General features: G+C 38.0%; 5 protein-coding genes across 5 annotated transcripts; 2 read left to right on the forward strand and 3 right to left on the reverse strand.

Moving 5' to 3' along the window:
- Nucleotides 1-27,295: 27,295 nt before the first annotated feature.
- On the forward strand, nt 27,296-29,206 carry LOC141693125 (putative glycerol-3-phosphate acyltransferase 3). The gene is made up of 2 exons (XM_074498130.1): nt 27,296-28,077; nt 28,211-29,206. Exons 1-2 carry the CDS (start codon nt 27,358-27,360, stop codon nt 29,096-29,098), a joined length of 1,608 nt encoding a protein of 535 aa, XP_074354231.1. The 5' UTR covers nt 27,296-27,357; the 3' UTR covers nt 29,099-29,206.
- A 149-nt stretch (nt 29,207-29,355) lies between these two features.
- On the forward strand, nt 29,356-30,824 carry LOC141693126 (IAA-leucine resistant 2). The gene is given in 1 exon segment (XM_074498131.1): nt 29,356-30,824. A coding segment is annotated over 1 exon segment (1,221 nt). The 5' UTR covers nt 29,356-29,390; the 3' UTR covers nt 30,612-30,824.
- Nucleotides 30,825-31,491: 667 nt separating this feature from the next.
- LOC141691638 (3'-5' exonuclease-like) lies at nt 31,492-32,100 on the reverse strand. The gene has a single exon (XM_074496403.1). It carries the CDS (start codon nt 32,098-32,100, stop codon nt 31,492-31,494), a length of 609 nt encoding a protein of 202 aa, XP_074352504.1.
- A 15,912-nt stretch (nt 32,101-48,012) lies between these two features.
- On the reverse strand, nt 48,013-48,612 carry LOC141691639 (secreted RxLR effector protein 161-like). The gene has a single exon (XM_074496405.1). The coding sequence runs from the start codon at nt 48,610-48,612 to the stop codon at nt 48,013-48,015; it is 600 nt and encodes a 199-aa protein (XP_074352506.1).
- Nucleotides 48,613-53,339: 4,727 nt separating this feature from the next.
- Nucleotides 53,340-56,717, reverse strand: LOC141691640 (uncharacterized). The gene is made up of 5 exons (XM_074496406.1): nt 56,210-56,717; nt 55,392-56,128; nt 54,145-54,798; nt 53,843-53,945; nt 53,340-53,746 (listed from the first exon to the last, which is right to left on the reverse strand). Exons 1-5 carry the CDS (start codon nt 56,715-56,717, stop codon nt 53,340-53,342), a joined length of 2,409 nt encoding a protein of 802 aa, XP_074352507.1.
- Between the last annotated feature and the right edge of the window lie 15,372 nt (nt 56,718-72,089).

Below are 72,089 nucleotides of genomic sequence, written 5' to 3' on the forward strand. Positions count from 1 at the left end.
AACAAAAGTGTAGAATTTCCGAAAATGCATCTACACCTCAAACTTCATTTAGCATGCTTAGAGAGTTTTTTTCATATAACTATGAGTTCGATGAGGATTTTTCAGTACTAACATGGTGGAAGAATCACGAGAACCAATTTCCGGTATTAGCTAAAATTGCAAGGGACATTTTAGTAGTTCCCGCATCTATCATTGCTTCCGAGTCTGCTTTTAGTGCCGGTAGAAGAGTATTGGACGAGAAAAGATCAAGTCTTGCCCCGGATGTGGTCGAGATATGTCTTTGCAAAAAGGATTGGGATCAAGCGGCAAAGAGACAACAAGGGATGAAAAAAGATGATTCAGACGGTGAAGAGGATACTTGGATGACGATGGACACTTCATCGGAATCGGGTATATCAGCGAACGATCCACAAGAAGAAGAAGAAATTGAATAGTTGATAATTGTTTGCCTTGTATTTTTAAATTTTGTTATATTTTGTATCTTATTTAAAATGTAAACACGGTTTGTTTCGTTTTTCTAGAGAGGAGTCCTCTCAAATCAATTATAACATTTTTTTAATTAATAAAATTTATAGAGGTACCGTCCTCTTTTCCTTATAAACATGTTAGTTTTATAAATTAAAAAAAAAACACAATTTTGAAAAGAAAAATTGAAGTTACAAAAAAAATAGTTTCTTTCTGCACCTTCAGTACTATATAGTCACTTATTTGCAAAACAAACTTTGTTTTTAAAAATAACAAATTTGTTTTTATTATTTGATTAAATAAAAATGTTGAAATGTTAAAATGTGTTAAAAATTGAAAATGTTAATAATTGAAATATTATTTGCAAGGCGCGGTCTTTCTTCGCTTCTCTGTTATACAAAGAATTATCTAACTGTTATTTTGATTCTAGCTATACAAACTTTAGAATGCACTGCTAAAAATATAAAAATATAATTATTTTTGAGTCACTCACTCACAAAGTCACAATTCACCAACATTCATAATAAAAAAATAAAAAGAAACTCAGTAGACCACTTGCCTTGCCACTTGCCAACTTGCCACACAGAAGAATTACACAACAAACCGTAAATTCGTCTGGATTCACCAAAGTGAATCGCGATTCAATTCGTATTCGCCTATTCGTGGAACTCGCCTAACTCGGGAAAATCGTCTAATTCACGAGCCGAATACGGGTCATTGTTTCATCAAACCGGCCCGACTCGGCACGGCTCGTTCACTACCATGGGCCGTTCACGAGTTATTTGAGCATTGAATCGGACCGCTGGAAATTCGGCACGGCACGCCCGGCCCGATCGTCTGGCCACCTCTACTAGCATTGTAGTAGAATTATTAAGCAGGATATAAGACATGTGAGGCGTTTGTTTTTTAAAATTTAAACAATCATACACTTACTGCCCTAGTATTAACTTGTTTTTGGATGCCAGATTTCAATGCTACAAATTTGGCCATAGTTTTTCTTATAACCGGGTGTTCCGGTCACTTCCCCTCCCTCCACTAATCCTGAATAGAACAAGTATACCATCTCAATTGGGATTTTTTTTTGGAAATTGTCGTCATGCACTACAAGAAATTCTGCTAAAATCGACCGAATTTTTGGGTCGAATTTAGCTAAATTCAAATTTAGCTAAATTCGAACGATTTTGGTCTAAAATAGCTATTCTCGACTAACCAGTTGTTGGTCGTACAAAGGCTAGTCGAAAATAAGGGGTGCGGTCGAATTTAGCTAATTAAGCTAAATTTGACCGTCTAAATTCGACTGAATAAATTTGACCAACTAAATTCGACCGAAATTGGTTGTTAAAACTCATCCCCAAATTTTTGACAAAATTTCAATTTTTTCATAAAAATTCAAAAAACCCGCCCACAAATACTAAATTCGACCAAATCTGGTCGAAAATAATTACGCTAAATTCGACCAAATCTGATCGAAATAAGTATGCTAAATTCGACCAAATTTGGTAGAATTTAATAAGCACTAGATTTTTAAAAAATAGCAGCAGAATGCATTTTGTTACTGATCAAAATTTTTGAAACTTTTTACTAGCTTTTTCATAATGTGATTTCATGAAACAATAAGGGACACAATAATAAATTTTGTTTACTAATATTAAAATTAAATAAAAATATAATATAGATTTTAGAATACAACAATTTATATCCTTTAGTAACATATTTAAAATCAAATATTATAAAAATTAACTCACCCAAATGATAAAGAAACATGAAAAAATAAAAAATAAACTTAAATTGGTTCATATACATGAACTAATTAATACAAGTCTTGTTTTATATCTAAATTTTCGGAAATGAAGTTGTCGGAGGTGATGGCGTAAATTCTCGTCGGAGGTGATGGAGATGAACTCGCCGGAATTGTTGTGAAATGGTGAACTCGCCGGAATTGTTGTGAATCGGATGAAATCACATGAATTGATTTAAATTAATTCGCCATTTAGAGAAATATAATTAGATGAGGTTTTGCATGAGAGATTTGTGTGTGTGTGTATATATATATTATTTCCATTTATTTTGGAAAAAAATTGGTGCATTTTCTTAAGAGGCAAATTTCTTATTTCCATTCATTTTGAAAAAAAGGCGGGATATTTCCCGCCCAAACCATTTACTAAATTCGACCAAAGATGGTCGAATTTATTTTCCAAAATTCATGTTATTAGGGGGAAGTTCCCCCACTTTTTTTGGCAGAGTGCTAAATTCAATCGAATAAAAAATCGGTCGAATTTAGCTGCTAAATTCGACCGAATAAATAATCGATTGAATTTAGTTGTTTAATTCGACCGATTAAAAATGACTGCTCCTTAATTCGACCATAAATCGTCGAATTTACCCGGGCCCCTTAAATTCGACCAAATACGGTAGAATTTAGTCGCAGTCATTTTTAGTTGGTCGAAAATAACCTGACTTTCTTGTAGTGATGATTCTTTACTTAAATCTAAGCGCTCAGTTAAAATCAAACTTAAAATCTTGGTTGATTCGCACCTAAAGTCTCAGTCTCAACCATGGCATAACTAGGTTATATACAAGGGGTCTTGCACACACTCAACTGTTAAGCATCTTCTTATTTGTATTATATAAAATTTGAATTTTAAATATTGGACCCCAAAAATTAATAATTTTGACCCCATTTAAATTTTATTCTTGACCCCGCTTAGTTATATTACTTATAAACGGTACATAAATTTCTTTTATATTTAGCGAAAGAGGTTAAATATGTCGGATGGAAGATAAACTGTTCATGAATATATATATATATATTAGAAAATCTAATATATTAAGAGAAAGCCTAACCGCACTTACAAAACCTGAAAGAAACCACCGAACAATCTGAAACCAACTCAAACTAAACTGCAGTACTGATACTCTGACCCACTAATAGACAATGACCTTAGAATCTGATAACTAGATAACTAGAAAACATTTTAAAAGAAAAGACCAACTCTAACTTTCACTCGTCAAGTTGTACCACATCATCTAGAGCTATAACATGCCTGGATGTGCCTCCCACTTCAAAAGAACTAGTCATATCAGAGTTAACAACTTTTGAGGACTGCCAGACTAGAAAGATATTTTGAACATCAGAGATACCAGAGCACTTCACTTCATATTCTCCACTAAGATCAATATACATTTTACCTTTACCTTTGCCTTCAACTTCTGCAACATCCAGCGAGGGAGGGAGGGAGGGAGGGAGGGGGGAAGCGGAGCATCCCTAATTACTATGCATGCATTTGCTGAACCCCTAGATACAACTGTAGCAGCTTGAGAGTCTGCATGAGGAACCTGCTCTAAAGCTAGGTTTTCTTCCTGGTTCTCAACACCAAACTGGATGTTATCAGTAAAACCATGCATTTTATTATGTATACCAAATATCATTGAAAAGAGAGTATCAAATAGGCTTTCTGAGATCTGCATCATGTTATGTGTAGTCGGAGTAGCTGGGAAAGCTGGGTTGAGAACTTCGCCAAAGCCAAAATTTGGATGCACTTCAAAAGCAGGAAGATGTGGTCCAAGTCCATTTTCGAGATCTAGTATTTCAGCATACCGAACAAATGGATATGGGACATCAACCAAACCCTCACAATGATTAAAACCATACTCTGCAAGAAACATGGGAGCTCTATTACGAGTTGAGAATATGGTTGAGATACGACATGTCCTTGGTTGAGAACCATCCTCAAAAACTCTATTTAGCTCTGAGCGCAGCACACTAATTTGCTGAGCTGCTTCTGTTAGACCTTCTGCCTCCAGAATCTCTTCGTTATTGTTATTCAAGATGTTGAAAGCTTGAATGTTATCTGTTTCTATGATAGTATGAGAATGACCGCGAAAGACTGACTCCTTTATTGCAAGATGGATGGCCCATACTTGAGATTGAAGACCTTTCATACCTCTCAAGGGACCCTTGATATCTTATTCATACCTTCCCAGATAATCACATGCAACTAGACCAATACTATTGAGGTTATCTCTGTGATTCGCAACTTCATCCACAACACCATGCACATTAATTTTAACCACCCCCATTTCTGGAGGAAACCAAGTGTTGTTAAAAGCCATTTTAGAAAAGGGGAGAAGATAGTGCAACTGACAAGTGAGAAAAATGGGAGGATATATATAATGGGGTGATTTAGAGAATACCAAGGAGTTAATGATGATCAGCCGCCTAAACTCTGGGCATGCTTTTTGATAGAAGATAAACCAGAGAAAGTTTGTTAGATGCTTTGTTGAAATAAGTAATAAGATGATACATGTCTTTAACCAAAAACCAGATGTCCAATCATGATTTACCTTTGTCTCCCCATATAGCAGCATTATAACTAGCAACTAATGATTAAAGAATTTTGCGCTCCTTTTTAGCAAGATAATCTGCTGCATCATTATATTTTCTAGGAATATAAAAGAAATTTAATCTCAAATCTGAAACTGAACCAGATTGAATCTTTTGGTTAATGCTATCAATAACTGTTAGAGAGTCTGAACAAAAGCTAGTCTGATGTCCTTTGAAAATCAAATTTTGTAAGAATTCAATAATAAATTCAAGAGCTTTTACCTCAGCTTCTATGGGGTTTGCAGCCATCACTGGCCTAGAGAAACAGAAAACTTTTTTGAGGGTATTATTCAAAATTATTCCCCCAACACCTGCTTTGATCCCCGCCTGTCCAAAATCTTTAAAAGAACCGTCTACTAAGCAAATGAATTCTGATTTCATGCCGAGCTTTTCCAAAAAACACGTTTTGTTTTGAAAACCACTAGCAATGATGCATCATATAGAAGCTAGATTCCATGCATTAGCAAAATTTGGACTAACCAAGCCTTTTACCTCAAGCCACTTGAATGATCGGTGATTAATAATGATCAAAAGGGAACTCTTTTTTATTCTATTTTTTTCAAAAACCCATTGATTTCGAGCCAACCAAATAGACCACAATATAGCAGAAAATGTTATTTTCCAAGATATGGAAACTGCACCCTTTAGTCCAATGTGGAATATATCTAGCATGGAAGTGAAATTTTGCATCTCAGACAAAATGTCAATCTCCCACCAACTTTTGACATGATCCCAACTCCAAATAGCCAACTCACACTGAAAAAATAAGTGTTCCATTGACTCCTAATTGTTGCCACACCAGCCACATAAATTAGAATGGAAATTACCCTTCATTCTATTGAACAATAAGCCATTTAATGGGAGAATTCCATGAAACAATTTCCATAAGAAGACATGAATCTTAGGAGGAGCCAAAGTGTCCCAGACTCTCCTCCATCTCAAACCTTGGCCATATCTTGATCAAAAAGCGTCAAAAAGCAGTCTTTTACAGAAAAATAGTTATGTGTTAAATTTCATTTTAGCAAGTCAGTACCTTCTTTAAGAGAAACTAAGGAAATTATTGAATGCAACTGACTCACACAATCTTCCTCACAGGCCCTTAACTGTCTACTCTATCCTTGAACAGTGTGATCTATGGTAGAATGCCACCAACTTAAGAAGTGCTTCACACTGCTTTGCTGCCTCTCTGAGATTCTGTACAGTCTGGGGAAAACATGCATTAGGGGTTTGTCATCAATCCAATAATCCTCCCAAAAGTATGATATCTGACCATCTTTAACTTCCCATTTAGCACCTGACCAGAATTCTACAATTTTACTTTCTCTGTTACCCACTTCCTGAATAACTTTAACAATAGAAGAAGACGCATTTGTACATGATAAATGCTGGAAGTTAAGTATTTTTTATCCCCCATATTTTTCACATAGGAATCTATTCCAAAAGGCACTACGATCCTGCAAACTTCTCCACCACCATTTAAATAGCAAAACTGAATTTTTATGATATAATGAGGATATGCCAAGTCCACCTAATTGCTTGGCCTTGCAGATATTAGGCCAATTTAATAAGTGCATCTTACGCTTAACTATCCCATCATTGCTAAAATGTCCCCAAAAGAAGTCTTTCCTGATTATATCCATCTTGTTTTCAACTAATTTTGGTAACTTGAACAAACTTAACCAGTAAACAGGAATGCTATCGAGAGCAACTTTTAGTAGAACTAAATGTCCAACAGAATTAGTAGCGTGACTTTTCCAGGTAGCTAATTTCTTTTTCATCTTATCCACTATTGGATCCCAGAATTTTATAGAGGTGGCTGATGCCGAGATATTAGCACCCATGTAAACAATATCACCGCTACCAATTTCACAATTCAGGATTTGAGCCCACAACTCCAACATTTGAGGTTGTCTATGAAAACCATATAATTTACTTTTTCCAAAATTTATTCTAAGACCTGTCAAGACTTGAAATAGCAGCAAGATACACTTAACTCCTTTTACAGAGTTCGTATCATTATTAACAAAAATCATCGTATCATCCGCGTACTGCAGATGAGAGACCGTGAAGCCATTACTAATTTTTACGGCTTGAAAAAGTCCAAGGGACTGACCTTTGTCAAGTAGAGTATGAAGTACATCTGCTACCAAATTGAACAGCAGAGGCGATAAAGGACCACCCTGATGTAAACCGCTTCTGGGGCTGAATTCCTTGGTAGGCACACCATTGACTAGAACAGAAGCTCTAGAGGATCTGAGAATAATTGACAACCAATTTATCCATTTTGCATCGAATTTTAACTCTTCTAAGAGATGCAAGAGAAACTCCCAATCTATTGTATCGAAGGCCTTCTCAAAATCAATTTTCAAAATAACTCCTTTTTGACTACCAACCTTTAAACCTTGCAAAATTTCAGAGGCTACTAAGATGCTATCAGCAGTCTGCCTGCCTTTCATGAAGCCCGATGGAGTGGAATCTATTAACTTTGCTAAAACTCTATTGAGCCTCAATGCAATAATTTTTATGATTAATTTCATGCATGAGTTAATGAGGCTAATAGGTCTAAACTCTGTCACCTCGGTTGGATTATCACACTTCGAAACTAAGGCTATGAAGGACGAATTTATGCCCTTACGGAGAGAGTCTGAGTTGTAAAAAAATTCAACCATTGAGAAGATATCAACTTTGATTACTTCCCATATTTTTTTAAAAAACTTCATACTAAAACCGTCCGGACCCGGAGCTTTATTCGATGGACTTTGCCGCAAAGCTTCTTCAACCTCCAATAGAGTAACCTGTTTAGCCATTTCCTTTGCGTTCAAGTCATTTAACTTGACACGAACTAGATTCCCAAGTGAAAAAATTCTGGGAACATTTCTTTTACTAGAGAAAGATTTAAAGTGGCCCAAAAAATCCATATCAATCTCTTTCTTGTCAAAAATCCACTATTTATTCCAACAAATTTGTAGAATCTGAGTCTTGTTCCATCTTTTTTTATCCAGTTATGGGAAAACCTAGTGTTACGGTCGCACTCCAGTTGCCATTTCAGCCTTGACTTTTGGGTAAGCATACGAGCCTTGTCACTATACATTTGATGCAATTTATCAGCCGTCTCAAGCTTGTCTATATCGCTTGCCTCGTTTTCATCTTGTTGGTACTGTAAATATTATATTTGAGCTATTTTTGCATTTATATCTCCATTAACCTCTTTATTCCAAACCTTAACAAAAGATTTGGTTAACCTCAATTTGCATTACAAATCTATCTTACCAGCTTGATTTTATTTCTCTGTCATTGAGTTTACCAGATCCTCATTCTCTAACCAGTGATCAAAAAATTTGAAAGGCTTGGGGCCCCAATTTCGGTTACTACTCTGTAGGATAATGGCCCTATGATCCGAGTTTTTACTGTCCAATGTAGTTATTTCCAACAGCCTTGGACCATCCAGTTCCCATTAATCAAAGCTTTATCCAGCTTGCTAAGCTTCTGTTTTGGACCGCACCATGTCAATCCTCTTACATTTCAACTTAAAATTGATAAATTATCCATAAGAAGCCTTAACATTATGATTAAAGCAGGGGATCAAATATTTACCTGGATGTATAAGCACTTAACTATATTTACTAGTGCTTCCTTATCAGACCCCTCAATTACTAGTCCCATGAGCTTTCCTGTTTCCAGGATTTGGAGGGCCTCAACATTACCGATAGTACTAGCCACCAACTGATTTGCTTTTACTTTCTTACGACCAGAGGCAGGTTTCCATGGGAATCCTGGAATATGAAATGCCTTAACAGGCATATTTGAGAATTTCTTTCTGGGGCGTCCTATTTTCTTTAAGATTTTAATATTTTCCATGTTCTTTGCAACCATTGATATAGACGATAATGGGGCTTGAACAGGTTGATTTGATTGCAGAAGGATCAATTCACTCAGTAAATTCCGATTTTTTGAGGTAATAGTACTGTGGTCACCATCTCTTCGCTTCCATATAGTTGTTACGACCTCTACTTTCTCTGTGGGAGTAAATTTCAATGAGTGAGAAGGAGAATTATCTTTTCAAAAATCATCCACACATTCCTCATTTGACACCTAAATGTCATTAGTACTCACATTTAACTCTACCCCTTTATAATGCTTCCTTTCATTAATTTCGCTATGTACACTGTCCTCCAAATCTGCCACATTTTCAACATAAGTTATGTCTTTGTCTTCATTCACTAACAAGGACTACCTAATACCACTGCCTTTATTAATTCCCAACTCGCCCTCTGGAATATTACCTTTACAACTCAAACCCCTATCTGCTTCTATCTCATCGAATTCTCAATCCTGATATCCTGTAGATTCCTCCCTACAGCAAATTCCATCATCCTACCTTCAAAATTTATCTGAAATTTACCACTTAAGTCTTCATTAATAAAAGTGGCAATTTTTAAAACTGGTAGTTTAAAAGCAAATTCTTTGTCAACACCATTAGTCACTCCTAGCAATTCTCTGAGTTGCTAAAAGTATCGCTGCTCCACAGATTTAAAGGCAAGCTGAGGCACTTAATATAAGCTATTCTAGGAATAACATTATTTTCCGAATTTGCCTTAACACAATCCAGAAAACCCAATTCCAAATTCTCAATATCCACTGCCACTATATGTGAATAAAAATATCATAGATAACAAACCACTTAATGAAATTTTACTATGAAAAATCTCAAATGATTTTCTTGATAAATATGTAAGAAATCAATATATAAATAAAAATATTTTGAATGATATATCAGTTAATGTGATTTTAAAAATAATCCATAAGTTTTAAGCTACCCAACTAGCACTTCTTCAAGTGACACATTCTAAAAATACACACATTTACATAGGGACTAAAATCTATAACTTAATAAATATCTTTTCAACTAAATTCAATGTACCTAAATCTTAGTATTTCAATAAAATATATTTAAATTACTATTATTTCATTATTTAATATAAACTCAACCAAACCTCATGTGAAACAAATACACTTACATATTGCAATTAAATTTCACAAACATTTCATATTTGGTGTGAGGTAATAAAATTATTTGGTATGCTCAACAGCAGCAGTACTATTACTAATAATAATAATAATAATAATAATAATAATAATAATAATAATTGTTGGTTATAGGCCCAATAAGGCCCATCGAACGAAGGCCCATTAAGCGGTTGTGCTACTGGGCCGAAGGACCTCCAGGCCCGCGTAACGAAGGCCCACGGAAGCTCAGGCCGAGGCCCACTATTCGCGGACCGTTGGACAGAACAAGGGACATAACGCCCCCTTTTCCCTCCCTCCTTAATGACTTGTAGCGGATCAGCATTCACTGCAGGATTGGGTATAAAAACCCTTGTGAAGTAAGACAAGATATACACATTCTCAACACTCTGCTTCTCTTGTATTACTACCCTATTTTTACAGCCAGATTCTGATTCTCACACTGGAGGTGAATCGGGGCTACAAACCCTCGCATTCTCTTCACTTTCAGGTACGGCTGAAGTCATCTTCAATACAGCCGAAGCCTGTTCACGCGACCGAAGGATCTGGGCGTAACATTTGGCGCCGTCTGTGGCAAATACGAGAGTTACAAGTTGGGAAGACTATGACAGAAATTCATGAGCATTCACCGCCACCTGGTTTCACCGAAAAGGGACAACCATCCTCCCTAGTTGACGAGGACGGGGTTATCACGCTAACCCCTGAAGAAGAGGCCTTACTCCTAAAGATTCGGGCAAAAAAAGGCCGCGGAGAAGGGAAAGACCAAAGTTGATCAGATTGACAAAGAAGCGGAAGCGCGAGCCAAGAAAAGAGAAGCTGATGCGCTCCGGCTGAAAGCCCTGCAACTGCAGAGGGAGGAAATTGAACTGCAAGAACAAGCCTTGAGAGAAGCGATGCGGGCCGAAGAACCCGTAGGAGCACATAAAGATAGAAGGGAACGTAGGACGTATGACGAAGAAGATGAGTTTGACTCTGATTCGCATCCCCGAAGGAAGAGGGCTAAGCAACCCTACTCTTCCGATTCAGATGAAGAGCCCGATGGATCCCGCCTTAGGCTCAATCGCTTGGAGAAGGCCCTCTTCGGTGATAGGAGGCCCGATCGAGAACCTGTTGTAACACAAGAGATTGAACTGTACCAACCCCCTCCGGGCGAAGAGAGACAATTCCCCAAGATGAGCGAGTTCAATGGGAAAGGAGACCCCGAGGACCACTGTGAAAAGTATGAACTCCTGATGGTTGGGATGGGCCACAATGATATCATGCTGTGCAAAATGTTCAAGACTTATCTCAAATGGTCTGCCTCGATGTGGTACAAATCCCTGAAGCCTCGATCCATCGGGTCTTACGAGCAGTTAAAGAGGAAATTTTTAAAGTACTCGCACCTGTACCGAAAGGCGAAGGATACCGAAGCCTTGGTCCATTGTCGGCAGAGGGCGAATGAAGAGCTGGGGGATTATCTCGCTAGGTTCAAGGAAGAAGCGGGGATGGTCACCAATCTGGACAAAATCAAAGCAATGGGCTTCCAAACGGCGAGGCTAGACCCCTATAAAGGTAAAAAGCTTCGCTCATCTCTTCACGATTTTCCCCCAAAATTCCTAAATGATATATATGTGAGAGACGAGAATATTCTCCGTAAGATGGAAAGTATTGGGGGATATAAAGATACAAGAAGGGACGACCGATCAAAGCGAGTTGACAGATATGAGGGCTCAAGATCAGGATCTGACCGGAGGGATAGCAGAAAGGAAGGAAGGAATCAGATCGTGGGGCCGAACGATGTCGAGATAGAGATTCGGCCGTGTTCACTCCTTTGAATGCGCCGATCTCCAAGATTCTCCATGAGATAAAGGGCAAGCCAGGATTTGTTCGCCCCGCCAAGATGAAGGTCTCGAATCACAAGAAAACCCCGATAAGTACTGTGACTATCACAGGGACAAGGGGCATACACAGATGAATGATACCACCTCAAGAAGCTCATTGAGCGCATGATCAAAGACGGCGAGCTTAATCAGTTCGTCTGAGATTTAAGAGATAGATTGGGGCCGAAGGAGAACCCAGAGGAGGAAGTAGAGGCCGACGAACCATAACGAAGGGACAGGATAAGGGGCGAAGTAAAAACTATATCTGGGGGAAGCATCCTGGATAAGGATAGCAAGACAGCAAAGAAAAAGTATGCCCGGCAGGTGTACAATCTGTATCAATTCGGACATGCAAAGCCCCACATGCATATGACCTTCAGCATTGAAGACTATGAGGATGTCATTCGCCCGCACGAGGACCCTCTGATCATCAACCCTATCATCGGACAGAATAAAATATGGAAAGTGATGGTGGATACCGACAGCTCAGCCAATATACTATTCCACAAAACCTACTGTAAGATGAACTTGGCGGGAGAGCAACTAGAGCCCTGCCACGAGGCTCCCCTCTATGCCATCGGAGGACATCCTATTCAGTTTGAAGGAACGATTACTCTTCTGGTCCTCCTGGGCAAGTTGCCATATACCGCCGAGAAGCTGGTGAAGTTCTATGTGGTTCGGATAGAAAGCCCATACAATGCGATATTTGGCAGGCCCTTCTTATCAACTTTCGAAGCAGTGGAATCTATACCTCACCTCAAACTCAAGTTCCCAACTGAAAAAGGGGTAGGAGAAATGAGGGGCGATCAGAAAACTGCCCGAATCATAATGCTTGAAGACCTTGAGAAGGATCAAGAATATGAAGGACCGGATGGAACCGGGAAGAGGAAGCGGGCAGAATCCGAACCCAGCGGAAGTCGGGAAACATTGAACATTGAGTTGGAGAAATTTGGGGCCGATCTCTCGAGTCCTATTGCTGAACCCGCAGCAGAGACTGAAGAAGTGGAGTTGTACGCGGGCCATTCGGGAAAGATGGTCTGGATAGGCAAAAACATGGGGCCAGATCTGAAGGCGAAGGTAATAGCTGTCATTCGGCAATACCATGATGTGTTCGCCTGGGGGCCCGAAGATATGCCCGGATTGGATCCCAAGACGGCAACGCACCGCTTGAATGTGCAGCCTGAGGCCAAGACGGTAAAGCAAAAGAAGAGGACATTTGCAGTCGAACGACAGAAGGTAATAGAGGCCGAGGTGGAAAAACTTTTAGAGGCCAAATTTATCGAGGAGATCGAGTATCCTGACTGGCTAGCCAATGTGGTGGTCGTGAAGAAGTCGAATGGGAAATGGAGAATGTGCGTGGATTACACTGACCTCAACAAAGCATGTCCGAAGGATCACTACCCATTGCCTAACATCGACCAACTAATAGACGCAACGGCAGGATATGAGGTACTTAGTTTTTTAGACGCTTTTTCTGGTTACCATCAAATTGCTATGAATGATAGGGATGTGCCCAAGACAGCGTTCATAACTCTGAAGGGGACTTACGCTTATATTAAAATGCCCTTCGGACTGAAGAACGCTGGAGCCACATTCCAGCGAATGGTGAACAAAGTCTTTAAAGAGCAGATTGGGAGGAACATGGAAGCATACGTGGATGATATAATAGTGAAGTCACTGTTCCAAGATCATGCCGAAGACTTAAAGGAATGCTTCGAAACACTCCGAAAGAACAACATGAGGATCAATTCGAACAAATGTACCTTCGGAGTCTCTAGTGGAAAGTTTCTCGGGTACATGGTCAGCGCCCGAGGAATAGAGGCGAACCCGGAGAAGATCGAAGCGGTTATCAATATGGAACCTCCCAAATGCATTAGAGATATACAGAAATTGACGGGCCGGCTCGCTGCCCTTCGGCGTTTCATTTCCCGGTCAGCCGAGAAAGCACTTCCCTTCTTCGCCGTGCTCAAAGGGTCAAAGAGTTTTGAGTGGGGGCCCGAATGCCAAAAAGCGTTCGAAGAAGTAAAGGAATATTTAACAAAGGCACCACTCTTGATGAGGCCCGATCCGAAGGAAACTCTTCAGCTTTATCTAGCTGTGTCCGACAGTATTCTGGGAGCCGTCCTCGTGAAAAATTATGAAGGTAATCAACATCCTGTATTTTACGTGTCCCATGTCCTCAAAGACGCAGAGACAAGGTACCCCAACACCGAAAAATTCGCATATGGGTTGGTTATGGCCTCCCGAAAATTGCGACATTATTTCCAGGGATGGACGGTCCAAGTTGTCACCAGCCAACCTTTGAAGAAAATTTTGACTAGGCCTGAAGCCTCTGGGAGAGTCGTAGCATGGTCCATCGAACTCGGGGAATTTGATCTCGAATACGTTCCCCGAACGGCAATTAAGGCCCAGGCTTTGGCCGACTTCGTGGTTGAGTGCATATTTCGGGTCCGAAGGATCTCTCGCCTGATGAACAACTAATCCGGATCCCAGGAAAATGGAAGCTCTTTGTAGATGGATCGGTAGCCGGGAAAAAGTGTGGGGCCGGCTTAATCCTATCTAGCCCCGAAGGATTTGAAATATGCCAAGCCATAAGGTTCGATTTCCCCTTGACAAATAATGAGGCCGAATATGAGGCCCTCCTCGCAGGAATGAAGCTTGCCCGAAGCCTCGAGGCAAAGCACCTAAGGGCCTTCAGCGACTCCATGTTGGTTGTGAAACATTTCACAGGGGAGTATGAACAAAGGGATCCCCGAACGAAAGCCTATGCTGCCAAGGTACGTGATGCTTCTTTATCATTTGAAACCTTTGAACTAAGTCAAATTGGCAGAGAGAACAATTCTAGGGTAGATGCCCTTTCCAGGCTAGCTTCGGCCGAGACACAGAACTTAACTGGTTCTATTTACCTCACCGAAGCCAAGATGCCTTCGATCGAGAAGAAAGAGTTCCTAGAGATTCACCAGGGAAGCGACTGGATGACCCCCCTCAGGAACTTTTTGGATAAAGGAATTCTGCCACCCGGCCGTAAAGATGCCCTGAAAGTTAAATACAGAGCATCAAGCTACACTATAATCAATGGGCGGATGTATCGCCGATCAGTCAGTCAACCCCTTCTGCGCTGCTTGAACAACGATGAACAGCAACAGGCTTTGGAGGCAGTACACGAAGGAATTTGCGGCGAGCACCTGGCTGGTCGGTCACTCGCCTTTAAAATTCTCCGGCAGGGATTCTTCTGGCCCACTCTGAAGGCAGACGCCATCGACTATGCAAAGAGATGTGTACAATGCCAACTGTTCTCCACTGTCCCGAAGCAACCTCCAGAAGAAATGACCTATGTACTAAGCCCAATTCCATTCGCCGTATGGGCCGTGGATATAGTTGGCGTGCTGCCCACTAGCACGAAGCAAGTGAAATACTGCATAATCGCCATCGACTACATGACCAAATGGGTCGAAGCCCGTCCTTAGTCGTCCATAACCGAAGAAGCCGCTAAAAAGTTCTTCTTGGAACAGGTCATCCTCCGGTTCGGCATCCCGAAAACCTGCGTCTCAGATAATGGAACTCAATTCATTGGAAATAAATTCCGCAAGTTTCTGCACCACTTCGGAATTGAACAGAAATTTAGCTCAGTCGCCCACGCGCAAGGAAATGGGGCAATCGAGGCGGTGAACAAAGTAATATTCCGGGGAATCAAGAAGAGGTTGGGCGAGGCAAAAGGAAGATGGGCGGAAGAACTCCCTTGGATCTTATGGGCCTACCGAACCACCGCCCGGACATCAACCGGAGAAACTCCTTTTAGAATGGCTTATGGCACCGAGGCCTTGGTTCCTGTCGAAGTGGGCTTGGAATCATACCGAACCGAGACCTACAATGTGGAAACTAATAGCTTCGGGTTGAAGGTGAACGTAGACTTGCTGGAGGAAGAAAGAGAAGCCGCTCATCAAAGGAACATGAGGTATTTACTGCAAGCGGCACAACACTATGACTCCAATGTGAAGAAAAGGGCCTTCGGAGTAGGAGACCTAGTATTAAGGGAGTTGGCCGCATCCATGCCGGCCAAGCAAGGAAAGCTCCAGCCGAACTGGGAAGGGCCTTACAAAGTGACCGAAGTCGTTTGCCCCGGAACCTATAAGCTCGAAACATTATCAGGCGAATCAATTAAAAATACTTGGCATGCCAGTCGCCTTCGAAAATTCTATCAGTAACAAATTTCTTAAAAGCTTGTATTTCAATTATATGTGAAAAATGTAAGCAATCTGATTAAATAAAGATGCATTTTCTGTCAAAATTTCTTTATTTATACGTGATGCGGCCGACCGAGTATTATTTGAGGGCGATCCCGAAGAAGATAAACCCTTCGGCCGCCGCCATTGTCTAATTTGTTAATTAAAGACATCAGGGGCAATCACCCAAAAATCGAACATCACTACGCTATTATGACAACTTGAAATTGGTAAACACGAATTAAGGGCCTTAAGGGGCAATCCTAGAATAACGCCCTATCATTCGTCTTAACTTAATTATTTATTATTAATGAGGCCCAAGGAACCCCTGTCCCGGGGCGATCAAAGGAAGAACATGGTCTTTCGGCCTTGATAATGAAAAACAATTAATCCAACCAGGTTTAGGGGCGATCCCGAAGATGACCGCTGCTCTAGGGGCGATTACTAAAAGATCAGCAAACCGCCGAAATCACCTTCGGCCTTTAACCCTTGGGGCCGTAGGCGGTAAGAACACTTTGATAAAATTGTTGAGGCGAATAAAGCCGAAGATACGATTCCTTTTATATACGATTCATTTTATTATCAAAATTGTTGAGGCAGATAAAGCCGAAAATACAATTCGATAAGATCGTTGAGGCGAATGAAGCCAGAGATGCGATTCATTTAATTGTTGAGGCAGATAAAGCCGAAGATACAATTCAATAATTTCATTAAGGCAAATGAATAAGCCGAAGATACGATTCATATTATTCAAATTATTAAAATTGTTTAGGCGAATGAAGCCAAAGATGCAATTCATTTTGTAAGATTGTTAAGGCGAATGAAGCCAAAGATACAATTCATTTTTCCTTAAGGCATCCATAATGCCGAAAATATGATTCATTTTTAAGGCGAACAATTAAATGCAATCGGACAATGCTGATGAAAAATAAAAGATGCATTAAGATATAAAACTTCGAAGGCTAGTTAAATTACAAAGAGTACCAACTACGAGTACCAATTACAAAGTACATATTACAAAAATAGAAATACAGGAAGACGAACGAAGAATGCCGCTGCAAGAGTTCGGTATGACCATGGAAACACCAACGGCAAACTTCGCAACAAGATCATCTTCCGTCATGTCAAGCACCTCAGTGCTGAAGGTTCAGGCTTGAGGGTCTTCATCCGAGAGCTCTTCGTCTTCGTCAGAGGAGACAGGAGGGACTTCGACTGCTGGACGTCCGATAGGATCCTCCAGGCTGTCGTCCAGCAACTGCTTATAGTCCCAGTTCAGGCCATGGGCCTTCTCCAGGACATAATCAACGCCGAACTGGAAACAGCGCTCCTCAGTCCGGTCCAGCTGCTTCTGCTTCTTCCGAAGCTCCTTGCGGGACCTCTTCAGCTGGATGTTCCGATGGGAAATCCTCCGGTTCGCCCTCTCTAGCTCGGTCTCCGGCCGAGATCTATTCTTCTTCAGCTCAGCGGCTTCGACCTCGTTCTGGGCTTTCACCCGTACAAGTTCCTCCTCGGCCGCCGTAGCCCTCCTCTCCAACTCCTTCACCTCGGCCATGCGAGTCTTCATATCCTTAACCTTATCCTCCACGGCTGCGGCCCAAGGGGCAGCCTGCAAAAGGACGGCAAAAACATTACTAAAGGATTCCGAAAGGAAAAAGATGGAAGAAAAATAGAAAGATTAAAAATATACCAAGGACAGGAAGGACAGAAGCTCCGTGCAGGCTTCGGTAGCAGAGGCCGAAGCAAAGGTCGGAAGGTCGACCGGGAGCTGAAGGCCATGGCAGAGATCCGAATCCACCTCCTTCGTGGATTGTCGGGCTGGGTACACAGTATGGTCGGACGAGAGCACGCCCCACCCCGGGAGATAAGAGCGCACAATCCCCTCCTTGCTCCGGGTCCTCTTGAAAGGTTTCCACTCTCCCATGTACTCCAGATCGTCCCCCTTCTCGGCCTCAGAAGCCACTCGAGATTGACGGGGCGACGAAGGCTTCTCGGTCTGGGCCCTTTCGCCTGTGCCCTCCTAGGGATCGGGCGTAGCCCCCTTATCGGCAGCCTTCTTCGCCGCCTCTTCGGCCGCCCTCTTCTCGGCCGCCCTGGCCTTCTTTCTCTCGATCAGGGCCTCCCTTGAAGACACTGAAATAAGAAGGGAAAACAAGTCAGTCCAATCATATATATAATCGAATGCATAATAAGAAAAAGCAAATACAGGTGTTGGGACTAAACTAAAGAAAAGACCAAGAAAGAAGTTTTGTTACCCCCACCCCACAAGCTGAAGAGCCAGTCCTTGTCCCTGAACTCTGCGGGACCCAGCTTCTTCATATTGACGTCTACCAACGTCGTGTAACTTTCCTTCTCCTCCAAGGTCAAGCTCGGCATGAGAAGCAGTGCGGGGTTTACATCCCGCCAAACCAACATGGCCGCCAACCCTGGACCACTCACAAAGCACCAATGTGTGTGAGTGGATTTATTGTTCGAGTTGGTCGCCGTCCAATCAGGTCGCCCTGCCCGACGGGCGATGGTGTAAAAACCAACACTCTTCGGATTCCTCCTGAAATCGTAGTGGTACCAGAATAGGCGAGTGCTGGGTGCGATCCCGGCGTGAAGACACATGTTCTGAAAACAGTTAATGTGGATGAACCCGTTCGGGTCCATCTATCCGAGGGCGATACCCATCTGGAAGAAGAGGTGCTTAATCAGCTTCAACGGTGGCACCCTCAAGCCACATTTGAAGGTCGCCTCCGAAATCCCTACGGCGCAGCCTCCATATCCGTCCGGTACCCCGGGAGTGTCGAAGATTCTTTCACCCTCCCTCGGCCTGTACAGCCAACAAAGTCCTCGGGGGACAGAGTAATCATCGTACATCTGAACGACGCGCTCTTTCGTCAGTTCAGATCTATTATTGGCTGCGGGATAGTCGGCAGCCGAACCGTATAGGGCCCGTCCCGTCCGCTCGGGGCGAATGGAAGACATTCCCACCAAGCTGTTGGATAAGGGGCCCCAAGAATCCGGGGGACGTTCTGCTCTGTCCATGTCCCTGTATCAGGAACAGAGAGACATTAGTCCATGTACTCGGATTAGCAGATAAAAGAAAAAATAAACACCCAAGTACACGTCCCAGGACCGAACGAACCAGAACCCCAGAGGCTGTTTCCGAAGGCTGCTCCTGAGCCAAGCCCACCCGAAGGATGTTCTTGCCTATAGTGCCTTTCGCAAACATCGCTCCAGACCACCTGTTTAAGCCCTAGGTCGGCTCCCGAAGGGCGTTCTAAAACCAAGAAATCCCGAAGAACGTTCTTGGTCAGAAAATGCCTCGCATGCCATCTTAAACCCTTGGGGCCTCCCCAGAATTGGTAAAACCCAGAAACCTATATTACCTACCCAGAAATACCCAAAAACCCCAGAAAAATGCAATAGCACATGCAAAAACCCAGAAAAACCCTATAAACCCAGAACAAAAGTCCACATGCAAACTCTCTAAAACACGGAAAACTAGCATGCAAATTCAAAACTGGAAAACAAGAAAAGAGACTTACTTATTTGGAGATGTTCTTGGATTGAAATGGGATGGTTTGGGAAGACGGAGTTGCTGTTGCCCGTGATTGAGAGATTCACCGCAATTTGTCACTGTGTATGGAGAAACTAAAGTGATAGAAAGGAAATGAAACATACAAATGGGCTTATATAGGCACCTAAAATAAATTTAGAAAAGCGACGTTTGGGGGTTTTTGAAATGGACGTCCCAGATCAAGACGGTTGGCATTCAACGGCTGAGATTGAGTCATGGAACGACGTGCCACCAGTTGTCATCAATGCACTACAAGTCCCCATAAGCTTGCCACGTGTACGACCGAAGATCGAGGCGGGACTAAAGCGATCGCCCTATGGTTCCTTCACGCCAATATGGGCCGAGACCGGTGTCCGTCGGCAGGCCCGAAGGCCCGGTCGAAGGACAGGGACATGTTGGTTATAGGCCTAATAAGGCCCATCGAACGAAGGCCCATTAAGCGGTTGTGCTCCTGGGCCGAAGGACCTCCAGGCCTGCGTAACGAAGGCCCACGGAAGTTCAGGCCGAGGCCCACTATTCGCGGACCGTTGGACAGAACAAGGGACATAACGTCCCCTTTTCCCTCCCTCCTTAATGACTTGTAGCGGATCAGCATTCACTGCAGGATTGAGTATAAAAACCCTTGTGAAGTAAGACAAGATATACACATTCTCAACACTCTGCTTCTCTTGTATTACTACCCTATTTTTACAGCCAGATTCTGATTCTCACACCGGAGGTGAATCGGGGGTACAAAACCTCGCATTCTCTTCACTTTCAGGTACGGCCGAAGTCATCTTCAATACAGCCAAAGCCTGTTCAGGCGACTGAAGGATCTGGGCGTAACAATAATAATAATAATAATTATTATTATTATTATTAGTATTAGTATTAGTATTAGTATTTATAAGAGGTGATAGTATTGACAAACTTGATTTAGAACCGCTTAGATATGCTTTAAGCATCTCTAAGCTCCTGCTCGGTTTTTAACTTGATCAAGATTCGGCTAAAAGTGGTTGAGACTAGGGCGTAGCCACAAAACTTAGTCACGAGGTCCAAAAAAATTGTACGACAAATGAATATGGTTTGTTACCTGTGATATTTTTATTCACATATAATTGGTTTCTTACATTTTAATAAGAAAATTATTTAAGATTTTTTAAATTATATATATATAAGTTTTTTTGGCTTAATTAATTACGACATAAATCGTGATATGTAATTGTTTTAAATAGGTATGGGTTGAAAAAGTAACTAGCATAATAACCCGTCCGAGTCATGAGTCATTTTCTAGAATTTTTTTATCCATCATGCAATTATAATTTTTTAAGTTGTTTTCTTATTTATAAATGCTGTATAATATCTAATGTATATCAAATACAAGTTGATTGTTTATATTTTGATTAAAGACAATACCAAATTACACAACATTTCAAATAAAACTCATTAAACAATATATATATATATATATTCTTGTTTTTGTTGTATAATTTGTATTTCAGGAATAAATATAAATAGGGTAGCCAATGTAAGTTTAAAATCAGACGATTATACTTAATTTGTAGAATGTCGTTAGTATGTTTACAAAGAAAAAGTTAAAAAATAACATTTATGTTGAATACAGAGTTAACCAAAAATTTTGAATTTTATTTAAATGAACTATGTGTACTGGTCTATATTATTACTGAATTCACTATTAACTTATATTTAACTTACTCAATTTAAAAAGATAAAAAATGCATAATTGAAGCTTGCAATCATAATATACAATAATGTAAAATTTACATTATTATTAATATAAAAGTTGATTTTAATGAAAAATGTTAGTTTTTGAAATTTAACATATATATTAGGGGAGAGCATGAGCCGGTTCGGTTTGGTTTCGGGATAAAACCGGAACCGCAACCATATATCTTCAGTTTCTAAAATCGAAAACCGCAACCGCCGGTTTAGATTCGGTTTCGGTTTAAAAATCGCCGGTTCGGTTATAATCGGATCGGTTTCGGTTACAAAACCGACAAATAAAAAAATAATATACAAATGAGATAAATTGATGCGTAATACAAAGTTGCATTGTTTTACCGAGGCACAAATTATTTCAGTCAAGTTTACGGTCATTCTACCGTAAATTATTATTCCTGGTATTTTTAACCTATCACTATTACCTGCCACTGAATGTAAACGCAATGCACACCGTGGAAACAAAAAGTTTATCCAACTTAAATTGTTATTTGGTCTATCTCTGTAAAACTTTGTTATTGAAAACTAGTACACTGCATTACATTAATAATCCAGACCTAACAAATACCACAATATAATAATACAGTTACAAGTTCTCAAAATTATATATAATATATAAATTATATGTGTAAATATAAAATATATTTATTAAAATTAATAATCGGTTCGATTCGGTTAGAACGTATAACCGGAACCGAACCATTTAAATCGGTTCGATTTTTTATTTTTCGGTTTCCATTTCGGAACGGTTTTATTCGGATTGATTTTATCTGGTTTTTCCTGGTTTCGGATCGGTTTCGGTTTTAGTTCGATTTTTTACTCAGCCCTAGTATGTATGCATGAAAAAATATTAGTTTTTTTTATTTACACTACGGTTACCAAAGTGACATTAAGTTATATGTGTGTGTGTCAGCATGTAAATTGTCATATGTTAGATTTCTTAGTAAATTACGATGCTTTCAATTATTTATATTCTAAATATCTGATTTATGTACATGTATAATCACTATTAATATCTAGTGAGACAGATGATTACTTAAATAACATGTATTTATAATTATTCAAAAATTAAAATTATGTAATAAACAAATTGCAATAATTTATATATGATATTTATATTATCGCTGACAAACAATCCATATCTAGTTTTTACGCAAATTAAAATTATAATTATATTGTTAGTTAAACCATTTTTAAGTTCCTTTCATTACTTCTCTAATATTTCTTCTTATAATAAATTGATAACATTGTATACTATTCTCCAAAAATTAAATATTTTTCAATTTGATAACGTTTTATAAATATCAGTTGAACCGGTTAATTTATTCAGATTATTGAACAATACATATTTTTTCTTTAAATAGTATAAAATGCATTGAATCAGATGTTACAATATAATATAGATATAACTTTTATTTAAATAATTCAAAATATAAAAATAATTCAAAATATTTATACAATATTATCTTGATCAATAAATAGTTTTTATCCAGAAGAATTCTTTTTAAAAAACTAGTTTTTTTAAGTGAAAAATGAAAAATAAATAAATTTAATATATCATCATAGTTTTAAAACATCTCGTGAGATCTCATATCAAATTTCGAATATTTTTAAAATCAGGACAAGTCCCAAAAATAATAATGGGCTATTAATGAAGTTAGTAATTTTAATATAAATAATCAATTGACTTGATCTTATAAACTCCTCAAACACATTAATTTATATTAACATAAGATATTTAAAAAATTCACATTATTGGTAAGATATTTTCGCCGAACTTGTAATTTAAATTTACTAAACGTAGAATATGACGATATTTTTCGGCCGGGTCATGTAGTTAAATTTCGAGTATTTTTTGAAGAATAGGTCAAGTTCTGATTTCAAATTCGAAATAAAATAAAATTATTTGACTCATTATAATTCGAACTCATTTAAATATGTAAGACTATTATAGATTATTTATATATAAGCGATTCTATTTTTAATATTTTCTTTAAAAATTATGTATGTACATTTTAATTATTTTTTATAATAATAAAATATGTTAAAAATATATGAGATACATTTTCAAACTAAAAAAAATATTAATGAATAAGATAATAATTCATTTATGTACTATGTCTCATTTTGTATCCGGAATTTAATTTTTTTAAATTAACTGTACAAATATTAAAATAACTATCTTTTTTTTGCGAAATTGAAGTAACTATCTTTAAAGTTAAATAAAATATTCATTTAGCACACTTACATATTATGTGTATGATAAAAAATACATGTGACATTATGGTGTACTAGTATGAGGTTGTATAGGTGAATGAAATATCTCGATTTCGATTCTCACAAATCACATCTTTTATATAAAAATTAAAAATAAGGGTAATTTAGTCTTTTTAATGAGACTTTTTAATCTCACTAATTATCCTCTTGTTCTCCTATTATATATAGAAGAGATTTTTAAAAAAATCTTGGAATACTAATAATAATTTAAGATATGTACTTTTTTTTGAAAGTTTGAAATATCATTAACTTTAGGTGGGAAATAATAATAATAATTTAAGTAAGTCGTGAGTTTTTTTGTTTGAAAAGCTAAATATATCTTTAAATGTAGGTAAAAAAATTTAAGATTCAGGTAAAACCCGCCTCATCTCCGTCGCTACCTCATTTCCCATTTAAGGGGGCGGCCCCATTTGAGTCGGGTTTGGGCGGGTTTCCTATTTTACCTGTCTCGTTGAGAAGCATAGCGCCTACAGAAATAAAAATTAACGATTTTTATTAATTGTTGCTTATTTAGATTACTAAGTAAAATGTGAAATTAGGAATTTAGGGATTTAGATAAGATAATAAGGGATAAAGAGATTAGGAGAGAATATGCGTTAAGATTTCTTCGAATGGTAGTTTGATAATTGGATTGGGCTTAGTCACTTGGGTTGCGCCAAGAAAAATTGATTTTTTTATTTTTTAACGAGCTGAGCGGCTCGGTTCGTATTTGTTCAAGAATAAACTCGTATTCAGCTTGTTAGTTAACAAGTACGAGTTCGAACATAATTTTTGTTCCATAATAAAGTTCAGTTCGATTTGTCAGAAAAAAATGAAGTTCGACTCGTTTACGTTAAAACTCGATTCAGTTCGTGAACAAGACTAATTGATAGTATATGTCTGATCTTTTAATAACTGAACTGAGCCCAATATTTTATTAATTAGGTTGGGCTTGAAATAGTTATGTTGGGTCAATAAATTTTTCATTTTTAATTCACCAACGAGCTACTCGGATTCGGCTTATATATGTTTGCGAACAAATTTGAGTTCGGATCGTTAGTTAACGAATTCAAACACAATTTTTCGTGCGAAAGAAGTTCAGCTTAATTTGGTTCATTATTAAAAAAAAATTGCTCGATTCATTTATGTCAAAATTCGACTCGGCTTAATTCGTATACAGCTCTCCTACGGTCCCCCACTTTTTTGCCAGATTGCTTTGTCCGTTAAGTTTTCAGGTGTCAGTTCATCTGACGAGATGGTCCAAACCCTTAACTAACATTGAAGTTTACATTTTCCGCGTGTTTAAACTCCAACCACTTGCGGGTGTTCGAATTGAAAGGTCAAATACTTCTTAAAACAATTTCTATTTTGACCCACATCAGCGGCTCTTGTATACTCCGTATGTATATAGATATATACACACAAAAATCATCAAATATTGTATATTTTTAATAATTATGCAAGTCTATTTGTGTGAAGGGACTTGTGACTTAATTTGGTGAATGTTGAAATTATAAAATTTACATTACATAAATTAAAATTACATAAATTAAAGATCATGACAAATATTTTAAATTTTTAAATATAATTATTTAAAATACGTAAGAGAGTACAATTATACATCTCCTTATATAAAAAACAGGAGTAGTACAACTTAGAATACATACTAGTCGGTAACCCGTGCGAAACACGGGTCCGAAATTAAACATAATAATATCATATTATTATTTATATAAAGCTGAAACTCATAATCCCTGTAAAATACAGATCTAAATATAATAGATAAAATGTTGTTAAAATATGTAGTTAAAAAAATCGAAGTTAAGTGTAACTCAAAAATTTCACCATATAGTTCTAGTTATGCATGCACCTAATTATTTACTTATACAATCTCACATTTTAACTTACTAATACGATTATTTTAAAGTAAACTGACGCTTGGATGTTCAGCAACAAATAAAAATTGAAGAAAAATAAAATTTACAAAGTAGAAGTTATTTTTTGTCAGCTGAGTTTTTATTACACAAAATTTTAAAAATATTGTATAATTTTTTAGTAAGTACCAAGATTTGAGACCTAAACATGGTTTCCTTTATTAGTATGGATAGTTGATACTCCCTCATTTCCAAAAAAACATCTCATCTTTTAACTTTTTACACTATTTATGGTAAGCGATTGACTATTAATTTATATCTAATCTATAAGATCAAATATAGTCATGAGTGATCTTGTTGGATTTGTATATATGAGTACTTTAATACAATGACATTTTTATATTTAATACTAATATGAAACTAAAGATATTAACAATCAAAAGTGTGCATTGACAAACGTGTCAAACACAGAAAGGAAAAGTATTTAGGGACATAGGGAGTAGTTGATAACCCGTGCGAAACACGGGTCCGAGACTAAAAATATCGAATTAATATTTGTAGAGAATTATTCATAATATGTACGAAACACGAATTAAAATTAATATATTAATATCAAATATTAAATTGGTACTTGCAAAAATATTTATGTGGTTAAAAAGAATCGAATTAGTTATGAAATTTTCCACTATAATTTTAATTTTGCATTGTTTTACATGATATAGAAATCTAACATATTAGTTTTATTTTTGTGAAACGAATTGTATCTCTATCTTACGAACCAAATATGTGTTCTTTAGATAATTTAATATTAATTAATATTAGTTGATAATTATCTTATAATTAACCTTTTCAATATAGTTTATTTAATATTACCTAATTATCGATAAAAATTAATTTACAAATTAAAAGTAAATAGATGTTATTAAACTTAATTTAATATTACTTAATATAATCTAAATACAGCCCATAAATTTGTTATTGTTAAAATATATTTTTTAATTTTAAGTAAATAAACATTGTGATGGACAATAACAAATACGATCGTTAAATCAATAATTTTCAGTTTAAAAGTTAATAAATGTTACTAAAGTCATTTGCTATTACTTAACTATTTTTAAAATAATATTATCCAATTTAAAAATAAACTGACACTAGGATTGACACTAACTAATAGAAAAATAAAGCTTACAGAGAATAGAAGTCAATTCGTGTTAATAGTTTACTTTGTAGTTAATAGTTTTTTAAAATAAAAGTAGATATATGTTATTTTACTTAATTTAACGTAACTTAATAAATTTTTAATATAATTTATAAATAAAAAAAAGTTTACAGAGAATATAAGTTAATTCGTAAAATTTACAGAAAATGGAAGTCGATTTGGGTTAAAAACAAAATTCATAGAGAATGAAAGTTAATTTATGTCAGGTAAGTACCAAATTTGGTACTTTATACTTTTATCACCAAATTATACATTGTTATAAATTAACAACTTAAAATTATTCTAAAAAAATGTTCTAACACACAAAATGAACAAGTAAAAAAATATGATTCTAAATCGGAATCGATCTCGCCCTACCAACACTCTCGGTCAGTGTTACAGTGTGTAGAGCAAACTTAGAACCCACTCTTATCATACACAGCTGTGTAACAATTCTGTAAATGTGTAGTACATGGAGCATTTAAAAGGAAAAACACGTAGGTACCCATCCTATTCCTATCTACTACTCTGCTCTGCATGCCAATTTATGACTTATTGACCCCTTCCATGCAACTTTGAGCCACATTGACCTTAGCTTCTTCTTCTGTTGCTCCGTGTTTTTGACTGATCCCCCTTTGAGGAGCCCCGCTCCCATACCTGTGAATGATTTCACGAAACAACCAGGACTCTTCCGTTTAGCATTTCCTATAAATACCCACCGAGTAACTTCGCTTTTAGCATCAACATTTCAAACACACTCTTCTGATTCCTAAAATTTGATCTCTGTCAAACATGTTCTTTTACAAGACCCCGTCTGTTTCGAAGCTTGTGCTTCTCATTTCTCGTGTTCTTCGAAAATATTATAGGAACCAAAAGGGTTTACAAAGAAGCTTGAGTAATGCTCGTTCGTATAATTCCCAATATCAACTACAGAGTGAACTCTCTGTATCCGAAAGAGTTGAGGCTTCGGAAGACACGACTGTTGTGTTTAATGTAGAGGGCTCTTTGTTGAGATCTTCGTCTCTTTTTCCGTACTTCATGTTAGTTGCATTTGAAGCCGGTGGCCTTATAAGGGCCCTCATTTTGTTAATTTTATATCCTGTTCTTAGCTTGCTTAGTCATGAACTTTCTTTGAAAGTTATGGTCATGGTTTCATTTTTCGGTCTCAAGAGAAAGAGTTTTCGAGTTGGAAGTTCTGTTCTACCGAAGTATTTTCTAGAGGATGTCGGTGATGAAGTTTTCGAGGTGTTGAAAAGAGCCAAATCCAAAGTTGCAGTCACTAAGTTGCCTCAAGTAATGGTTGAGAGTTTCTTAAGTGATTACTTGGAGATTGATTTTGTTCATGGAAGGGAGTTAAGAGTGGTTTGTGGATATTATACCGGGCTAATGGAAGATAGGACTAACATCATTTTGGACAATAAACTTAAAGACGAGAATGTATCGAATAATGTTACTATTGGACTTGATAACCTCAACGCATCCGTTCCTCATAGTTGTTTCTCTCATTGCAAGGTAAATAACTTGTACCACAGCCTCAGCTACATATATGTCCTGTACTTTTTGCACCGTCTGCTCATCATATTTGCAAAACATTAATGTATAAAGTATTATGCTAGTACTTATAATGTCTTTCAATGTTTAACAGGAGGTATTCATGGTGAATGAAATGGAGAAGATAAAATGGAATGCACTTAGCAAGGAGCAATATCCGAAACCTCTAATCTTCCACGATGGTAGATTAGCTTTCAGGCCAACACCACTTGCCATGCTTGTCATGTTCGCGTGGCTTCCTCTCGGGACGATAATTGCCATCATTCGGATCATAATTGCCATATCTTTACCATACAGCATTTCCACTCCCTTGTTAGTTTATACAGGAATTAAACTCAGGGTTGTAAAACCCGACCATCACTTGGAGTCAGATAGTAATCAGTCAAAAACAAAAGGTTCATTATATGTGTGTAACCACAGAACGTTATTGGATCCTTTGATTCTATCATTTGGGCTCTCGAAACCTTTGGCTGCAGTCACATACAGCCTAAGTAGAATGTCAGAAATTTTATCACCAATCAGAACTGTACGATTAACGAGAAACCGGGAGAATGACAGAGATATGATGGATAAATTATTGAAACAAGGAGATTTAGTCGTGTGCCCTGAAGGAACCACCTGTAGGGAACCTTATTTGCTAAGGTTAAGTCCTCTGTTTACGGAACTGACTGATGATATTGTACCTGTGGGCATGGACACGAGGGTGAGTATGTTTCATGGCACGACTGCTAGCGGATTGAAGTTCTTGGATCCCATTTTTTTCCTCATGAACCCGACTCCAAGCTACACATTTCAGATACTTGACAAAATTTGTGGTGTTTCGAGCAACGACGATAAAAGCTCAAGGTTTGATGTTGCAAATAAGGTGCAGAGTGAGCTTGGCAAGGCATTAGGATTCGAATGCACCATGCTTACTAGGAAGGACAAGTACATGATCTTAGCAGGCAATGAAGGAGTAGTTTCTGCTGGAAAGAAACATTAATTAACTGTAATATTCATGTTATAGTTTAGATGATAGCAAAGTGGAACAATTCTTTGTGTGCATATTAATTCTTTGTGTATTTGATTATAAATTCTACATTTTCAGTTATAGGATCTAAAACGTCTCGATTGGGATAACTCAAATTGTCACTGGTTGACCAAGAGCCACTTCATCTAACAAAACTTAAAAGCAAGTCCGTAACAATTTCCCAGAATATATTTTGTGCTTTTATGATAGATTGGTTGTTAACCCCCATCAAAAAACAGTTTCTACTCGTGCACTTTCTATCGTCATGAGGCCATCGGATTCTCCGAAAAATTTCCAGCCTGATGCTACTAGCTACAAGCCTGCAATTGCTTTTTCTGAAATGCTAAGGCCTTATCTAGGTCTTAGAATCAATTATAATTCCAAGAAAGCCTCTTCATCTTATTCACCTTCTTCACTGATGATGGATTATATTATCCATCAAATCAACGATTTACTTGTTGATAATCACTATTTTCGACAGGCCTGCCCTGACTACCATCCTTACATTCTCCGCCTATATTATGGCGTTTTGTTCTGGATCCAGTGTACCCGTGCTGGACTGTATGCCGGTCAGATTGACAATGATGCTCACGAGTCATTAAATCGATTTCTTGATGCCTTTTCTCGGGAAACACTTCCTATTTCAGCACCACTATTTGGCCTTTTCAAAACTCTGTGTTGCTCCCAGCCTGTTATCCCTAGTTATGGGTTAGTTTACCCTGCACTCCCATCCAATCTGGGTCCTACTCATCGTAGCGATTTTATGGTGAATGATGCTGTTAACTTCCATCTTCGTAATATTCCAGGCATTTTTGCTCTTATATCTGACCTTAACAGCCTCATTAACCCTAATAATGCTGCAAGTGCTGTTTTTCCAGCTAAAGGGAAACACATTCCTGTCACTGCTTCCGTTACTGCTGCCACAATCTTTGGTCACCAGTCATTTCCCATCCTGGCTGAAAGGTCAGATGTTGAAAAATGGAGCCTGGTTTCTTGAGTACTCCAATATCAATGCGAAGCTGACAAAAAACTTGATGAAAACTTTGCTGAAAGATTAAAAAGCTTTGATTTTCCTTCCTTAAAAGCTTCTGATGATCTTAGGTACTGGATGCCCTTCCTCCACCTGGATGAATCAATGGTCTGGTTCTTGCGAATACACGATGTAGCCTCCACTGAAGCCTCTTTCTTTAAAGGCTCGGGCACTCTGGCGGATTATGTTCCATTTGGGATTGCTTCAAACCAAGTTGTGGTTCATTACGAGAAACCAACTACACTTCCTAGCGCCCCTACCTGCTCAGCTGACCCCCTGTCCCTTTTTCCATTTCAAATTCGTCTTAAAACAACTAGCCACTCTCTTCCTGAACTGACAGAAGCATTGGCCTCCTATGCGCAGACCAACATCCAAATGTTCAATGATCATCCTGCCTATCCTAGTTTTGGCAAGGCAAAAAGGGCTGGCCCCTTCTGGGATATTACGCCCAGTTGAAACATCCATTAAGGATGAGACATCTTTCTACTCTTACCGTCAAATTATTCGTGGTTTGATGAAGAGTTAGAGGCCTAATTAAGATCTAGCTAATGCATTTTAATGACTCATTTCTTCTTTCTTTGTGATCCGAATTTCATTTCCGTCAGAATCATTTAGACTTTAGGGATGTTGCAGAATTAACAACAGAAAAGCCACGCCATGAAAGTTAGTTTCCTGTATTAATGCATTTGCTTCTTTCAAAATATCCGGAGCATTTCAATGTAATTGGCCTTGTTAGAGATGTTTTCTGTTTGCATGTTTTCTATATTGCATGACCGGATATTTATATATGTTATGCAACTATTTAATCATTCCTTTGTCGATCATATGAACTAGCTAAAAAATTTACACAGTACTTAAGAGCTGAAACTTGAACGCAAACACTGACACAAATAATTGCTATTATCTATCAAACAAATTTTGAAATTTTGCATCTTTTTGAACAAATAATTCTTGCAAGTCCAACTATAATCATCTTAAACAGGAGAAATCTTCGCAGATTATGCAAAATGATGACAAAACTGTTGAAAAAACTTAGAGAAAAAAAAACACCTACATTTTTGAAGAAAACTTGTACTGCTATATTTCTTGTATTCTTTTCCTCCTGTAAAACTCAAGGTAAACTAGCCATTATATAGGCTTTACAAACATATTAAAACTAACTACTACTAAAACTAACCACTACTAATTAATGGGTAAATTACATGTCCATAATTTACTCCATAACTCCACTAGCCCACTACTAAACAATTCTAAAATAATATTTTTCTCTAATAATTAATCTATTGCTAAATATCAAATAATTAAATAAACAAATAATTAATAACTAAATTTAAGATTATTCCAACAAAAACATTGTATGAGCTATCTTATACAAAGCATAAGCATCAACAGAAGCATACTCAATTAACTCCACATCAAGAACTTCAGCCTCCCAATCAAACCCACATTTCTTCTTGCGCCTTCTCGTCGATAACCCAGTCACTTCATAAGCAATCGACTTCAAGCTACATTCCCTAGGCAAACTTATCGGAAACCAAATTTTTGCCAAATCTCGAATATCAACAATTTTCTTACAAAATTCAATTCCATAGTCTCTACATAGCTTGGAAGCATAGGCATCAACCCGAACACCGAAGAAAGTTACACTTTTGTCGTCGAACAAGTCCACGATGGAATGTGGTATGGAGTCCATGTGGACTAGTTGTAGAATGAGACATTTTGTATCGATGCATAACTGTAATGTTGCTATCTTGTTGCTCATTGATGCGATGGGGTGACGCTTGAACTTACAGTCTAGTCCAACTGTGATTATTCTTTCTAGATTTTTCGGGGTTTGGAGAAATGTAGTAAGCCAATGATCTACCACGTATGCGTTCTTTGTGACTGTTGTTTCGATTGTTTGTCCGCAATAGAACACCAAATGCTTAGAAGATGAGTAGTCCATCTCTCTCAGTCTTTGTGTTTGTTAATTACTGCACTTGATGGAGGGTATATATATGGGCGTGTCCGTAAACAGAGAGGCTCAGAGGCCAGGAGACAGTGACTTTACAAATTCTTATCATCATATCTAGTGAATTTGATCAAATGTACAAAGCATCTTAAGGGTGCATTTAACTGTAAGCATGTCTGTTAAGCGTTTAATATTTTGTACAAGAATAAGAGTGCTACACATGTTTATTGGGGTATATCCTTGTTAACTCTTGTGTTGGAAATGTGATTACTATTTTTCTTTTCTTTTTTTGCAAAAATAATTTTTTTTAAAAGAATCACAAAACTATCGTTTTACGTTAACTAACATTTCGGCCAAAACTTGGCAGTCTGGGTTAAACAAACAGTTGAAAAGTTGCAAGTACTCACCAATGTGATCTCACTAGCACATTATGTCGATATTGGTTGGGTTTGCCTCTAAACCGATCATTTCAAAACAAGGTCGATTTTGATGGCACAATTATAACTTCAATGACTTTTGAATATAATATATCAAAATAACTGAATTGGGCTTAATATGATCAAAGACTATAATGATATGAAATCAAGGACTATAATGATACGTAATAAATTAATTTGTTTAGTTTAAACATAAAATTTTAAATTAGACAAACTAATATAGGATAAAAAAATGGATACACGTATATACAGAGGAAACACTACAAGAAAAACGGCAATTTCCTACCAGCGTTTTGGTAGGAAATAGGAAATGACTCAAATCTGATAAAAAAAGGGGTCAATTCCTACCACCGAGTTTGGTGGGAATTGCTCAGGCCGGAATTGCTTATTGGTGCGAATTGGCGCTTGTATCTCAAATGGCCCCCATTTGACAAGTGGCTGCCCATGTGGCACTTGACAAATGGCTGCCCAAGCCACATGGTCGGCCACATCACCTGCCACGTCACACAATTGGGGACCCAATTGATGAGTTGGCTATTGAGACCCAACCACGTGTCATGCCACATGTCATGCCACGTGGCAATTTACATAGTCAGGTCTTTTTTTCTACTAGAATTGGTAGGAATCGGTATGTTTTGTGTTGACGGAGGAATCTGGTAACAACAAAGATTGAGGTTTCTCGCCGGAATTAAAATCTATTATGGTGGTTCTTTGTCGGAAAATCAAGCGGTGTGTGGTGGTTTGTGGTTGTTTTAGGCTGAGATTGATCAGAGTAAGTGGTGGCTCTCTTATCAGCTCTCAACTTTTTACCCTCTCTAAGTGCCTACGTACCCTTTATATAGCGATCAAGCCTGACGTAGTTCTTGTGGAACAAGAAATCTAATGGACTTAGACTTCTTATTCCTAGACCCGGTAGAAGCCTATCCAGAATCCATCTTCCGCTAGCTTTAAGAATGTCCAACTATAAGGCCCAACCGCGAAGGCCCAAGGCTCGTCCGTAATCGCAAGACTTCACGGATAGTGCATCTCCCTACGCAAGGATAACACTCCACTACAGCTATCTCCCTTGATTTACGGACGCAGGTATAACAACGGTTCACCCCAAGTGCCGGACGCATCCCTGTCCCCCGAATGAGGATAACCCACCAGATAACATGACAGGTGATCCCAAACTCTTGGGCGCAAAGTGCAGGATGACTCCAAAGTTCTCCAACGAGGACAACCGTTGAATACAAGAACAGAGCTCCCAAAGCACACACCAAAGTTAACCCCGTATCCCCAACGAGGACACCCGTTGAATACAGGAGGAGGCCTTCAATCATCAGGTATACCCCTGGAGGCCTTCAAGTTTTTCACGGACATCCCCTCCTTGACCGTCTCAAGGAGGGAATTCTTCAAAGAGTACCTGCAACAAATATGTTAGTAAAGATAACCATCCATTTCTCCTTTCCATGCATACTTTTGTCCTGAGGTCACCATTGAGAGTGTATTGACCAAACACAGGACGCGTCCTAAGACCCTGGGCGCGTCCTCTCCTTTATGAAGCCTGTATTGTTTCCTTAAAAACCGCCTCTCACAGCATTCCACAGTGACAGGACACGTCATCTAGCTTCCTCCAGCTTCCATTACCAAAAGACCACAATTGCCAGATACTTTCACCATGGTGGACGCGGGCGCGTTCTGCCCTAATCATGCACATTCAAACTTTCTTATCATAACGCCATCCTCCACAAATCACACCCTCAAAGTTGGGCGCGCCCTGTATGCCTTGACGCGTCCTCAACTTCTACAACGCAATACCGAGTTAGACCGTAACTAGTGCGCATTTGACTCGAGTCAACCCAATGCCAAATTTTGGGTATAACAACTAGCCCCCAAATTCCATACGCAGTTGAAAACAAAGTTGGAATTTTTTATCCTTAAATTCAAGCAACGGAATTTGGCTAACAAACGCAGGACGCGTCAACGGCTGAGGACGCGTCTTGCCTTCACTTTATACTCGTGGCGTACAGCTGTCATCCACGTCAGCTGACCCTCTTCTATAAATACCCTAAAAGGGAACTCCCATCAGCACTTTACCCTTTTCTCTCTCTCCAAAACCACCATTACCGCCAATAAGCTAAGTCCAAGAATCCGGCGATTCCACCGGCCATTACTCGACTTTTCTAGCTTAATCCAACCCCCATCCTATGAGGTACGTGAATCTTCTTTTATTTTTTCATTAGGTCGAGTAAATCAGTCATAATAAGTAAAAGACTGTTCATATGCCTTGTTTTTACTTTACTGTTCTTCATCTTCCTCTTGTATGTATAAGTGTATGTATATGTAGAAACATCATATTTAGCTTCTTTGATTCTCTAATTACATATTTTTAGGTTTTTAGAGAATTTTTCCCCAAATTGCTTATAACCGATTAGAATCCCCACGTATTTTGCTAGTTTAGGACGCGTCATCCTCAAAGGGTGCGTCTCATATTTCCTCGTTTAAGACATATTTTTAAGTTTTTTTAACCAAAGGTCATATAGAGGCATGGCCTTTCTAGGACGTGTCACCGTAGTGCGTCTCCTACGATAGATTCCTAGGACGCGTCCTCATATGTTCCCATGATCTTCCTTTTTTTCTCTTCTATTCTTCTTCCCTCTTTTTTTTAATATGGACGCGTCCTCAGGTTTTTTTTCCTTCTTTTGCAGCTGGAGGACGCGTCTTCTTCGTCACCTTTCCATCCATTCAAAGTTCTCAACAAACGCCTTGAGATTTACTCCCCACACTTGATCTCTTTCAAACCCGGATTCCCTGAATTTCACAGGACGAGTTCCTTCCTTGAAGCAGAAAGAAGCGTCTTCGAATCTCTCAAATCAAAGATTTCTATAATGTCTGACTCCAGTTCCGATTCTATGGATCACGTCCCCATAAGCTCTAGAATAAAAAAGAAAGGATTCAAACGAAAAAGAACTCCAATTCTCAATGCTAGGGATGCCATCGAAGATTGGACGGATGATGAAATTGTACCCACACCAGCCAACAGCCCCTACGCATGATTGTTTCTGATGAGGACGCGTCCCCTACTCAGGATGATCAGCTTCTCAGGACGCGCCAGCTTCTCAGAACGCGACTCCTTCAAAGAACGTGGCTCCTTCTCAGGACGCGTCCCCTCTCAGCGTAAGTGAATTTGAAAAGAGGATTCCTAACCCTGAAAAGTATCCCGTATCTCCTCAAAGATCCTATCCGCCCCTCGAACACTGGGAACCCTCAGATGTTAAAGTGGATTGTGACTGGACAAAGATCGGTGCTCTAATTGAGGCAGAGAAAAATGCCCGGAGGAAAAAAGAAAGTAAGCTAGCTTGCGTAGCCCTTGACTCCACTGCAACCGACTTGGAAATCCAGTGGCACATAAAATACTATGACATGGAGGGCATATGGGCGCATCCTCTCAAGATGATGAGGCCCCATATCTTTAATGTAGGAAACCTGAGAATTCCCAGGATGCACCTAACCCCAAAACTTATTTCTTTAGGCGTGGGCGCGCCCTTACACCCATACGTCAAAAAGATTTTGAAGTGGTATGACGTTGCCCCGGTTCAATTATCTCCAAACTCGTACAAACTAGCATGGGCTTTGTACATCATGTACCACAATCTTGGACTGGGCGCGCCCTCCATGAAGGAATTCAGCTTCTTCTACAGCATCAGAAAATCCATTCCAGGCTACCATTTCTTTGTAGTCAACAGATGGTTGAACAACAAAGGGTTCAATGAGGGCAAGATCAGCCACAAGAGGGATTGGAAGGAACCTTTCTTCTACATCTATGATGTCAAGAGAACCCAGGTTCGTTTCAACTTAGAACCAAGTAAGTGATTTCCAAAACATCCTCATAGGCTTGACGCGTCCTCTTAATCTGGACGCGTCCTCTTTTTTCAAAATTTTCGTTTCCCTTAACAAGTCTTCATTTTTTTCATCTTTAGACAAAAGTGTTCAAAAGGAATTAACAGGAAAAAGAAAAAAAAAGCAGAGAAAGTACTCCAGTATGCTGAGAAACATTTCAACCTCAAGGACATGATCACAGAAGACAACCTCAAACTAGTGGGCGCATTGTCCGCCCGGGTTGGTTCTGTTTGAAAATTCCGTGAGTTTCATAATGGCAAACCTGTTCTCACAGCCTCAGAAAAAGCCAGGGGCCTTAGTGCGGCAGAAGTGGTCGAGATTGATATCAGTAAGCAATTTGACTTAAAATAAGGTAAGTATATATGAGAGAGGACGCGTCATCCTTTTTGGACGCGTCCAAAGCTACAGAATCAGCTTCTCATTTTAAAAGTACCAACTCACCAAAATTCATAGGACGCGTCATGTTTCTTTGACGCGTCATGCGTATGTTTGTCTTTCCTTTTACACGCAAAACTTAATCTGATTTACAGGCATTTCCTGCATATACGTCTTCGTTTTGGGCGCGCTTTTGTTTCAGGGCGCGTCTTCCTGTAATATTCGTGACTGACATCGTTAGCATGTCACTCATATTTTCCTAATAATCCACGTTATAGTCAATATGTCCTTTAGTTGGGCGCGTCATATGTTTAGGACGCGTCATAGTCACATATATATGCACTCTTCATGTGTCTTTGTATACATTTTTCTTGCCATATCTTCATGCTTATACATGTTCTTTATATGCATTCTAATTGACATTTATGCATTGACAATCTTTAAATTATATTCTCGGTGCGTCCTACTATCAGGACGCGTCTACCTTATTCAACTAATGTTTTTCCATGTTTAAGTCACAGACATGGCATCTCTCCCAAAAGGTTTCGCTATTGGAACTTCCAAAAAGTTAAGGGCAAAGAAGCAAGCTCCTGTAAAGTCTGACCCAAAGGTGAAAAATCCTACTCCTGCTGTGACTCCTCCACCTTCACCCAAGATCATGGCCACCACAGTGCCCGACATCCCTGTGAATGAGGACGCGCCCTCAAAATGTCAAAAGACTGTTCCTGATGACCAATCCTTCGTCCTCAGATATCTGGGCGCGTCCTTGGCCGGTGCTTTCACTGAAGATGAAGTAAGGGGCTGGACTTTCAGAACCGAGCAGCAGACAGAGGAAGCTATAGTAAGGGCTGCAGCTGAGCTTCACATGCATGCCAGACAAAACACCAACACGGTTGCCAGACTCAGGGCGCGTCCCCAGTGCCTTCTCCACTTAACGTCCAGCCTCCTGCTCCAGACAATCAAGACAAGCCTCAGGGTGCGCCTCCTGCCTAGGACGCGTTCTATGTCTATTTTCAAAATTTTATATGAACTACTTTAAGGGTGCGGGCCCCTTCAAGCCTTGCAACTTGTAATGATTATCTTCGAACTCCTTTTGCTTGCACTTTCGATGATATTTCTCTTTAATTACCTTTTATGCATATCATTCTATTTTCCTAACTTTTCTTTGTCATTAGTAAGGGCGCGTCCTATGATTAGGACGCGTCCCCTTTGGAATCTTGTTGTATTTTTACCATCATCTGTTAAGTAGATGTCCTTGAAGGGCGCGTCCTCTTTAATTGGGCGCGTCCTTGGTTCATCCAGATAAGATATTTTTAATAAGCATGATATCATGCTACACTTGTTCTTTTTAGAAAAGGCATAAAGCATGAGGGGCGTGTCCTAGTATCTTGACGCGTCTACCCTTTATTTTAAAGATATATTTAGTCTCTCAGACTGGACGCGTCCTTATTAAGGACGTGTCTTCCTTTTTAGTTATGTTTTGTTAAAATTAAAGAAACTTAAAACTGAAAGAGCATCAACCAAGATAACTTGGGCGCGTCCTTAGAAATAGTACGCGTCTTAGTTCCATTTTTACTTTAGTTTTGTTGTTCCTTTTGATAACCACTGCTTCTATTAATCATCCGTATAGAACTACTACTCAGGGCGCGCCCTATGGCTAGGACGCGTCATACAGCTAAGCAAATTAACAAGCAAATAATTTTTGGAAAATTTCAAAGTTTTCATTAATAATGCGCTCTGGTGTCAAAAGTGCACCAGTCCCACGGCTACTATAGTCTGTGGGGAATTTATTCGAAAAAATGATCCTTCAACTAGTTCTAAGGTAAGTAGTACATGCACTACCCCCTAGGCTAGGAGAAATTTATTTAATTCTAGTATATAATCTGGGCACAACCCTAAGTATATAATAACAGAGGTACGTAAGGGGCCAAAGTCGCGCCTTACTGATAATACTTTCGGAGATGTTCCGCGTTCCACGCTCGCGGAACCAGCTTCCCTTCCATATCCTCAAGGTGATAAGTCCCTTTCCATAAAATTGTTTTTATCTTATATGGTCCTTCCTAATTAGCTTCAAACACTCCATGCTGGGGGTTCTTCATGTTTGGCATCATCCTCCTCCGTGTAACGATCTCTGCGAAGCGACCCCGAACCAACTTCCACGGGGACCATAGCTTCATAGCCGTAAGTCAGCATAAACGGAGTTTCTCCCGTAGTAGATCGTGGAGTAGTGTTGTAGGACCACATCACTTTTGGGAGTTCTTCAGGCCAATTCCCTTTGCGCTCTTCCAGTTTGGTCTTAAGGGTGTGCTTTATTATTTTATTCACGGCCTCTGTCTGTCCATTACTTTGTGGATGATAGACCGCTGCAAACTCCTTCTTAATTTTCAGGTCCTCATATAATTGCCGCAATTCCTTGTTGTCGAACTGATTCCCGTTGTCAGAGGCAAGTTTGTAAGGAATACCAAACCTGCAAATAATGGAGTCGAAAATGAAATCTCTTATTTTCTTTGCCATGATAGTTGCCAATGGCATAGCCTCTGCCCACTTAGTAAAGTAGTCAACCGCGACCACCGCATACTTGACATCCCCTTTAGCCTTGGGCAACTCCCCAATATGATCTATCCGCCACATAGAAAATGGCCACGGGCTTATCATAGATGTCAAGAGCGTCGCTGGCATAGATGAGTAGTTTGCAAAGCGCTGGCAGTGATCGCATGCCTTGACGAAATTTGCAGTATCCTCTTTCATTGTAGGCCAATAGTATCCTTGGTACAAAACTTTCATTCGCAACGAGCTACCCCCCGAGTGATTGCCACAGATCCCTTCATGCACTTCCCTTAAGATATAATTTCCATCCTCTTCATCAATACATCTAAGCAGCAGTTGATTGAAGCCCCTCTTATACAGAATTCAATCATATACCACATACCTTGCATCCTGGTAGCGGAGTCGCCGAGCCTTGAACTTATCCTCGAGGAGGGTTCCTTTGTGAATATAAGCGAGAATGGGTGTCATTTATGTTTCCTTGGGCGCCTCATCTACTTGCATCATTTCTACCTCCGGGATATTAGGAATCTCCTGGATCTCTAGGGGTATAGATCCCAGTAACACAGCTTCCTGCTGCGACCCCATATTGGCCAGGGCATCCGCGTTGATGTTCTTCTCCCGTGGCACACATTTCAGCCTAACTTCTCTGAACTTTTCAATCAGGCGTTGCGTGCATCTCAAGTATAATTTTGTCTGCGGTCCTCGAACTTGAAACCCCCCATTCACCTGATTTACCTCCAACTCCGAGTCACTCCTCGCAATTAGGTTCTGCACTTCCATTTCCAAAGAGATCTTTAGGCCATTAGTCAATGCTTCATACTTCGCATCATTATTTGTTGCATAAAATTTGAATTGAATTGCACTCATCAGATGATGGCCTTCGGGAGACACGAGTACTATACCCGCACCTGCTCCTCCATTGTTAACTGCCCCATCCACATGCAAGATCCATTAGGGATGTGGAAATTTCTCCAAAGACTCCTCTGCACGAGGAGGATACATCATTACTAAAGCTCTTTCATCAACTGCAGAGTCAAATTCCAACAAAAAATCAGCTAAGGCTTGTCCTTTAATTTATGTCCGGGGCATATATTCCAAATCAAACTGTCCCAACTCCACAGCCCACTTCAACATTCTCCCTAATGATTCTGGTTTGTGAAGAACTTGTCGTAGCTGGTATGCCGTACGAACTTTAATTCTATGGGCCTGAAAGTATGGTCGTAATTTTCTTGACGCAAGGATCAGGGCATAAACCAGTTTCTCCATGCTGGTGTAGCGAGTCTCAGCATCGTGCAACCGCTTGCTCACATAATACACCGGTGACTGCTGTCCATCTTCCTCTCTTACCAGAACAGCGCTGATTGAATACTCAAATACCGCAAGGTACAGTATTAGAGATTCCCCATTTAACGGTTTTGACAGCATGGGTGGGTTTCCCAGTTGCTCCTTGATCTTTTTGAAAGCCTCTTCACATTCTGGTGTCCATACGAAATCTTTCCCTACCAACTTAATCGCCTTAAAGAATTCCTTGCATCTGTCAGACGATTTGGAAATAAATCGATTCAGTGCGGAGATCCTCCCAGTTAAACTTTGCACTTGTTTCACATTGGTGGGTGATTTCATATCCAGCAGTGCCTTGATCTTTTCGGGGTTAGCCTCAATTCCCCTATGGTTGACGATGAACCCAAGAAACTTGCCCGACTCCATGCCGAATACACACTTTTGTGGGTTCAACTTTATGCGAAACATCCTCAGAATGTTAAACATTTCCATCAAGTGTTCGATATGGTCATTCGCCTCCTTGGATTTTACCAACATATCATCCACATACACCTCCATGGTCCTCCCAATCTGGTTTTTGAACATCATATTCACCAACCGCTGATAGGTTGCGCCAACGTTAATCAATCCAAACGACATTCCTATGTAGCAGTATAGCCCCATGTCGGTGATGAAGGATGTATGCTCTTGATCAGGACCATACATGGGGATCTGATTGTAACCAGAGTATGCATCCATGAAACTTAGCAAGGCATGCCCTGCCGTCGCGTCAACCAATTGATCAATTCGTGGGAGCGGGAAACTATCCTTTGGACATGCTTTGTTGAGATCTGTGAAATCCATACACGTCCACCACTTCCCGTTCGGCTTTTTTACGAGCACTGGATTTGCAAGCCATTCGCGGTAGTAAGATTCTTTGATCAACCCCACTTCCAACAGTCGGTCCACCTCTTCTTTTAATGATATCGCCCTTTCCCCACTCACTGGGCGACGCTTTTGTCGTACACCCGTGCAATTAGGGAAAATGTTTAACCGATGACACATTACTACGGGGTCGATTCCCACCATGTACGAATGACTCCATGCGAAGATATCAAGATTCTTAATCAGAAAATGAGTAAGTTTTTCTCTCATTTCATCACTTAGCTGAGATCCCACTTTCAAAACCTTGCTCGGGTCACCCTTTTCGACCGGAACAGATATTGTGTCCTCGGCCGGCCCCATCTTCTCGGCGGGCATAGGGATCCTGGGGTCCAGATCAAAATCAAAGTCTCGGGGGTCCTCGACGCCCATTTTTTCATCCGAAGGCGCGTCCCCATGTGCGGGAGCATCTACCTCAGGACAAGGCATGATCTTGTGCAATGCAGGTGTGGAGGGCGCGTCCTCATTTTGAGGAGCATCAACCTCAATTCCATTTTCACTCTTCAAGGGCGCGTCCTCTTTTTGAGGAGCATCCACATTGAGGCTACTTTCGAGACTTTGTAAAATCTCACTTCTTCCTTCCAACTTTTCTCTGTTAACATCCTTTTGCATGATATCTTTTATATGGTTCACCACAACTTCTTCCACACTACGGATCCTCGAACATTCCTCAACGTCAAAACATAGGCCTTGGTAATATGGGTTTCTTCTTTCTCTGGGCCTTCCACAAAATAGTGGGCATGAACCTCTCCACTTGGTTTTGTATGAATGTCCTCTGCACCATCAAATGGAAGAAATTTTCCCTCGTATCTTCTCTTGCGGAATTCCTTAACAGCCTTGTGATAGCAGTCGTATGACTCGTATTGCGACCCTCTCAGACTGCCTACTCCGTTAGGTGTTGGGAACTTTATCATCAAGTGATGTATCGAGGTTATCACCCTGAACGCCCGCAGCCAAGGTCTGCCCACCAACACGTTATGCGCAGAGTCCTGATTCAACACTTTGAAATCTATCATTTGAGTGACAGACAGAGTTCCTTCCCCAAGTGTGACGGGAAGCCTAACCGAACCCATAACTCTCACTGCTTCTCCAGTAAAGTCATAGACGTGTGCATCTTCAAAATACATGTTGCTATCCGGGAAACCCAATTTTTCGTACGTGTTGTAATATAGGATGTTCGCAGAGCTCCCGTTGTCCAAGAAGACCCGATGCACGTTGATTACCCCGATAAACATAGTTATTACCAATGCATCATTATGGGGATGATGTACTCATCTTGACTCTCTCTCCATGAATGTAATATCAGCTGATTCCCCTTTGAATATTTTTGGAGGTCTATCTTCCAAACTATGATTGTTGGTGAGTGGCGGGTGTCGTGCTTCTCTCGCATTTCTTTCCAACGCCCGATTACTATCACCGATAAAGGGGTATCCTCCAAAAATTACCCTGATACTACCAGCTCTTTGGAACTTAACCTCCACTGTCTTTTCAGCGTCCTCTTCTCGCGGGGGCTGCCTTTCATGTTTCCCCTTGTCATCATTCCCCCTACGTCATTTCACCTTGTCAATCCATTCTCCCAGGTATCCCGCCTTGATCAATTCTTCAATTTCATCTTTCAGGTGACGACACTCATGGGTGTCATGACCGGTAGACTCATGGTAATCACAATACTTCTTCTTATCTCTACTCTTCCATGAAGTTAGACGGTCTGGTTTTTTGAAGATTCCTCTATCCTTATTCACCTCGAAGATATGATTAATGGATGCTGCCAGTGGAGTGTAGTTGCTTACTCTCCTTTCATAGTTCGATGGCGGGCTCCATTCTCTCCGCGTGTTTACGGCGTTCACCCTATTAGGGCTTCTGGCATTCCGCCGATAATCCGGGCTCACGGATCTGTCTCTCCTCTTGGCTCGCCCCTTGGAGTTGTGGGTGTTATCATTCTTTTTTGTTTCTGCAAGTGATTGTTCAATCGCTTTGAATGATTCCGCCTGTGCAAGTACATCAGCTAGTGATACAGGGTCCTTCCCTTGCAGGTGCTTCCAGAAATCTGTTCCCACACGCAGACCAGCTATAAGAAATATTTTTAGTGTTTCATCAGTTGCGCCCCTCACCAAAGTAGACTCTACATTGAACCTTTTAAAGTATGAGGTCAAGCTTTCCCACTCTTTCTGTTTCACATTGGCCAGCGTGGTAACTGGAGGTGTATACTTCACCGCAGCTAGAAACTGAGTTAGAAACAAGGTTTTCATCTGTTCCCAAGATGTGATCACCCCTAGACCAAGTTTCTTAAACCATTGCTGAGCGCCCTCTATAAAAGTGGCCGCCAGGAGACGGCATCGAGCCAAGTCACGTACTTGATATACATCCATCTCAATATTGAAACGCCCCAGAAATTCCACAAGGTCAGAGTTCCCATAAAAACGCAAGTCATTGGTTGTGTTCCTGTATCCTGCCGGCAATTGCGCCTCCCTTACAACAACAACAAAAGGAGAAGGAGCTTGCGTAGTCACCGTTACTCTTCCTCCTTCAAGATGGTTGAGCAACCTCTTAAGATCGTTTACGTTGAATGTCCCTACCTCAGGAATGGTTTGGACGTTGGGTTGTTCCCCTTGGTTACCCCGGGTGTACCGGTGGATCTTGCCGCCCCTCGCCCTCAGTCTGCGGCTGTGGTATGTTTTCATCTTGATTTTGAGCGTTCCATTCCGCATGAACTTCCTCTTGACCGTGGCATGGTATCTCATCATTGTTTTGTAACCTTTCTTGACCTCGTGCGCCGTCCCAATCATGAGGACGCGTCCTGGTTCCATTGCCCGTAACACTGTGGGAAGCTATAAGGACAATGACAAGGGGTTCTCCAGTAGAGGGCGCGCCATCTTTTCTTCCATTATATGGTGCCCTTGCATGATGGTACCGCATCCTTCCTCGTCCATTCCTATGATAACCTCGACCATAATTCCCAAACCTTCCTCGCGGAGGGGCGCGCTCGTGCTCACGGTGTCGCGCCCTATTATCCCTTGGGTCTGTAGGGGGCACACGCGTTGTATCACGGGGCCTCGTGTCTCCAGTGTTTCTTTCTTTGTGCCATTCCACCAGCAACATTCTCAAATCATCGTCTCCCAACCTTATGCCAAGCCTTCTCTTCAAGTTCGAAAAATCTCTTCTTTCCTCCTCTGGGTTTTGAATATTTTCCGCATGACGACGCTCGTCCATCGTACACCTAGACCTATGTGGATGTGGCGTTTCTTGATTGCCAGGATGAGGCCTCGCTCTACCGTCCGTGTCCTCATCGAGAAGCTCCACAATGGGTTCTACATCATCCGAATACTCCAAACGCCACGAAGTGATTCGCGGGTTTTCACCGCTGGCATGGGTATCCCCCTCAACTACGGGTGCTTTCCCTATGACTTGGCCACGACGGGGAAAATGACGACCCCTCCTTGTCCTGCGACGCTCCATCGTATTCAGCCTTGACTGAAAACTGTTAAACGTATCCCCCATGCGGTACAACTGCTCTAAGATATCAACGTTGCTGATGAGAACTGGAGGTGTTCCTCCCACATTTGGAGCTCTCGGGGGATCCGCCATGTTTCTGGGCATGTAGGGTTCATAGCGAGTGTAGCCCCCCTCGCCTTCTCCTTCAGATCTGCTATCACTTCCATCGTAAGAACTTCCATCATGATTGTAAGACATCTTTTCCTCCCATCTTAACTAGCACCCTTCCTTCTAGCATCAATTTGTTGACGGAGGAATCTGGTAACAACAAAGATTGAGGTTTCTCGCCGGAATTAAGATCTATGATGGTGGTTCTTTGCCGGAAAATCAAGCGGTGTGTGGTGGTTTGTGGTTGTTTTAGGCTGAGATTGATCAAAGTAAGTGGTGGCTCTCTTATCAGCTCTCAACTTCTTACCCTCTCAATGTGCCTACGTACCCTTTATATAGGGATCAAGCCTGACGTAGTTCTTGTGGAACAAGAAATCTAATGGACTTAGACTTCTTATTCTTAGGCCCGGTAGAAGCCCATCCAGAATCCATCTTTCGCTAGCTTTAGCAATGTCCAACTATGAGGCCCAACCGCGAAGGCCCAAGGCTCATCCGTAATCGCAAGACTTCACGGATAGTGCATCTCCCTGCGCAAGGATAACACTCCGCTACAACTCTCTCCCTTGATTTACGGACGCAGGTATAGCCACAGTTCACCTCAAGTGCCAGACGCATCCCTATCCTCCAAATGAGGATAACCCACCAGATAACAGGACAGGTGATCCCAAGCTCTTGGGTGCAAAGTTCAGGATGACTCCAAAGTTCTCCAACGACGACACCCGTCGAATACAAGAACAGAGCTCCTAAAGTACACACCAAAGTTAACCCCGCATCCCCAACGAGGACACCCGTTGAATACAGGAGGAGGCCTTCAATCATCAGGCATACCCCTGGAGGTCTTCAAGCTTTTCACGGGCATCCCCCTCCTTGACCGTCTCAAGGAGGGAATTCTTCAAAGAGTACCTGCAACAAATACGTTAGTAAAGATAACCATCCATTGCTCCTTTCCATGCATACTTTTGTCCTGAGGTCACCATTGAGAGTGCATTGATCAAACACAGGACGCGTCCTAAGACCCTGGGCGCGTCCTCTCCTTTATGAAGCCTGTATTATTTCCTCAAAAACCGCCTCTCACAGCATTCCACAATGACAGGACGCGTCCTCCAGCTTCCATTACCAAAAGACCACAATTGCTAGATACTTTCACCATGGTGGACGTATCTACCATCCCTGGGCGCATTCTGCCCTAATCATGCACCTTCAAACTTTCTTATCATAAAGTCATCCTCCACAAAACACGCCCTCAAAGTTGGGTGCGTCCTGTATGCCTTGACGCGTCCTCAACTTATACAACGCAAGACCGAGTTTGACCGTAACTAGTCCGCGTTTGACCCGAGTCAACCCAATGCCAAATTTTGGGTATAACATTTTGATTAAGAAATGATAGATTTTATACCAGAAGCCATGTAAATGGACATTTCCTACCAATCATTTCCTACTACCGTTTAGCTTGAATGCGGTAGGAAATAACTTTCTTATTTTAAAATTTTATAAGAAAGCTTTCTTATTTAATTTAGTCAACATTGAAATTATATAAATTTACATGGATAAGAAAATATGACAAATATTTTAGAAAATTTATTTTTCATAAGTGGACTATTAAAATGAAATGAAAGGAGTATTATTTTTTTCTAGCAAAAATAATTTTTAAAAAAGAACCATAAAATTACGATTTTACCAAACAGTTAGGTTTAACTAAACTGACGTATCGGTCAAACATTGGCAGCCTGAGTCCAACAATTAGAAAGTTGTGACTTGTGAGTGCTCACCAATGTGACCTCGGGTTTATTTATAACTTAAATTTGGAAAGTGTAATATAAGGAATATGAAATTATTATTTGAATATTTTTATGTATAAGTTACTTATAAGTTTATAACGTGTTTGGTAAATCAAAACTTATAAATTAAAAAAAAATTGAAAAAAAAATTAAAATTAAATTAAAAAAGCAAATTTTAATATGGGAAAAATGAACAACGACTTTTATTCATTTTTTGAAAGATACAGAACTTACCTTTTGTTGCATTCGAGTTTACATTTGGTTACATTTGAGATTGAATTTGATTATATTGAGTTGTAATATTGTTTTTCTAAAAAAATTGAAAAAACGTGTTTTTATAAAAAATAAATTTTATAATATCAAATTTCACAAAATAAAAATAAAAAAAAACTCTTTGAATTGATGTTCCATGTATTCATATTTAATTTGTAATTATTAATCAAATTAAATATTTTCAAATAAATATGACTAAAGAATTAATCAAAACAAATAAAGATTGTCTAATAAAATTATAGAAAGTATAACCAAAAATGTATGATCTGGAGTAAAATGAAATCAGAAAGTACCATCTCCCTGACTTTCAGATTTTTGCCATTTAAGTTGCTATTTTCTTCATTGGCTAAATCACCTAAACACCATTTATAAACATGTGTCACAAGGTATAAAGCTCACAAAATTATAAGAATGCAGTATTATGAAATGAAGAAGGTCACAAACAATGGTGTCTTACTGAAAAAGCTAACTCATATTAAGAGATAAGAGAGAGAGTTTATTATTTACAAGCCTGACCCTTAGATCTACACCTCTAATCTATATTTATACTAACTACAAATCACTACTAACTAGCTGAGCTGTCATAACTAACTAACTTCAGTAATGTCACCCTGATGTTGGCATGATACTTTTCTGAGTTGTTCTATTTGAGAGTATATGTTCATCATCCCCCCTCAAGCTTGGACGTGAGAAAAGATTGAGCACTCCAAGCTTGGACAGTAAAAATTCCATTGCATATGAAGGAATGGCTTTAGTGAGTAAATCTGCAGGTTGCTCTTTAGACGGAAGATAAGTTGTCTGAATAACTCCTTTTAAAGCTTCTGCCGAACTAGATGGCAATCTATTTCAATATATTTTGTCCGTTCAAGAAAAAAAGGGTTAGCTGCTATATGCAAAGCTGAACGGATATCACAGAATAGTGTCACGGGTTTCAGATTTTGAACTCCTAGCTCATGAAAAAAAGACAACAACCAATTAATCTCACAGCAGACATCATCCAGAGCTCGATATTCGGCTTCTACAGAAGATCTTGACATAGTATGCTGCTTTTTCGACTTCCAAGAAAGTAAAGAATTACCCAACGTAATGCAATAGCCAGTTAGTGATTGTCGAGTATTTGGACAGCCTCCCCAATCGACATCAGCATAGGCTGTTAAACTCAGAGAACTATCAGAGGACAAAAGAATCCCTTGGCCAACAGTATGGTTGAGATACTTTACAACTTTCAGAACAGCATCCATGTGACATTGCCGTGGTGATGCTAAGAATTGAGATAACACGTGAACCGAGTAAGATAAATCTGGGTGAGTGATTGTTAAATATATCAATCGACCAACTAAACGTCTGTAGGGAGCAGGATTATACAAGAATGGTGAAGTACTATCACTTAACAAAGTGTGATTCTGTTCCATGGGAACTGTAGCAATACGAGCTTGTTCAAAACCAACATCTTTGATAATATCAAAAGTATATTTCCTCTATTCTATTTGAGAGTATATGTTCATCATCCCCCCTCAAGCTTGGACGTGAGAAAAGATTGAGCACTCCAAGCTTGGACACTAAAAATTCCATTGCATATGAAGGAATGGCTTTAGTGAGTAAATCTGCAGGATGCTCTTTAGACGGAAGATAAGTTGTCTGAATAACTCCTTTTTGAAGCTTCTCCCGAACTAGATGGCAATCTATTTCAATATGTTTTGTCCGTTCATGAAAAACGGGGTTAGCTGTTATATGCAAAGCTGAACGGATATCACAGAATAGTGTCACAGGTTTCAGATTTTGAACTCCTAGCTCATGAAAAAAAGATAACAACCAATTAATCTTACAGCAGACATCATCCAGAGCTCGATATTCGGCTTCTGCATAAGATCTTGACACAGTATGCTGCTTTTTCGACTTCCAAGAAAGCAAAGAATTACCCAACGTAATACAATAGCCAGTTAGTGATTGTCGAGTATTTGGACAGCCTCCCCAATCGACATCATCATAGGCTGTTAAACTCAGAGAACTATCAGAGGACAAAAGAATCCCTTGGCCAACAGTATGTTTGAGATACTTTACAACTTTCAGAGCAGCATCCATGTGACATTGCCATGGTGATGCTAAGAATTGAGATAACACGTGAACTGAGTAAGATAAATCTGGGTGAGTGACTGTTAAATGTAACACCCCCAAATCCGGGGTCGGGGATCCAGGTTGTCACGAGTTCCATTTCCCTTATCAATACTTAATCTTAACAGTCAACCAACTACTGCGTACTGTGACCCCACAATATACTCACACACACCACAAGTTATAGTCTCAGAGATGAATACCAAAAATAACACAAGTCATTTTATTCCACAATTATAAACCATTTCACCTTAAAAAGGGTTTCTGAATAATTTACATATTCCTTGCCATTATTACAATTCATAAATATACATAAGTCTGGTACATCAAAAGTTGAAAACCTAGCCTATTGGTAGTTCCTACCTCAGCTACAGTGGCATCAACGCCTACAGAAAACTGCGGAACATTTCCTAACCGCTCACGAATTTGGAGCTTGATCCTGTTCATCTTGTCTATCTGTTGTTGTGTGATGAAAAAAGAAAGCAAGGGTGAGCAACAAGCCCACCAAAATAATATGTATAATGATTTACAATATGTGAGCATTCTCATAGTACTCATGAAAGTCTTGGTCAAAAAGAAATGAACCAAGTTTGATATCTTAACGCGACCAAGTCGCAAAATATTCAGTATGTATGTATATATATACTTTTCAAAATCTTGGAAGTCCTCTTCCATGCATAATATACACAGAGTTCCAATTTATAACTGTATAAAAATATCGTTGCAAGGTGATCTCATATATCTAACCTTAGCTCAACGTTTTTGTGAAAATCTTTCTCATGCATAAGATAATCATTTACTAGATATAAGTTGAAAAGATGAAGTTACAAGATACTCCCATATACTTATATCTTTTCCGAATACTACTTGAACTACCACCGTTCAAGTTATAATTAGTTTCAAAAGTTCATCACACAGATGAGACTACAAGATAAGACTTGAATAGATTCAATCTTTGAAATATTATCGAATGAAATGAAGTTACGAGATACTTCATTAAGTCCCTATATATATATATATATATATATATATCCATATTTATCTCTCACACATTTCCTGAAAACCTCTGTCATGTAAAGTATGAACAGAGTTGTAATATCCAATGAATTTGGAAAGAAAAGAATTTTGGCATAAACTCGATATCTTGCTGATCAGGCAAAGATATCAATAAGTAACCTTTTCTACTGTAGATGGATGAATTCCTCGCCGGTCATCACCCTGGCCGCATTAGGACCTCGCGCTAGATCGTTACCCGGCCACTCATGCGTGGATGGACTGTCACCCAGCCTCTTACACCTTCATAGACCGTACCCCGGCCTGTCGCTTATGCCAACTCAATCAGATGGACTTACTTCCCGAACATTGGGCAAGTAATCAAATTGTTTTCTCAAAACAGCAACCATGTTGCGAATATAAAATACACCACAGAGTCGGATCCCTTAGATTTTTGAGCGAGTATTCAAGTCCCCTTTGAAAGGAAGAGCTTAAATTTGAAAACGAGTTTTGGGATTCGCTCTAACTTTTAAAATCATTTTGAAGACTCGAAAATATTTTTAAGAATGTTTGGAGTAATGCTGATTTAATATAATAAATCAGTCCCAATATATTAGAAAATATCTGAATATTATTATTTAAATAATATTCCCATAAAGAATAATCTTTATAAAAATAATTGAAGTAAAATTTTTAATACTCATACTTGAAATGGATATTAAATAACCAAAGATATACTTATACGAAAGTATGATCTTTATTTGAATAATAGAAAATAAGTTTGATTATTGAAACATTATTCTTTAATAAAGAATATTATTTAATAAATAAGCGGAGTCATAAGTCCTCAAATGAATATTCAAAATAATATTCATTAAATAAAATAAAGCGAGTCATAAGTCCTCGAATAAATATTCAAATTAATATTCATTAAATAAAATAAACCGAGTCATAAGTCCTCGAATGAATATTCAAAATAATATTCATTAAATAAAGTAAGCGGAGTCATAAGTCCTCGAATGAATATTCAAAATAATATTCATTAAATAAAATAAAGTTATCGAATAAACCTTATTCGATTAATAGTTTTGAAAACTATATCAATATATATATATATATATATATTATACTCGGGAACATCGACTCCCGGTTTAGAAAAATGTTCACCTTTGGGTCCCCTATACTAAGGGTATACGCAACTACTGCTTATCTCTAGCATAGGTATTATGCAACTTATAAGCAATTGAATCAACAATTAGATATCAAGATTACGAAACAGACATGCATATATACCATATCACATGCTCCAATATATCGCAAGATTTGCTAATAACAATCATGCACTTATCACAAGATAATGCATATACATATATTTACATCACCACAACAGTATAACGGGTAGAAAACTTGCCTGAGTGCTCCTGGATAGACTTAAGCTTAGAGTGGGTCCGATAACCTATGAACAACAACATAAGTCGGAATTAAACCCCGGTCGCTTAAGAAACTAGACTTTAACCAATTGAACCCTAACGATTCACTTAAGTCGCTCGAGTACCCTCGACTCCACCATTTTTAATAAATTAACCATTAAGAATTTTAAGGCGATTCTTTTGCGAGTACCCTATCAACTGCCTAATCCACTTTACATAAATGTTTCATACTCCAATTAGTCATTTAAGGGCCTTAACCAAGGTTTCAAAGTAAGGCGAGGGGTAATGGTTCGGTCGCGAAACGCCGTTACTTAAAACGGTCGTTTCTCCTAAACCGTACATCGGATTCAAACGAACCACATATCAAAACGAAGCTTGAAACATAACCTATCTAAGAATGGAAGTGGTTAGTTTATAGAAGTGGGTGGTTAGTTTATAGAAGTGGGTGTTCGGGTCCAACAGTTAATCACAAAACAGTTTATAGAAAATCGGGCATTACGACGGCTATAACCTAACGATTTCCAAAGTTTAAACTATACCAAATCATCACCAATTCAACAAAAATCCAACATCCATCAACATCAAACTAAACCCATTCATCTAATCACCATTATCATCCAAACAAATCAAACTTAAAACTAAGGGTTCAAGAATTTATACCTTCTTTGGAGAGTGGGAAGTCACTAACAAGCATCTAGGAACCTTGATCTATGCTTAATCAACCTTAAGCTTTCATGAAAATCAAGAAAATCAAAGTAAGTTACTATTCACTACTATTCATCGTCATCTTTGATGAGTCGATTAGCTAAGCAAACCATGGAATCTTGATCTTAAACTCATGGTATAACTAAGTTATGAAATATAGGATCCAAGGAAACAAACTTTGTAATTTTCCATGGTCTAGAACTTGAGTTTTGAAAATCTATTTCTTCATTTATTGAAAAGGCCGAATGGAAGAAGAAAGAAATGGGGGAGAGCTTTTGCTTGCTTGTTTTTCCTTGGGAAATGAGAAAGAAATGCTTGGTGGAGGAGATTTTTGAACAAATATCTTGATAAAGTGATGACATCACTCACACATGTCATTGCTTGCATCATTCCTTTGCCACATGTCCTTCCCTTATGGTTTGATGATGTCATCCTCCTCTAATCTTTTTGATTAGTGCCTAATTATTTGGTTAATCCTTTGGTTACTTATATAAGCTTGATCCTTGGTCGCTTATTTGTTTTACGGTTCGCTTCACTCTCGTTCTCGGTGATCGTTCGAGGGATCATATCCGGGATCTTATTACTTGGGTTCTCCTAAACCTTTCTCAATATTTTATATTCCTTTTATGATCCTCTCTTAAAATCCTTGAATTTAAATCCTTTTAATCATGTTACCTTATACTCAATTCTTTCGGTATCTGGTGGATTTTCGGGAAAAATCAAAGTGTTCGAATTTGGATTCTAACGATCTTTACATACACTTATATCCCATATAAAGTACTAATAAGATCTTAGAATTTCTATAACAGTACTCCTATATAGTGTGGCATGAAAAATTTCCTTAATCAGCAAAATCACTATTCATAAGGGTTACAAAAAGTCCAAAATTTTTGGGGTTATTACATTAAATATATCAATCGACCAACTAAACGTCTGTAGGGAGCAGGATTATACAGGAATGGTGAAGTACTATCACTTAACAAAGTGTGATTCTGTTCCATGGGAACTGTAGCAATACGAGCTTGTTCAAAACCAACATCTTTGATAATATCAAAAGTATATTTCCTCTGATTCAAGTAGATACCTTTTTCTGATCTTGCAGCCTCAATCCCTAAGAAATACTTAATGGGACCTAAGTCCTTAATCTTGAAATGGTTGGCTAAGTGTGACTTGATTCTGCCAACAGTAGTAGGATTGTTTCCCACGACTAAAATATCATCCACGTACACCAAAATAGTAAGAAAACTAGTTGGATGAGCTAGTACAAACAAACTGTGATCTGAATGAGCTTGATGAAAGCCATACTCTAGTAAAACAGACTTAAATTTTATGAACTATTCTCTGGGAGATTGTTTTAGACCATAAATTGACTTAATCAATCTATAAATAAGAGGAACATTACCAGAATAATGAGCAAACTGAGAAGGAAGTGTGTACCCTTGAGGAATAGCCATATACACCTCCTCTTGCAACTCACCATAGAGAAAAGCATTAGTCACGTCCATCTGTGTGACAGACCAAATGCTGACTGCTTCCAAAGATAATAAAAACTCTGACCGTAGTCATTTTCTCCATCGGGGCAAAAGTAACAAAATAATCCAGGCCTTCTATTTGAGTAAAGCCACGAGCAACTAACCTTGCTTTATAGCGTTCCACAGTACCATCTTGATGGAATTTCACCTTATACAACCATTTACAACTTACCATTCTCTTTCCTGCAGGTAAGGGTACTATTTTCCAAGTTTCATTAGCTTCAAGAGCTGCCAGCTCAGTGGCCATAGCTTCACACCACACTGAATGTTGACAAGCTATTTTGTATGAAGTTGGTTCAGGAACATGAGTAATATTAGCCATAAAAGCATGATAGTCAGAAGAAAACAAATTTGACATCTGAAGTTGAACTACATTAGTAGTTGGCTTGAGAATTGTTGGTACTCCGACATAATCTTGAAATTTTGCTGGCATTTGTTTGTGTTGAACAGGTCTTTCTCTGATAACCGAAGGAGCTACTTGAGTTGATGATGACGTTTGAGTCAAAGAATCTCTATTTTGATATTCTACAACAGGATGAGAGCTGAAGGTTGTCGAATTAAAATCCTCAGAAAAAGGATCTGTATATGTAGTCTGTTCTGGGTACAAATGAGGGGGAGTAGAGGATACAATGATAGATTTAAAAGGGTAAACCTGTTCACAGAAGTGTACATCTCTCGAAACAAAAACTTGTCTTGTTTCCAAATTCATTATTTTGTATGCCTTTTGAGTAAACGGGTATCCAATGAATATGCATTTAGTAGATCTGTCAGCAAATTTATCTTTATGTGGACTATTATTTGTAGCAAAACACAAAGTTCCAAACACCTTCAAATGATCATAAGATAGAGGTTTGTCAAATAAAATCTGATATGGAGACACCCTTTTAGAAGTTCAGTAGGTGTTCTATTGAGCAAATAAGTGGCAGTGAGGATGCAATCCCCCCAGAAAGATATGGGTAAAGCTGCTTGAGTTCTTAGAGCTCTAGCAGTGTTTAAAAGGTTCTGTGTTTGCGCTCCACAACACCATTTTATTGTGGAGTTTATGCACAACTCTTTTTATGGATAATACCAAGAGATGAAAGGTGACTTTGGAAAATTGAACTAAGAAATTAGTTCCATTATCAGTACGAATGTGTTTGACATCATACTTGAATTGTTTTGACACATAAGCTATAAAGTCTGTAAGTAATTTTGCAACTTGACCTTTATCTGCAAATAGATAAGTCCATGTAGCACGGGATTTATCTTCAGATATAGTCAAAAAATAGCTACAATTTCCATGAGTTTTATACTTGTATGGGCCCCAGACGTCCACATGAATAACTTTAAACATTTCAGCACTAACAGAGATACTATTTGGAAACGGAATTCTAGTTTGTTTAGACAGAGAGCAAACTTCACAATCTTTGAAATACACACTGTTATATGATACATATCTTTAGGCAACAAGTTCATAGAAGAGACAGATGGGTGACCCAAACGGGCATGCCATAATGAAGAATCAACTACATGTGTCTTAGCTTGATTATAAAATACTAAATAAGCAGAATAACAATTTGTCACAAGTTTGTGAGTTGAAGTAGAGGATTGAGCTGGCTGATTTAGGAGGTAGAGACCGTCTTGAAGTTCACCAATCTCTATGGTCTTCTTCAAGATATGGTCCTGAATATAACAAGTATTCTTAGTAAAAGATATATCACAAGAATTTGAATTTGTGAGTTTAGGAATAGAAAGCCGATTGTAGTTAAAGCTCGGTACATGAAGCACTTCAGTAAGTGTTATATTTGAATGTAGTCGAATAGTGCCAATGTGTGTGACTGTGGTTGTTTGACCATTAGGTAAATGAATAGTGGAATTTATAGTTTGGATATCAGTCATTAGATGTAAATGAGGGGTTATATGGTTTGTAGCCCCTGAATCTATAATCCACATAGAATCATTTAACAATTGTTTATAATTTGTATGACAGACAAAATGAAGGGCAGTACCAGCTAGATGATGATGGCCAAGATTTGCATTTTGATTTGAAGCAGTATGACTTGCAGCAGAGGAGAGATCCTTAAGGCTTGTCTGTATCATGTGCATTAGTTGCTGACATTGCGCATTAGTGAAAGCTCCAGATTCACTATTCTTATCAGTCCCTTCATGAACAGCATCTGAAATAACATTGTAAGCATGAGAGTGCTTAACACCAGAGTTCCTATTATTTTAAACCTTTGGTTTGGGCTTAGGCTTGCCATAGAGCTTATGCCATTCAGGATATCCGTGCACACAAAAACATTTATCCTTATTGTGACCAGTCATACTACAGATTTCACAAATCAGATTGCTATCTGCATTAGTCTTTACTTTAGAGACACAAGTACTCTTGTTTCCAGAATTAGACTGAAATTGAGAAAACCTCCCAGCATCATTTTGCTTCACTGCCAAAGCTATTAACTCAGATGAATTGAAATTGCTAGTACCAGAGATACATTCTCTTTGACTTTCTTCTTGCATCAGTATACTATAAGCAGCACTCAAACTTGGAACTGGACTCATCAACAACAAATGTCCTCTAATTGCAGTATACTGATCACTTAATCCCATCAAGATCTGAGATAATTTTGTGCTCTTATAGAATTTATCCAGTTTCTCATTAACAGAGCAAGTGCACTTTTTACAATCACATCGAGGCACATCAGTTAGAGCATCTAATTCATCATTTAAGGAGCGAAACTTAGTGAAGTAGGAAGAGACTGACATATTTCCTTGATTTGTAGGAAGACTGAAGATTGATTTAGTAGGAATGTTTCTCTCAAATAGAACAACTCAGAAAAGTATCATGCCAACATCAGGGTGACATCATTGGAATTAGTTAGTTATGCCAGCTCAGCTAGTTAGTAGTGATTTGTAGTTAGTATAAATATAGATTAGAGGTGTAGATCTAAGGGTCAGGCTTGTAAATAATAAACTCTCTCTCTTATCTCTTAATATGAGTTGGCTTCTTCGGTAAGACATCATTGTTGGTGACCTTCTTCTTCATTTCATAATACTGTATTCTTATAGTTTTGTGAGTTTTATACCTTGTGACATGGTATCAGAGTCAGGTTACCAACACTGATTACTTCCGCTGATCTAATTCAACCTTCAAGCTATCAATCTCCGTTAATGGCGAGTTCATCTACTACTACACCTAATCGTTCGTACTTGAACGCAACTACAGGTCTTGACTCTAATTCACCGTATTATCTTCACTCTTATGATCATCCAGGTATGATCTTAATCACTGTTACTTTCAACGAACACAACTACAATCAGTGGTTTATGTTGACGGAGGAATTTGGTATCAACAAAGTTTGAGGTTCGTAGCCGGAAACAAGATCTGTGATGGCAGTTCTTCGTCAGAAACGTGAACAGTAGTCGGTGGATCCGATGAACAGTATTCGTCGAAAAAGATGAACAGTGTTTGGTGGTGGTGATTATTGGGGGCTGAGATTGCTTAGGGTTAGTGGTGGCTCCTTTGCGCTCTCGCTTCCGACCCTTTACAATTTGCCTACGTATCCCTATTTATAGGGAATCAAGCCCACGTAGTTCTTGGGGAACAAGAAACCTAATGGGCTTAGATTTCTTGTCCCGAGGCCCAGTAGGAAACCCACTCGAAACCGTCTTCTACTAGCTTTAGGAATGTCCACCGATGAGGCCCAACCACAAAGGCCCAAGGCTCGTCCGTGGCTTCGAGACTTCACGGATAAGGCATCTCCCTGGCCAAGGATAACCCTCCGCTACCAGCTGTTTCTCTAGTCTGCGGACGCAGGTATAGCCGTGGTTCACCCCAAATGTTGGACGCATCCTTGTCCCCCGATAGGGAGCCCCTACCAGATTGCAGGACAAGTGATCCCAAGCTTTTGGGTGCAAAGTGCAGGATACTCCAAAGTCTCCCAACGAGGACACCCGTTGACTACAGAGATAGAGCTCCCAAAGCACACACCAGATTTCACCACACATCCCCAATGAGGACACCCATTGACTACAGGAGGAGGCCTTCAGTCCAGGCATACCCCTGGAAGTCTCTGACCACGGACACCGCCTTTCCTGTAGATGTGCTATAGGAAGGAGTTCTTCAATAGAGTACTTGCATCAAATACGTTAGTCATAAATAACTCCATCTTCCTTGAGCCTTTCACGGAATCCGTCCAAGCAGCCATGTCTGGAACCTGTCCAAAACCATTTCCCACATAGGGCGCGCCCTACGCTCTTTCCAGAGCACATTAAAGGTCCTTTACATCATGAGGACGCGCCTCCTTCCCTGAGGGGAGGGCACGCCTTCTCTATTGTCCAAGCGTTCATTGATTGTTCTTCCTCAAGTGTCCAAGCAGTCCATCAAGCAGCATGTTCAAGTCAAGTTCTGTGCCAGACTGGGAGCGAGGGCGCGCCCAAGTGAGTCTTTTGGCGTCGCCCTGGTCATCAATCCTTTGATTTCTCTTATTAAGAGGGCGCGCCCTAACTTGTCCAAAGATAAGGGCTTTGGCTCGCGCCAACCTGTCCAAGGGCTTTGACTCGTGCCAACCCGTCTAAGGGTTTGGCCTCGTGCCAACCCAGCCACGAAAACTCATTTCCTTGGCCGATCTTCCTTGGTCGTCCGTCCTTGGCCGTCCGCCCTTGGCTGTCCGGCCTGGGGTGTCCGCCCTTGGCTGTCCGCGAAAACCCGTTCTCTTGGTGTTTGCCCAAATTGAATTATGTTGACCCGGATTTGACCCGGATATCTTCCGTACCAAATTTTGGCTATAACAGTCTAGATCTATGAGTATTGCTTTATCATCGAAACTGAAGTTAGGTTTTGTCGATGGAACATGTGCTAAGCTTGCTTGTACTGATAATCTGTTTACTTACCGGACTCGTTATAATGATATTGTAATTTCATGGCTGCTTAACACTGTTTCTCCTGAAATTAGACAAAGTGTTATGTACTTGAATGATGCTCATGAAATTTGAGAGTATATGTTCATCAACATGAGTGGACGTTTTCATGCTACAAATGATGTGCCAAACAGGCACTAATACTCACCAATGTGGTCTAACTAACACATCCGGTCGATGTAAATGGTCGACTTTGTCAATGACTGAATTGAGCTTGAGATAAAGAATAGGATCAAAGACTATAATGATATGAAATTAAACTTAAAGTTTACATGTAGTCTAGTTGCACCAGCAAAAGCATCCCATCTTAACGTTCAAATTATTCTTAAAAGAACTCAATCTACATATATACTCTTCCTTTTCCTATAAAAAAATCTTCACACCATAAAAATAAAAGCTAACAGTAGATATTAACTGGCCATAATCTGTTATATGTGTTATATACTATGCATGATCTTCTCGAATGCACATAAAAGAGCTAGCTTCGAGAACCAGAAATGTATGTACACATATATTATAACCACATCAAAACAAGAACCCAAAACTTATAAAATAACAAGAAAACTGAGAAAAAGAAAATGAGATTGAAAGATCGGTGAAATATCTGTGATATAGATTATCATCAGTTTAATTAAATTTACAAATGAAATAATTTACTCAACATGTAATCCATTGACCATAACCTGCATGAACTGAATCCTCATCTCCAAAGCCAATATATAATCAGCTGTATCTCTAAACAGCCCATCTAATCCTTTGCTGTTGCTGCTGTTTGGAACAAGTTTCTTCAAAGTTCTCACTTTTCTTTTCACCTCATGATTTCTCCGCCTTTCCATTTCGAAACCTCCAGCCCTTGTTCTGCTTCTTTTCACCCTTTGTTTCCTTGTAATTCTCTTTGTTTTAAGAGAACTGTCAAGAGTTACCAGAAAAGGTTTTGGACAAATACCCATGTTTGAATATTAAAGCTTTCAAGAACTCCCAATAATATCAAACAAACACTTCGATGTGTTGCTTGATATATTTAGACTATTCTTGTCCAGCTTTGTTTGTCAAGGACTACTATCACTCATTGGTTTCTCTAGAGGGGTTTTTATAGGTAAACGTAAGTAGGTACTTGAAGACATTTTGAGAAGAGCCTGGCCCCGACAAACTATTCTTATTATCATCTGTCCGTTATAATTTTTCAACGAATAAATTTAACACTTTCAATTTTCGTGAATTTAGGGGCATCATCTATTTGCGCTTAATTATGCCTTCTAGGATTTGCATTGTCTATACATGTTTAATTTAATCTTGAAGATTTCTTTCCCGATCCATGAAAATTATAGCGGAAAGATGATTAACAAAAATGGTCGACGGACTGCTTCTTTTTGAGAATAGTATTTATGCATATGGACAAAGCCTAAAGTGGAACCTACAACTCATTTTGTTGTTTTGCATCCAAATTGTTTTTAGGAAGAATTGAGGTGTCAAAGAATGTGGGACTGCCAAGTAGCTTGGGTTGCTGCTTTGGGCATGTTCTCAAACTCTGATATGCACATGAAACCACATGATTCTTCTTCATGACACTAAACCTCACAGCTATAGCCTAGCTTTGCATTCTCCACCACCTTTCATCAACTCATACCTCATCACAACACCCTGGATTATTCCCTTCTCACCTTTCCACATTCATTATACATGACAAACGTATGCCACAAAATTCCTTCCCACTTTAATGGATTTATAGGTTATAATTAGTATGAATTTGGACACTTAGTTTAAGTTTTTTTTATATATTAATTGCAGGGTTTTACTTGTATGTTATCCCCATGTTCCCTTGAAAGGTAGCCTACTAAGATAAATAAATTGCATGACCTAATATTTATATACATTTGTCATTGTTTGTCTAAACAAAGTAAAGGGGCAGACTTGTAAAGATTCTTGTTGGAACAACAGTTATGTTTCTGACATTCATGTACGAAACTTATAATCAACTGATCATCACACTATATATGTGAGTATATCGTACACATCTTGTATATGCAATTCTTTACTACTTTCATCAAAAAAACAAAAACACATCAACCTTTCCATTTAGGACTAATTTTAAGTATTTTCTTTCTTGATAACAAGAGAGGTTGAAAGTTCCAGTATCACTACATGCATTCATGCCACGAGTGACTACATAACAAGTTTATAAGATTAAGACATCGGTTCCCCTCAAGTGCATCTTTTAACTCGAGTAATTAGCCAATTTTTTGATTGCACGATCGTTTTCAGCATCCAAGTATTTTAAATTCAAATTTGTTGATCTCCGATTTCCAAGTACTCACCTTCGAGTTAACCTGATTTCTAGTATACCGCTAAATAGTGTAATTTATTAAAAATAATATCCAGTTATTATTGTTACGTAATGGGAATGATAAAAAAGAATGCTACTTGATGGTGCTATGTTTATTTTGTCCTCAAAAAGATGTGTAGACTAGCTTAGATCGAACATGCATGCACATGCCATTGTAAACCAAAACCGAAGAAACTATTGGTATATAACCATGTAATCGTGGCAAATTGGAGACTATAAGCTACCGTCCCGTTTTTTGGGTCCCAAAAACAGCTTGCTTTTCATGCTTTTATGCGCCATTTTTAATGATTAACGGGACCGGAAGGTCAAGTTTAACATGTGACAATTCAAAGAATTGATTATAATAAAACTAATAGGTTTTGTAGTGTAAGTACGTGGTTAGAGCTAATATCATTGTTAATGCTACTTTGGTAGTTTCGTAACATGTTTATGTTTATGCTGGCGGCTTAAGCACATGCACTAATCTAGTTTTTGGACACAATTTAGATAAGTAGGGTCATGTTTTACTGTTAAACATGCTTCATTGCCAAGTTGTCAGCTTATTACGTGTCGATTTTTTATAATGGACCATGCGTTAATGATGATCATTATATTTAAAGCCAGATTAGCTAAATTAAGTTGAGTACTTAAAAGTAACGAGCATAATATTCCGTGCATTGCACAAGCATTTTCTAACAATATTTCGTAATACAGAGGGTATGGTTTTTAAATTTCAGTTTGTGTGAGTTTTGTTAAAAATAAATGAATAATATTTTATAATTTATCTGAATTGTATGAAAAATATCACTCGAAGTGGATTACACTCAATGATTTTTTAGACCATTGAGTAATGAAATATTATATAGTATTTACAGTTATATTTTTTAGTCTTTGATTATTCTGGTTATGATAGATATTTTGGGTATATATAATCTTTTGGGTATATGTAATCTCCGGGTTAAAGATATGTCGATACTAATTTTAATTTGTGTAAGTCCGATATTTATAGATGTAAGGACGTAAATGAACTTATTTTATTTGAAATCGATAATGGTTCCATCCAACTCTTGTAATTTCGTCAAAAAGTGTCAGTACAAAGTTCTTATATTAATGGCATAGGTATGTCAAATGAGATTTATGTATTTTAGAATATCTTAAAGTGTTGGTCGTGTTGATATAGGTTAGAAATGGATTGTTTACTATTATTGGAATTATTACAACGTTATCTAATCGCTATGGACTTTTATTCATTAATTATTTCTACCTTTTTCCTTATACTAATACAATAATATAATTTATTTATTTTTTACCCGCGTCTTTTATCTGATCAGATTGGTAAGAAACACATCGAAATCAATTGGATTCAGCCGGCAAGCACACATCTTGAAAGTTTGGGTGTTCAACAAATTTTGTGACAACTTGTTAAAGTCCATAAAATAATAACCCATCTCCGGTCAAATTAGTAAATTTGATACATCTTTTTGTTGAATTAAACTTTAAAAAAATTAAACACATTTAATTGATTCAAGACATTACAAACATTTCGTATTATTGTCTTTTTCGAACTCGTAACTTAAATTAACTAAACATATGTAGTGAATCAGTTTACATAACCAAATGACGAATATTTTTCAAAAAATGGATCAAATTTCGAATTCAAATTAAACTGAAGTATTTCAAGTATTATTTTTAAAAGAAAAAGTCGGGTGAAATTATGATTTCGAATTCAACTAAAATACGCAAACTATTTATAGTCATAATATGTACTCCCTCTATTTTTTAATATATGACGTTTGACTTTCTGGCACACATGTTTAGGAGGTTTGACCATATAATTAAAATATTTTTTTAAAGATTCTTTTCGTAAATAAAAGTTTTGATCTCAGATATTTATTCAAAAAAAAAAATCTTAAAAATTATAATTTTAGCTATGTGGTCAACCCTCCTAACTGTGTGTCAAAAAAGTCAAACGTCGTATATTAAAAAATAGAGGGAGTACATATATAATAATCAATTAATGTATTATATTTGAACTTATATTTAAATCCAGTTAGCTAAAATTAATTCCACAAATAATTCAATAATTCATTTAAACAACATTTTTTATATAAATATTAAGTACATGGGTAAGTTAGTCATTTCACCGAGAATGAAAAAATCTCACTGATTTTATCCCCATGTTCTCCAATAATACATATGATTTTTTTCTACAGCGAAACATTAAAAAATAAACTGATTTAGTATATTTTCGTAGTTTTAACGGATCTTGTGACATCTCATGTCAAATTCCGAATATATTTAAATATTTGGTCAAGCTCCAAAAATAATAATGTACAACACATCAGTTAGTAATTTTGATACATAATATCAATTAACTTGATCATATAAATACCTCAAAAATATTATTTTTTATTAACATAAGATATTAAAAAATTTATCCTTATTGGTATATATTCTCGTTGAACTCGTAATTTAAATTTACTAAACCTATACAGTGACGATATATTTTCGGCCGTGTGATGTAGTCAAATGTTGAGTAATTTTTTAAAAATGGGAAAGTTCTGATTTCGAAGCTAGCAATTTTGATACATATTATCAATTGACTTGATCCTATAAAGACCTAAAAATTATTAATTTTTATCAACATAAGATATCACAAAATTTCTCCTTATTGATAAGATTTTCTCGTCGAACACGTAATTTAATTTAAACCTAGATAATGACGTTGTATTTTCGGCCAGGTCACATAGTGATATTTCGAGTATTTTTTGAAAAATATGTCAAGTCCTTATTTCAAATTCGAAATAAACCGAAATACACTGACTATATATGACCCTGACCTATCCAAATATGTTGTACACATATATATTATTTATATAAATATATCTATTTATATTTTTTTTAAAATATATACAATTTTATTTTTTATTAAAAAAATCTATTAAAAATGTACGAGACATACTTTTCAAACTAAAAAATATTTATTAAATAATCTAATGATTCGTTTATGTACCGTACTTAATTTTATATCTCAAATTTATTAATTTAAAACTAACTCTACAAATTTCAGTTAAATAAATTATCCTTATTTACGACTCACATATTATGTGTATGATAAAAAATCTAAGTTCAATCTGGTGCAGTGGTAAGAAGGTGTGTGTGTGAATATAAATACTCGGGTTTAATTCCCCGAAACAATATTTTTTTTATATAAATATGAAATACATGGATAAGTTAATCTGAAAAAATCTCATTAATTTTTGTTAAAGACGTACTTTTTTCTCAAATTTTTTTTTGCTTTTTATTATTTTAAATTTTAACATATATATTTTTAAATACTTCCCTAATTTAATGTTCATAAATTAAGATTGTTGTGCTTAATAAATACTTTTCCTATTATTTTCATTAATTTATAAGTAAATTTATCTAAATATTTTCGGTATATGACTTATTAGTATTCATTTATTTCTTACTTATACATTACTCATTTAATTTAAGTTATAACTCACTTATTCTAAAAAATTTCAAACATGCGCAAAGTTAAAAAAAAACGGATTGAAAAAAGTAGCTAGCGGAACGTACCCATCGGTCATCTGGATAACTTATTTGATTTTGATGATTTTATTCGATTGAAGGTACCATCACAATTTTTCAAATTTATTTTTGTTTTTACATTTTAATATTACACAAGTTATCTATATAATAAAATTACCTAAAATATTTGAATTGAAATTTTACCGTCCGATTTTCAATTATAAATTTAAATTTATTTTAAATCATAAGTAATTATTTTTTAAATTTATCCAAACGGGCTCTTAGGCAGTCCTTTTTTTATTTGGGCCAAAAATTAAAGCCCAATTTTATGAATCAGTCAGCCCAATGTAATAAATAGATAGTACATAAACATCGAACACACCCATTTCCCCCGATCTATACAATTTAAACCACCCAAGTAAAAAACTTTGTCCTGTCATTTGACATGTATGGCTCTGTGAAGTCTTAGTTGCTTCATTTATTTTCTGTATTGTTATTTAGTTTAGTTGGTTAAATACTTGTTGATTTTTTTAAGTCCAAATGGATAGAAATAAAGCACAGATACAAGAAATGGAGGAGGCTTTCGATAGAATCCAAATCGAAGAGGAAGAACAAGGTTGTTGTGCAAAACATGCATGTACTTTAACAATATTAGGTCAAATTGACAATTCTAAGTAAGTTGTATTATAATCTTAGTTTGCATTTTGTATTGTAACATTAAAGTCTGTAAAAATGTCAAATAGCAGACTGGAGTCTTTTTTTTTTAAACAGTATCAAGTCTAAGAATTCTATCTGGAAGAAGATCAAGAAGATCATGCCTCAGAAGAATTATGAAGAAACTTGGAGTTGAATAAATCTGTTTTGGGAAAAATGTTCTAAGTCAAGATCTCTACAAGTCACAGATTTAGTGTTATAGAGAAGTCATTCGAGAACTCCAGAATGACTTATAAAGAACTCAGAAAAACTACTAGAGAACTTAGAGATATCGACAAGCCAAGTTGAAGACATGAAGATTGGAGATATCGATAAGTCATTTCTTCACTAGAGAACTCAGAGTTATCGACAAGTCAACATTCATTAGAGAACTCTGAGTTATCGATAAGTCAAATTCCACTAGAGAACTAAGAGATATCGATAAGTCAAAATTCACAAGAGAACTCTGAGTTATCGACAAGTCAAATTTAAATAGAGAACTGTAAGTTATCGACAAGTCAATAAGCCACTAGAGAACTCAGAGAAATCGATAAGTCAAAGTGAAGATATGAAGACTAGAGATCTCGACAAGTCAAATTCTCTTATAGAGAACTCATAGACCTCTACAAGTCAAATTTACTATGGAGTTTTAGAGATCTCGATAAGCCAAAATACTTATCGAGATGTCAAGTTCTCTATAGACCAAACTAGAGTTCTCGAGGAAAAATCTCAAAGTACAAAATTGCAGACCAGTTCAATATCCAAGATTTACAATTAACAAACAATCCAACCAGCTGGATTGACAAGTCTACAAAAAATAGCTTGAAGAGTGTGCAAGATCAAGGGTGAAGATTAACGGATAAAGGGAGATCAAAGTTAACACAGTATGCAAAGATATGCTAAGCCAGAAATGGAAGATATACTTTTCCTGAAATGGAAATGACAAGTGACAGTTTACTAAAGTTAATAACATGTCTTATTATACACTGTGTAAACCAGCAGTTAACTAAAATTATAAAGTTAACACTGGTCCTTTGTTAGAAGGAACAATTTTAGATCAGGAACCCTTGCATTCTCTCAAGATAGAAGCTAAGCTCTTTATCAACAAAGAGCCTAGAAATTTTGTAGCAAAACATTCTTAATTTTAATATAAAATTAAGCGAGTTTTGAAAGATTTGTGTTCTTCATTATTGCATATTTAATTTCTGCATGAACACATTTCACTACAACAATTGATTTACTTTGTTCACAATCAAAATAGTTCAAGAAAAGCATTAAAAACACAAAAACACATTCACCCCCCCTCTGTGTGCAATTCATTACCTAACAAGTGGTATCAGAGCAAAATCTGAAAGTAAACAGATTCAAGATCTTGGAAGAATGAATATACAGAAAATCAGTAGCATCAAAATTCCTACCTTTGACAAAGCTAACTACACTCTTTGGAAAACGAAAATATTATTATTTATCAGGATGGCCAATCCACTCTATATTCAGATTCTCAAAAATGGGCCCTTCACTCCTATGGTTAGAGTTGAAGAATCAACAGATGGTGATATGGTCATTCCAGCTCATTATGCTCCAAAAACCCTTCTGAGTACACTAAGCCTGAAAAAGAGAAGGTTTCCCTAGATAGTGGCTTGCAACTGATATTGATAGAGTCACTTGACAATGTAATGTACAACAACATTGTCAACTGTGACACTTCCTCTGTGAGGGAACTGAGAAAGTTAGATCTAATCAAAGAAGGATACTGATTTCATAATATGAGGGTTTTATGACCAAGCCAAAAGAAAGTATCACCGATGTGTTTGAAAGGTTCAATAAGCTGATAAATGACTTGCAGCTCTATGACAAATATTATGAAGCTGAAGAGGTGAACTTGAAGTTTTTGCTCACACTCCCTGATCATTTGGAACAGAAAATCTCAGCAATTAGAGAAGGGAGAGATCTAAGCATGATAACACTAGAAGTTCTTTATGGAATCTTAAAAACTTATGAATTAGAAATGATTCAAAGAAAATCATTAAGGACTGGTCAAGGACATGTTGTAGATGGTTCAAGTGCTCTAATTGTCAATAAAAGCCAGACCTCTAATGATGAGCTAAGATCCCAAACTCCAGTTGCCTTAACAAGTGAGCAAAGAACAAATGATTCACAAGAACAAGTCATACTGGAACTGGAAGAAGATGAGTTCTACACCCTTGATGAACTTGATGAGCTAGATCAGTCAATGACCTATTTGGCAAGAAAATTCTCCAACATTAGAGTAAAGAAGCCAAGATACTTCAAGGGTAAAGGACAGTCTTTTAACAAAGACAACAACTAGAAAGGAAAAGGAAAGTATACATCTGATAGCGAAAATGGTTACAAAACTAGATCTGTTGATAGATCTAAGATAAGGTGCTTCAACTGTGATGAACTAGGCTATTTTGCTACAAAATGCAGGAAACCCAAGAAAGCAAAGAAAGACAAAGCCTATTTGAACTGGAAGCAAAGTATGAAGCTCTTCTGAAGAAACAGCAAAGCAAAGCTTATATTGCAGAGGGAAAAAGTTGGGATGATTCTGATAATGATGAAGATGAGGAAGTTGGAAATTATGCATTAATGGCCTTGGAGCAAGGAGAGTCATCCTCATCAAAATTACAGGTACCAACTCTCACTACCATTGATTTAAATGTGAGTCAATATAAGGAAACTGTAGAGAAGATGAGCACAGAAATGTTTCACATACATACAAGTATGGTTGCTTCTAATGAAGAAGTTAGCAGACTGACAAAGATAAATGAGAAGCTTGAAAGTGAGAAACAAGAAGCTGAACTGTTGTTGGTGGAGCTTGAAAATGTAAAACAAGGAAATGCATATCTGAAGAACAAGCTCAAGTGTGCAAGTGAAATTGAAGCAGTGCTAAGGGAGAAGTTGGAAAATAATAAAGTTAAATTGAAGTCCTTCAAGAATGCATCTGAGATAATTGGACAATACCATGATAAAAACAAGTCATGTGCAAATATTTCTATTGGTCTTGATTATAATGCCTTGAACAACAAGAAGAAAAATATAGGTGACAAAGGGAAAGCAACAGAGAATGAAAATGTTCCAACTATCCTGAGAAAGGTTGATTCACCTATGTTCAAGGCATGTGAAGTTAACTTTAGTGAAGAAGAGTTGATTATCAAGCAAGAAATTGCTGATGAAGACAATGAGAATAAAGATGCTGATGCAACTTGTTAGGTCACACACACTGTAGAAGGGGGTTGAATACAGTATATAGTACAATCAAATCGAATTAAAACACAAGTATATAACACAGAATAATCTTATTAATAAAACAGTATTGTAATGGAACTGTTCTCTCTCAGTGATGAACAAATATCATGAGAGCTGCTAGGGTTACAATGAATAATATTATCGATAATGATAACACATCTAGTGTAAACCCTATGTCTGTGTTTATATACTACACAGTTACAAGATAATCTTCTAATTGATATCGAATATGATTCTGTATCCCAAAATATATCAATTAGTTATCTTTTCTTCCAAGTCTTCTATTCTTCATAGAATACTTCTCCATGCATATCTCTTCTTGTTTTAGTCTTGATCTTCTTTCCTTCAATCAGCCGCCTTCCTTATCCGAATGTCTTCTTAAGTCCTGATATTATCTTCTGATGAATATCTTTTGATATCTTAAGTTCTGATATCTTAAGTTTTGACTTCAGTATAAGTACTGATTTCCAGTTAAGTCCTGATTTGTCCTGTTAGTCAAGATCTGAAAACTAAAAATAAATCATTATTAGACATGACATCACAAATATATCTAACAATCTCCCCCACTTGTAAATTAGCATAATATACACGTTAAATAGATATTTGATGATGTCAAAAACATTAAGTACAAATGCATATAAGAATTTGACTAGATAACTACAACTCACAGTCCTTGTAGCTTTTACCATCTTTAAAGTCTGATATCAGCTTTAGCCTGTATATCCTTCAAAATTTAACAGTTGTAGTCCTTGACTTGGCTTCAGTGTCTGATCTCTTGAATGTCAGGAGTTGTTCTGAGATAACTCTTCAAAAGAGTTCTCTCAGCATATTCAAGTTCATTTATCATCCTCCTTTTAGCATCTTTAAGTTCAAATGTATGTTCTCCTGTCTGAAAGATAGCATCCCTGAGATCATTAATCTTTGCTTTCCTTATTTCCTGATCCAGTCTGATCAGATAAGCTTTGTCAGACTCCAGATTAAATTCAACACCCTTAATACCCAGAAAAGTAGTGATCTTGGCAGTATTAGGCTTCATCTCAACTAATTCACCATTGTGAGCTCTGTACTTTGGATAGTATGGTCTGTCAGACTTTACAGAGTAAAGTTTCTTCTGCCTTTGAATATCAGATTTTAAGTAACTGACAGCACCATCTGTTGACCTGTTCATCACTTGAAGTAGAAATAAAACATGTTGCAGTTCTTCATAATACTTCAACCGAATTGCATCCTTTCTTATCTGGAATACTCTCCCATTTGTCATAAAATAAAGCATTATGTCTTCTTTTAGCTTGGAATTGTAAACCATCTATACAAATTCTAATTGATTTAATCTTTCTGGAGTTGTCCCTACTCCTGGTTCAGAAAGAGATGCAGGATCTAAGGTAGAGTTGTTTACTCTTTTCTCATCAGCATTACCCAGTCCTGTTTGATCTCTAGCTTTCTTCCCTTGGAGCAATCTACCCTTAAAAACATTTGTTGAAGTCTTCATAGGTTGAGCAGATTGTTGAGCTTTAGTAAACCCAGGTAGTAGAATTTTTGAAGGTTTAACATGAGCAATGCCATAGGTTTCCTTTCCTTTATCTTCTGATATCAAGACAACTTGAGCTCTGTCAGAGGTTGCTTGCTTCATTGTCATATCAGAACTTACTATATCTTGACTATGAACAACTTGAGCCATGTCAGAGGTTGATTGAGAAATCTTCTTTTTCTTCAGAGTAAGTCTAGTATCTTCTTCAACAATTATTTCTTCATTCATGGTTGGCAGATAGATTTTTACAAAATCATTAACTTTAACTTTTCCCTTGAACCTTGGATCTACCTCTACTTGTGATTTGGCTTTGAATTCGGATTTGGTTGCCTCAGAGTTTGTCTTCTCTTTAATCACAATGCCCTTAGGCTTTGGAGGTTTCTTTGTAGTAGTAGAAGCTTTAGACTTAGATTTGACATTTTCTGCTTTAAGTATGGCTTCTTCTTCCTTTAGACTTTCAAAGTCCATTCCTGGATTGTCTTTGAGAAATAGTCTTTTTGAAATTTCTTCATCCAGATTCTGTATCTTGGGGTCTTGATAGTAGACTGTTGTTTCATTCCCCTTGAGCTTCAGTGTCTGCATAAACTTCTGTGATTCTTGACTTTCACCTTTTATCAGAACATCATGCTTAGTCAGAACTTGCTTATCAGAACTTATTCTTTTATCAGCATCAGAGCTTGATCTCTGTGTAGAAGTTTTTGCTTTCTTGGATGAAGAGCCTTTGTTTGATAATGACCTCTACCCTTTTCAGAGCTTCCCTGGTCATCATTATCATCATCCTTACCCTTCAGTGGTTGATCAGTTTTGCATTTGGACTTAATCACTTTCTCCCCCTTTTTGGCATCATCTGGTAGAAGCAGGGAGACAAGCAATTCCACAGAGTTTTGGATTTCATTTAGTTGGTCTTGTTGAGCAGCTTGATTCTTCAAAATATCAGATATTTGAGCTTGCTGCTTTTCTTGAGTCTTTTCTTTATACTCAATGCAGTCAAAGGCTGGCTTGAAAAACCTTTTCTTGTCCAATTTGACATTCATGTCTTGCTGAATCAGTGTTTCTTGAATTTTGTTCACCTTGGCTTGAATTATTGAGTGTTGACCTTGAAGGTTCCTGGTACTCAATGCAGTAACTCTGAGTTGTGCTTTGAAGTCATCATTCACCAGCATCTTATCAGCTTTAGCCAGGTGCTCAGCAAGAATACTTGCAGTATGAACAAAATTAACTTTATTCCACTCCTTGATCCATTCTTTTCCTTTGGATTTTTCACTCCAAGGTACTGGTGCATCCTCTCTCACAAACTTTTTAATCAAATCAGCTGTATTAACTGTTTGTAGAGGTGCATGTCCTGAAGGACCAGCTGCATCAGCATTTTCATTTGTAGCAGCTTCACCAGTATTTTCAGCATTTATTTCAACAGAACTTGCAGAATCTTCAGTATCAGCATCTTGTGATAGAATAATTGTATGTGAAGCAATAGAAGATTCATCTGCATTGACATCAGCATCTAGCAGTGGAGTTGCTGGTGGAGTTTGCCGAGGAATGGTTGGAGCTTCCAAGTACAGAACCTCAGGAACATTCAAGTTGTGAATATCTATTTCAGCACTTGTACCTGGATTATCAGCATGTACTTGATCAATGATAGTAGACACAGGAGGTGTAGGCATATGTTCTTGAGTATTATCTGGCTCTTGAATAGGAGATTTGTGAGCTTCAGTAAAGTCTGGTTCAGTAGTGGGAAGAAATTCAATCACAATTGGGTCTTTTGAGATCAGAGATTCCTGACCTCCTTCCTCAGCTGCTGCTTCCATTCCTTCAACAGAGATTGATGATTCTACAGCCCTCCTTGCTCTTTTCTTTTTAAGTCTCTTAGCTGATG

Source organism: Apium graveolens, chromosome 10, assembly GCF_009905375.1.
Source record: "Apium graveolens cultivar Ventura chromosome 10, ASM990537v1, whole genome shotgun sequence".
Lineage (NCBI taxonomy): Eukaryota > Viridiplantae > Streptophyta > Magnoliopsida > Apiales > Apiaceae > Apium > Apium graveolens.

Excerpts from the sequence above, each read along its gene's own strand:
- LOC141693125 (XM_074498130.1), top strand. The coding sequence starts at position 27,358 with ATGTTCTTTTACAAGACCCCGTCTGTTTCGAAGCTTGTGCTTCTCATT. Across the intron at positions 28,078-28,210 it reads GTTGTTTCTCTCATTGCAAG|GAGGTATTCATGGTGAATGA; the intron begins GTAAATAACTTG and ends AATGTTTAACAG.
- LOC141691638 (XM_074496403.1), bottom strand. The coding sequence starts at position 32,100 with ATGGACTACTCATCTTCTAAGCATTTGGTGTTCTATTGCGGACAAACA.
- LOC141691639 (XM_074496405.1), bottom strand. The coding sequence starts at position 48,612 with ATGGAACAGAATCACACTTTGTTAAGTGATAGTACTTCACCATTCTTG.
- LOC141691640 (XM_074496406.1), bottom strand. The coding sequence starts at position 56,717 with ATGTCAGTCTCTTCCTACTTCACTAAGTTTCGCTCCTTAAATGATGAA. Across the intron at positions 54,799-55,391 it reads AAGATATGTATCATATAACA|GTGTTTGGAACTTTGTGTTT; the intron begins GTGTGTATTTCA and ends GATCATTTGAAG. Across the intron at positions 53,946-54,144 it reads TACCTGCAGGAAAGAGAATG|ATGGACGTGACTAATGCTTT; the intron begins GTAAGTTGTAAA and ends TCTGTCACACAG.